This window comes from Pectinophora gossypiella, chromosome 17 (assembly GCF_024362695.1).
Source record: "Pectinophora gossypiella chromosome 17, ilPecGoss1.1, whole genome shotgun sequence".
Taxonomy (NCBI): Eukaryota; Metazoa; Arthropoda; class Insecta; order Lepidoptera; family Gelechiidae; genus Pectinophora; species Pectinophora gossypiella.
This window is the reverse complement of record NC_065420.1, coordinates 14,023,439-14,084,386: the sequence shown is the minus strand read 5'-3', so window position 1 is coordinate 14,084,386 and position 60,948 is coordinate 14,023,439. Positions and strand designations below refer to the sequence as shown.

Genomic DNA, 60,948 nt, shown 5'->3' with positions numbered 1-60,948 from the left:
GCAGTTTTCACTAACACAGTTGGCTCGACCATTATAGACGGCGATACGGCTCACCACCTAACACATTGGTCTAACAGAAAGCTCGGTGAGGTGTGCGAAGTTAGACCAACTTAGGATGAATGTACCTATGACTAGGTACCCCACAGGAATATAGATGTGAGCTTAAGAACACCTATTAAGTTTGTTCGATAGGTTCTATACCTACCTACTTAACAATCTTGAAGCTTTTTCGATAGGTAATTCTGCAGAACAAATTAGCTTTATCTAATTTATTATTTATAATTTATTATTATTTATTTAAATCAAGGGGAGGCCTTTGCCCAGCAGTGGGATCGTATAGGCTAAATAAGATAAGATAAGATTATAATAATTATATTATACCTGGCGTGTGTTAAACATTTTGCATGTGGTGTGTATTGTTGTTGATTTGTATTGTATGCATGTGTGTCTGTAGACCAAATAAATCATTTATCTATCTATCTATCTTTATTACAAAAAATATACTTATATATAAAATTAAATAAATAATAATTTAATATATAATTAAAATAATTAAATAAAAAATAATAATATTTAATAACTATTTATTATTTTTAATTTTATTATTATTGTTATTTATTTTTAATATATAATTTAATTTAATTAAATACCTAGAAACTAAGGTATAGAATAAGCTCAATATGTATGATAAGGTTGTACTCGAATAAATAAATAAGTCTACTTACAAGATCCCACTGCTGGGCTAAACCCCCCCTTTGTTCCTTCTTTAATCCTTCTTGTTTCTAAGTATTTCGCGGTCCTGTGCGTACTCCGGCCAGTCCCTTCGGCTTCGGCAATGCAGGACTTTCCACTTTCACCAAAAACAATAAATATAGATGGCGTTTTAAAACTTTAACGTGATAATTATTTCTTTTCTCATTACTCGGGTAAGTACATAATTATTCCAAGATACAGTAATGGCAAAAGTTTATATAAAAATAATTATTGCTTGATATTTGGATTACGTTATGTATAAAATTATGTTGCTACCTATATTGCTTCTCTTTATTTTAATCAGAATAATAATGGGTGGAAAATGTAATTGTGCCTGGGCGTAATAAAAAGGGTCATCATTTATACCTAAAAACAAAGATAAAAGATGCATTATGTCTGTTATCCACGAAATTAGAAGGTTAAAAAGACGAAGAAAAAAGAAAAAAAAAAGAAAAATCTGTACAGGGCCATCTATATTGTTTTTGGGGCCTGGTGAGCCCTATTAGTTTTATAAATGTCGAAATAATAATTAGAAACTAAAAACATAACAACCGGCAAATAAGACCTAAGTATATTTTATTAAATTCATTCAAAACTCGCGTTAAAATTAACTGTCCGTAGGGTATAAAAAATCGTCGATTTTTATTTTTTTTATTGCCGCGCTTTGTGGGACGGGAGTGAAATGCTGGCAATAATAATTATTTTTTATTTGGCGCGGGGTGGCCAACGTTCGCCGGTTGGAGTGTTGCCAGGTGTAAAGCCGTACATTTTTGATGCTGGCAACATTAGCGTGGTGTGCGTTCGTTTTTTAAATATTCCGAAATCAATTCGCATTGGATCGTATCGCAGTTTAATTGTTTCCAGAATGTGTGTACCAAAATGTTTTTTTAACTTACAAAATATTTTGTGATAAAAGTTACGAATACTAAAGAATAAAAAATAACACAATTACTTTTATATTATATACATGTTGGTGACAGCGTAACGAAAACTTTGAGGGATAATTCAGATGACTCTGAGTTGATATCAAGTGGAATTTTCTGTCCATCGAATCATGGTCTGAATTATCCCCCTCAGTAATCGTTACGACGTTGATAACAGCTTTTCTTATACGCCTCTACTATTATATTATATTTACAAAATAATCATTTCAGCTGATGCCTAAAAAAAAATAGACTCAAGCTTGTGCTATAGGCATCAGCCATCTTAGTGTTACAATCTAAATATATAAAAGGAGAAACTGACTGACTGACATATCAACGCACAGCCTTAATGGCTAAACGTAGGCACTTGAAATTTGGAAGACGTAGCTTAGGTACCGTAGAGGTGCACTGAGAAAGGAATTCCCAAAATTCCCACGGGAACGGGAATTAGCGGGAAAATCATTTTGTATGAAAAATCGAAACCACTTAAGTTAGACGCTTGAAATTTGGCATGCACTCCCACACACACAAATATCTCTATTTCATAACACAGATCTGTGTGATCCATCAAAGTTAAATTAAACATAAAAATGCAATTTAAGAATATAAATATGAATGACAAATACGACTACTTACGTAACTATATTATTATGTACTTATATTAAACTAGGTACTAATATAATATTAATTTTATACAACAAGTAATGATCATCAAAGCTAACACTAAACAATGCAGGTAGTGGGGTAAGGCCGCGTGCACGATGCTAATTAGCCGCCGCACATTGTTGACAGTAGGCTGTGTACACACGCGAGTCAATCACCGTGGTGCAACACATACAATCGACTACGGTGCGGGGATTATGTTACGTTATGTATTAAGTTGAGATTATAATAACATGGAAATTAATATTCATTGTATTAGGACACCACATCATATGGATAATGGTATAATAAGACCAGGTAAGCTCAATCCTATGAAAAGCCGCCATTGCTAGCCGTTGGATGACGTAGTGTTACATGAGTGTTACCATTAAATTGGTATCTCCAACATTCCAAAGACTTAAATTTTGTTATTGAAAATTTCTTAATTACTATCACTTGACACAATATATAAAATAATTAATTTTGTAAGTAAATCTTTTATTAAAGTTCAAAATTGCCTTGCAAAGTGAATTAAAAACGTTAGTCATGGGTAATTTATTTTTTACAAAATGGCAACGGAGGGCGTGATGACGTCAGCGCGGGTAACCTTGAAATGTTATCTGTCACTTTTGAGCATACCTTGTTTTATTATGCCATGTTATGGACTAAAGAGGCCTCCATCGCTATGGTGATGTAAATCGAGTTCGCAAGCTTGTATTATATGTATACAGGATGTTAGTGACATCGTAACAAAAACTTTGAGGGATGATTCAGACCATGATTCTAAGTTGATATAGTGTGGTGGTATAGTGTGTGTTGTTCTTAGTTGTTGAGTGGAATTTTCCGTCAGAATCATGGTCTGAATCATCCCCCTTAGTATTCGTTACGATGTCACTAACACTCTGTATAATGGCAAATCTACAATAAGTATAGCGTACCTAAGTATTTAACGCAGTGTAAGTCGACCTCTGGCAAGATGGCGGGACGATTTGCAGAAGGCGGCTGGAAGCGACTGGATGAGTACTGCTGAGGATAGGGCTTTGTGGTGCGATTTGAGAGAGGCCTATATCCAGCAGTGGACTAGGTGGATGACGATGATGATAACCAATGACGTAAAAAAGTAATATTACTTTAAAGAAATAATAATGAAAGATAAAAGAAAAAAACACATCGGAAAGCTGTTCTAAAACCCATTCTATCGACGAGGGTTTTCACATAACACGTCTTCGCTGCGGTAAAAATATAAAAATATCAATTTTGAGGCGAGACGCGGGATCAGATGAACTGAAGGATCCTGAGGCTTTGGAATTTTATACAATCTTCACGTTGTTTTCAATTTTCCGGTGGAAAGAGAAATATTTTGACGGTACTGTCTTCTTTAGGCATTTGGTTCTTGGTGTTATTGAATATGGATTCGAGTTTTACGACAAGCCGGGATATCTAAACAGCTAAACAGATACGTAACATATCTATAGGTATCATAGACTTAGGTTTGCCACTCAAAGTTGCATTTTTGCATTAGGTTAGTTTCTTTTTATTTGAATTCTAGTATAGCGGCTCCTACTCGCTACGTCACAAGATCGTCACAGACACACAAACGCACACGCACACGCACACACACAAGCACACGCACACAGCCTCAGGTGACACAATTGGTTCGGCTCACCCCTTATCACGTTGGTCTAACAGAAAGCTCGGTGAGGTGTGGGTATCTCTTGCGATGGATGATGGATATACGTCTGACTACCCCAATTGAGACATAGTCGTAAGCTTATATTCTGTTAAAGGCCATAATTTTACATACACTTTCATGGTAGGATAACCTGTGGAACAAAATAAATAATGTTAAAAATACATAATTACAAATATAGTTTTGGGTATCTAATGGCAAACTATCGCTCTGTAACGACGCACCGAAGTTGAGCGTATGTCGATATTCATTACTTTGTGTTGTCAACTTTACATGAATCAAACAAAACATAATATGCTATGCGGGTATCGCACATATTTACATTGCAGAATTACTAAATTGCAACTATCGTACTGGTTTAAGAGGTTTTAATAGTAGGTACCAACGACGGAGGCCCTGGGTTCGAATCCCGGTGGGGACATATCACAAAAATCACTTCGTGATCTCCAGTTTGGTTAGGAAATTACTGACTGATCACCTGATTGACCAAAAGTAAGATGATCCGTGCTTCGGAAGGCACGTTAAGCCGTTGGTTCCGGTTACTATTTACTAATGTAAGTACGTAGTCGTCAGCCTTTGGCGGCTCAATAAAGAAGAAGCTTAACAAACCTTTCCAAGAAATAAAAATTCAGTCCTCGACCGACCTAATGAATACATAAAGTATCACTTTAATTAACATATAAATAAATAAATAGGCCATGAATTTTTATTTCACTAAGCACTCAAGCCCTAAGCTAAGGGTCGTACGTAACGCGACTTACGTAATTTATTTAATGGTCCCATAAAGTTTTGTGCATCGGAAATTTTACTTCATTACTGGATTTCGTCACATTAACCTAATTAAAAGCGTGCTGCATAAATTTCCCAAGATACAGGTTTTACCTAGTTTGGGAACCTCTGTTCATTATCCTTTTTGAAAAAAGAATCTAATTTGGATGTGAGTTTAGTTAACAAAACCTCACAATAAACACGTTAGTATCAATACTTTATGCGTAAAAAAACAAACTTTATGAGTCTTCTTTTGAGTTTGAATTCATGTTTGGATCACAGACTATTTAAATTAAAATTAAAATTCAATAATATCTTTATTCAGTAGGTAACATAGTTACACTTTGAATCGTCAATTTTTACATAATGAACGTCTCATCCGCCTAAAACTACTGCAGGTGTTAGGTGTCACGTGATTTCCATGGAACTTAAATATAGCTGCCGGAGAATGGGTTTAAGGACCAGAAGAAAGAGGTTGGAAGGGCTCTAAAGCGCATTCTGTATGAGAACTGCTGTCGCCGGTTCAACCCCACTCTCTTTTACTCTCTCTCTTTATTTAAGAGCTGCGCTCTTGTCGGTGGAGTAATCGCCATTACTCCATAGATAGGGCGTGTAGAACGGTGGTTGCCCCAATCGCCTTCCGTTCCGCAGTTCACCGACCGATGTTCTAGCTAGAGCCCTACCAGAATCCATTTCCTCGGCCTCCAACCAGTACTGATACCGCGCGCTGCTGCCCGGCATCAGGGGTGCGCTTTTAAAGTAGCGGCGCCTACTCTCTTTTACTACTACTCCTAAAACTATGATAGCTCTACTGCTTCTCAAATTCCATAGCTACATAACCGGCAATGTATATTTTATGTAATACGCTGCAATGTCATCATTACATTACGGCTTCCGTGGTCCAGTGGTCGAATGTTGTGCTTACGATCCGGAGGTCCCGGGTTCGATTCCCGGTGGGGACATATCACAAAAATCACTTTGTGATCCCTAGTTTACTTAAGACATTACTGACTGATCACCTGATTGTCCGAAAGTAAGATGATCCGTGCTTCGGAAGGTAACGTGCCTTTGGTTCCGCTTACTATTTACTGATGTAAGTAGTCGTTACATGAGCCACGTCAGGTGCCTTTGGCGGCTCAATAGTAACCCAGACAGCAGGGTTGATGGGTTTGGTAATCCACCTCATAACCCACACGATAGAAGATGTGTTTATAAGCTATAAAATGAAGCATATCCACTACTCGTTCACAGTGGAACCTCGCCTCACTTGGTTTCGATAGCGAGTATTTGTGTTATTGGTTCCATGTACGAGGAGCATGATATGAATTATTAATTGAATAACAAAGCTACACCAATAATCCTCACTGGGGTAGAGCTGTAGGTAAGTCGTCATAGAATAACTTGTGTTAATAATTCTTGGTACGGTCACGAGTACTAATATGTATACACTTTGCAACCATGTCACATTAACTTTTCTGACAAATTAAACCGTAAGCCTCATTAAATGTCAAATATGATAGTGCGGCAGGGTTCTAAAGTGGGTACATGATATTGCTCATGACTGTACATAGGTACAGCCTCCGTGGTCTAGTGGTTAGATCCGGTTACAAAGTGATTTTTGTGATATTCGGGATTCGAACCCAGGACCTCTGGATCGTGAGCCCAATGCTCAACCACTGGACCACGGAGGCCGTTTAAACACACTGGTGACTACTGACTTAGCTCCGGTCAAGTAGTTAATGCCGTTTGCGGAAAATTTATAATAAGCCACGTCAAAAAAAGAACTGACTTATGGCTATATCTCAATAGGAATAGGATTTTCGCATGCTTATATCTAGCGGATCATGTGATACCTTGTGGGAACTTAAAACCCATCAACTGTTTTACAAAACCATGAATCCTATGCGAATAAATGATTTGAGTTTTGATTTTTTTAGGGTGTAGATCTTCGAGTGAACGACAGGACCGCCTATGTAGTATCACATATCTTAATATAATATATAAAAGATATGCAGAAAGATTGTACGCATTTTGATCTAAAATATGCTAAGATTATGAAGATTTGTATTTAAAAGCTTTGAGCGCTAGATGGTATGTAAACGCAAAAATATCCCAGAATATCCTGTAGGCTTTAAAAATATCCAGATGTTCGTTGTTTTCTTACTTTCTAATTTTAGTCTTGCTGGTTTAATTCCTAAAATAACATTTCCGAATTGTCGAAAAGCTGATTTCCAAACTGTTTTTACCATGACTGTACTACTTATGTACTGCTTTTGCTTCTATGCTGTTCTGGGAGCAAATAAAAAAAAAACATAGAACACGTTCAGCTGCTTGTCTTCCCGGGCAAGTCGTAAAAACCGACAGAGGGATTGTGTCCTCTAACATGATGGACTAATATTATGGGCGATAGGCTGATCCCTTATCACCATAAGGTTTATCATATCCAGCTTACGACATCGTATCAACAGTGGCTGCAAGTTGGCTTTGATTACTTGTGGCTCTGCCCACCCCATTAGGGATTACGGGCGTGAGTTTATATGTATGTATGTATGTGTATGTACTACTTATACAAAAAAAAAACGCGCGACGTCAAGCCACTCGCCGTAGCGAATCGCAGTTCGGGGAGTCGCTGTTCGTTGCAATAATTCGTAATTACGTACTCAAGGGCCCAGTCTCCGGTTGCAGAATAATTGTCACCAAAAACTCGCAACAACTCGATTTTGCGGAGACTGCAGCCTTAAGTAAAGTTGGCGACATACATAAGTTCTAATTGGATATTTGCAAGACGACAAAAGATTCTAGGATATTTTTGCGTTATTATATTAATTGCGATATTGACTTCCGGTGTTCGAGGTATCTGAAGGCCTTTCCCCTGGTAGTTGCGGCTTCCGAATACATCCCGCTTAGGGACTGTACTGAAAAGTATCGGCGTCCGAAGGACGTAATATACGATCCCGACGACCCGATTACTCTAGCCATAGAGGCAGCCAAAACACTTCAGGACCCCGATACCGACCCCGCCGGCGTGGTCGACGATTTCCCTCATTCAGCACTTATCGCTATCGACCCGCTAGGGTCGATTAATTCTTTCAAATATTTTTCCTCTCAGACGACGCCCTCAGCCGAGGTTCGCGCCCAACTGGACACCCTCAGGCCTGTTGTCTTAAACGTTGTACCGGGTGAGAGCCTTCAGCGCTCCCCATTTGTCCGGCCAAGTAGTTAATGCCATCTGCGGCAAATCTACAATAAGTCACGTCAAAAAAAAAAAGAGGTAGGTACCTGAACGAAGGACGCCAAAACAAAATGCATGCAGTTGACACCTGGGGGATTAAAAAAACAATATTGCCATTTGCATTTGCATACCTCTACGCATAAGTGCACGATGCAAACGAATGTCAAACGGCAAAGTAACTTTTTTATGTGAATTAATGGTAAAAGGCTCGACCCCTACTCCAAATTTAAACACATCTGGTAAGGAGTGGGTCTGTAGACTATCGTCTGCCTACCCTATTGGAGATGCAGACATGTTTCTAAGTTCCAGTTACCCTATTTAATGTTTATTTTGGGATTTCGTCTACAGTTGGCGTTTATACTCAAAGCGTTCGGATGGGGCGAAGCGTCACTGCAAGCGACTGCCGAATACCTGCACACTAAGGATATGCTTTGGAAGATCCCTCGTTTGACGCCCGAGTGCAGGGACAGGGGTGGATTTAGAAACAACAAACTCAGATTGAATTTACAAACCAGCGCGAGTATGGAACGGTTTATGTATGTGGAGGACGCAAGAGAAGTATGCCAAGATCCATGGAAATGGAATTCCATAGTCTCTGCTTACCCAGATGGAAAAAATATATATTTATTACTCCCACCACAAAAAACTTCATGCTGTCTTAGCTCAGAACTTTAATTTTTGTGGGAGCTGGTTCTTGTTAAAGGCTTTACGCCTGTGCTACAAGTAACCAGACCCCACGCATTGGATATAAATTAAATAATGACTCTAAGGTTACAAAAAGAAACATACACTATGGTGGAAATAGACGTGAAGTTATGTATGTAAGCCACTGAAACAAACCACTTTAAACCATTGAATTCGACTTTATGAGTTTGAAGTTAATTTTGCTTAATTGACATCACGTGGATTCTAGGGTCTTTGCCCGGTGAATGGCAATAGGCTCTTCCTCTATTACGTGTGGAGTAGGTGTCAGTCTATCCTTCAACCACACACACTCTCTCTCTCTCTCACACACACACACACATGCGTGATACTATGTTAAGTTTTATACACTTAAGTCATGTATCATCATCAATCAATATTTGGGCAAAATAATGCCATAAATATTCTTTTATTCTCAAACGGACAGATTCCCAAAAAGACAGATTGTTTAAAGGCAGAACTACCTGTAAGCAAAAAGAGATGTGTTGTATGACGGTGTATAGTGTTTGGAGTCGTATGATAGAGTATGATATTATTATTATTTTTTTCTCTTTATTTTTAGGAACTTTTGTTTTTAAAACATGCCAGCTCCATCGATCCTTAACATGTACTACAATCTATTATGAGGATGGATATCAAAACGTGCCAAGCCCGGCAGCGAACCCCCACACCATTCCTCCGCGAAAAATTGGGCTCCGACATGAAAAAGGATAGCTTCAGCTACGAGGTAACTTGTTCCTCTAAACAACTAGAACCATCCCCCCCCATGCCGGAACCCAACTCCCCACGAAAAAACATTATGAAAGTCCGCCACCAAAGCCGTCATTCCGACATTCACCCATAACATATTTAAACCGAACAATTTAACTTATTTAGACTAAAAATTAGATCACAGAGCTTTCTAACGGAGTCCGAGGAAGGGTCTGCCAGTATGATATTATTAACTTGCAGTCTTCAAATCATAATCAAATCAATTTATTTGCGAGGATACATAAAAATACACAACGGTGGTGGTAAAATAATTTACATAACAGTGTTGTGAAGTTCGGCCTGTATGCAGGCGTACAAATATAAAAAAAATGGTGCAGTACATTGGTACAAACATTCTGATTGTTATTGAAAAATTATACAAAATTATACCTATTATATTATATATAGCTACAAACCCACTGACTGACTGACTGACTGACTCACTGACATAATTGTTCTCCCAGAAGGAGCGTCGGGGGGTCAAAATGATGTATGGGGGGTGTGATCGGGACCTCCCGGTGAGTATGGGAAAAATCCCAAATCTTGGAAAACTGCTCCTCATCAGGGAGACGCCCTACAGTCTGGCGCGACTATTATACCTGGATCATTTTTTTTTTCGCAAAACCTATTTAAATCTTGGTCAAATTCTACTGTGGGTGAAAAAAAATCAAAATGGCGGAAAAACAAGATGGCCGCCATACAAATTTTTAGTTTTTCCTGAAATTGCCTCTGGGATAAAAATTATGTATAAGGGTTTTGATCGGAACGTCATGTAGAGTACGGGTATACTTCCAGGTTTTCGAAAATTGCTCCGCATCAGGGATACACCCTACGGCCTGGCGAAATTATCGCATCTGGAACTTTTTTGTTTTCAAGAAACCTATTTAAATCTTAGTCAAATTTAATCGCCAGTGAAAAAAAAACAAAATGGCCGAAAAACAAGATGGCCGCCATACAAAATTTTGTTTTTCCAGAAAATGTGTCAGAGCTAAAATTGATGTATAGGGGTGTGATCGGAACGTCATCTTGGAAAACTGCTCCGCATCAGGGAGACACCCTACGGCCTGGCAAAACTATTGCACCTAGAACTTTTTTGATTTCACGAGACCTATTTTAGTCTTGGTCAAATTCTATCGCGGTAAAAAAATGGCGGGAAAACAAGACACGCGAGCAGCTTGCTGCGAGCGAACCACGCGACATCTAGTTATTATACTATATATAGCTACAAACCCATGTACTGACTGACTGACTGACTCACTGACTGACTCACTGACAGGGTTGTTCTCCCAGAAGGAGCGTCGGGGGGTAAAAATGGTGTATGGGGGATGTGATCTGGACCTTCCGGTGAGTATGGGAAAACTTCCAGATCTTGGAAAACTGCTCCGCATCAGGGAGACACCCTACGGCCTGGCGCAACTATCGCACCTAGAACGATTCTTTTTCCACAAAACCTACTTAATTCCTGGTCAAATTCAATCACTGGTGAAAAAAAATCAAAATGGCGGAAAAACAAGATGGCCGCCATACAAAATTTTGTTTTTTCAGAAAATGCATCGGGAGTAAAAACTGTGTATAGGGATGTAATCGGAACGTCTTGTGGAGTATGAAAACACTTCTCTATCTTCAAAATCTGCTCCGCATCAGGGAGACACCCTACGGCCTGGCGCAACTATCGCACCTAGAACGATTCTTTTTCCACAAAACCTACTTAATTCCTGGTCAAATTCAATCACTGGTGAAAAAAAATCAAAATGGCGGAAAATCAAGATGGCCGCCATACAAATTTTTAAATTTTCCTGAAAATGCCTCGGGGGTAAAAATTATGTATAAGGATGTAATCGGAACGTCTTGTTGAGTATGGATATACTTCTCGATCTTGGAAAGCTGCTCCGCATCAGGGCGGCACCCTATGGCCTAGCAAAACTATCGTACCTAAACCAATTTTTCTTTCACAAAATCTATTTAAATCTTGGTCAAATTCTATTGCCGATATAAAAAAATCAAAATGGCTGAAAAACAAGATGGCTGCCATACAAAATTTTGTTTTTTTTTAGAAAAATGTCTTAGAGGTAAAAACAATGTATGGAGGTGTAATCGGAATGTCATGTTGAGTATGAAAGTACTTCTCGATTTTTGAAATCTGCTCCGCATCAGGGAGACACCCTACGGCCTGGCGGAATTATCGCACCTGGAACTTTTTTGTTTTCACGAAACCTATTTAAATCTTGGTCAAATTTTATCGCCGGTGAAAAAAACAACATACCGAAAAACAAGATGGCCGCCATATAAATTTTTGTTTTTCCAGAAAATGTCTCGGGTGTAAAAATTATGTATAGGGGTGTGATCGGAACGTCATCTTGGAAAACTGCTCCGCATCAGGGAGACATCCTGCGGCCTGGCGAAACTAACGCACTTGGAACTTTTTTGTTTTCACGAAATCTATTTAAATCTTGGTCAAATTCAATCACCGTTGAAAAAAAATCAAAATGGCGGAAAAACAAGATGGCCGCTATACAACATTTTCGTTTTTCCCGAAAATGCCTCGAAGGTAAAAATTATTGTACAGGGATGTGATCGGAACGTCATGTAGAGTACGGGTATACTTCCAGGTTTTCGAGAACTGCTCCGCATCAGGGAGACACCCTAAGGCGTGGCAAAACTATCGCACTTGGAACATTTTTTTTTCCACTAAACCTATTAAAATCTTAGTCAAATTTTATCGCCGGTGAAAATAAAAAAAATGGCCGAAAAACAAGATGGCCGCCATATAAATTTTTGTTTTTCCAGAAAATGTCTCGGGTGTAAAAATGATGTATAGGTGTGTGATCGGGACGTCAAGATGTTTATTTGAAAATAAATCAAAATAGCGGAAAAACAAGATGGCCGCCATACAACATTTTAGTTTTTCCCGAAAATGCTTCGGAACTGTTCGGAATTGTTTGGAACATCATGAAAAGTACGGATATACTTCCAGGTTTTCAAAAACTGCTCCGCATCAGGCAGACACCCCACGGCCTGGCAAAACTATAAAATCTGGATCAATTATTTTTCGCAAGACGTATTTAAATCTTGGTCAAAATTAATTGCCGGTAAAAAAAAACAAAATGGCGGAAAAACAAGATGGTCGCCATACAAAATTTTCGTTTTTTTCCGAAAATGCCTCGGGGGTGTATATGATGTATGAGGGGTTTGATCGGATCATCATCATGTTGGGTATGGAAATCTTTTTCGATCTTGAAAAACTGCTCCGCATAATGGAGACAACCTACAGTCTGGCAAAACTATCGCACCTGAAACGATTCTTTTTTCACGAAACCTATTTAAATCTTGGTCAAATTCTATCGCCGATAAAAAAAAACCAAAATGGCGGAAAAACAAAACGGTCGCCATACAAAATTCCAGAAAATTGTTGTTTTTTCAGAAAATTCCTAAGGAGTAAAATGTATGTATGAGGGATTTGATCGGAACGTGATATTGAGTATTGAAATACTGCTCGATCTTCGAAAACTGCTCCGCATCAGGGAGACACCCTACGGCCTCGCAAACCTATTGCACCTGGATTTTTTTTGTTTTCACGAGACCTAATTAAATCTTGATCAAATCCTATCGCGCGGCAATGCGGCAATTACACTTTCTAATCCATTCTGCCCCGTGCGTCAAGGTCACGGGCTTGTCGATCAGGATCGTGTAGTTTAATAGCAAATCGGTGGAGCGTAACCATGGTAACCACGATCTCAAGCGAGTTGGTGGGGAGTAACCATGGTATCACGAGCTACTGTAATAGCGTCGGATAATCGACGACGACGACAATCTCGATGTGACTTTGACGCCTCGCTCTAGGTGCATTGGGTACTGTAATTAGCGATTATCATAGTTTGAAAGTATCCAGTTACAGTTTTCAATCATCCGTCCCTTTCCTTTTCGGTTGATAAGAAAATGACAGGTATAACTTCAAATAAACTTCGATAGTGTGTACTGGAATCAGCACCAACAACACATGTTACTCTTGCATATTTAGTAACTAAGTAGGTAGGTAGGTAATAGAAATATTTTATAAAATACTATATATTACTTTCCAGGCTATTTTCTCAAAAAAAAAATACAGATGGAGCTGTCCAGATTTAACGTGATAAATACGTAAATACCTATTTTCTCATTACTCGAATAAACAATTATTGAAATATATTATAATGCAATGGCAGTATATAAATTATCCGTAAAATTAGAAGGTTAAACGATCGCACATCTGTACAGAGCCATCTATCTTTGTTTGGGAAAAGTAGTCTGGAAAGTCCCTCATTGGTACCCATAGACTTTGTAATAATATTTGTCTTGTATTTAAGCCAATAAAGACTACCAAAGGATGTTTGATGTGGAAATCTGGTCTCAAAAGGTCATAAGTTCACTGTCAGTAGGTAGGTAGGTACCTACATTAAAATGCAACTAACAATTTTGATACAACAAAAAACACTGATTGTGAGATCTTATCAGTTGAAGTGGTGGTAAACGACGTGGTTACTATTTATATTTTTCAAAATAATTTTACAATGAAACAATTTTATTAAAAGACACATTTTTAGAAATAAGTTGTTTTATTATATATTTAAAATATCATAAGTAGGTGCAACCACACAAAATATTTCTACATTTAATTAAATAGTTGAAATAAAACAGCAACTTAACCAAGTACTCTCGGCCTCCGTGGTCCAGTGGCTGACTGTTGGGCTTACATCTGGAGGTCTTAGGTTCAAATCCACAAAAATTACTTTGTGATCCCCAGTTTGGTTAGGAGATGGCTGGCTGATCAACCGATTGTGAAGTAAGATAATCTATGCTTCGAATGGCATGTTAAGCTGCTGGTTCCAGTAACTACTTACTGATGTTAGTACATAGTCATTACATAAATCATGACAGGGGACTTAATATGGTAACATATTAGTAAGTAGGTATAGAATAAACTTGACAATAACATTAAAATATATGGGTTATGTGCCTAACTAGCTTATCTAACTATTTAATGATATGATAATATAAATAATAAAGTGATTTAAGCTTATAGTTTAACAAAATTTATGAACATAAATAGGTAGCTACTAACTACATACAATGCAACGGAACGGCACACTGAACACAGCTCTTATGTTCACTAGATATTAATACTTTTGAGGTGAGCTCATCCTGCATACAACGCATACGTGAGCATCCATCAGGAATCTGAAAGCAAATATGAATGTTCTTCAAAAAATAATTGTAGTTTTGATGTCCCATGTACAATAATATATTTTACACAATATGCCTGATTATAACAATATTATTAAATCTGTAGGGATAAAATTAAAATATGCCAACATTAGATTGAAATTAAAACAATATTTTAATTAAGTTGCCTTATAACAAACAATGAGGGTCTTTCTAATTGACATTCCCCAAACACATGATAGATGGCATTGTTCACTTTTAACCTGATAATTGCCTATTTTCTCATTGCTGGGGTACATAATAATTCAAAAATGTAATGTAATAATGGAATCATCATATAATATAAAACTAATTGTTTCTTGATATTCGGATCACATTATGTATAGAATGACATTGCTACCTATATTGCTTCTCTTTATATTGATCAGAATAATAATAGGTGGAAGTTGTATCATCATAATATACCATCATCATTTATACCCAAAAACAAAGATAAAAGATGCATATGTCTATTATCCATGAAGTTAGAAGTTTACAAAAAAAAAAAACTTAACAATGCCATATATTGTGTTTTTGGGGAACACCGATTGGAAAGTCCCCCATTATGATTGAAACACATAAAACCTTTTAAATGGCTCTTACACAATGTAAATTATAATCCTTAATACTTTATTGGGTGAATATCAAAATGTGCCATGTTTGGTGGCGAACTTTCATATTTTGTTTTTCGTGAAAAATTGGATCCTCCTCCTCCTTTTGGATCCTTTATCATGTCGGAACCCAATTTTTCACGAAAAAATAATATGAAAGTTCGCCACCAAACTTGGCACATTTTGATATTCACCCTATTACCTGTCTCGGAGATATTTTTGTTTTTCAATATAATGTCACTCTTCATTTCTTTCAAGCTTATGGCCTGTGATTTTGTCTTCTTGTATGCCTTCCCAAAGATATTCCACATCTTATACAGACACATTGCTTCCAACTCTCGGACTGGAACATTCATCAGGAGACTTGTTATTGTTACTTGCATCTCTTAGTATGAGTTACACACAAAGTCGATCAGCATCTAACACCTATAAATAAATAACTTTATAATAACAGTGTCATTCCATTGTATATTACTTACATTGCAATTTATCAACAAACATTATCCACAAACTTTTTATCATTTCGGCTTTATCCAAAACACATAATGGTTCTGGAAGTTTTACCAGTTGAATATCCACGCAAAAACGGGGAAGTAGGGCTCGACTCGATGAACTTGTAAGTTACAAATTCTAATAAAGTAGGTAGGAAAAAAGTAGCACAGGAAACTATCATCAATACAATAGAACTTCACCAATAATAATTGTTCAAATGTTCACCGAGACAAAAAAAAATATATTTTTTTGTTTTCCCCGAAGGGTAAGGCAAAGGAAACTATGTCCATACAGCCATGTCTTACATATTTTTTTTCTTGATGATTAATGAAATTATAAAAAGTGATGACGATGAATGATGAAACCTAAGCCCCCACCCTCGGAGCAGACTCCTACTCAGGAACCCTAAACGAATTAACTCAAAAGTCCGCATAAACTTTGAAGTTATGAAGCGGCTTGTTGGCACGAAGCGAAAATAAATAGATACACTTTGTTTATTGAATATTCCGATATAATAACACTGTCGCTAATGTTTTCCGACTAACTTAATGCGGTCATTAACCACAAAACACCACTTCGTATTAATTATTTAGATTTAAGATTATTCAATGAAGAAAACAACTGTCCGTTCCAGCCAAAAAGTCTAAAAAAATAAAATATATAAACTTTTTTTTTTGTTATTTTGTCCATAGAACAGGCAAAGGGAACATAACCCATACAGCCAAACGTAGTACACGTTAAATTCGTTAAAAATAGGTAAACGTATTTTAATTTTCTTAAATCGGAAGGCAATGGTACACAGCCATACAGTTTTTACTGTTGTTATGTCTTATCCACAGGTTACGCAAAGGTATTATTTTATGCCATACCTACCTACAGCTTCATCTTCTATTATAATAGTGCGGTCTCACCCGGGGTGAATCTAATTTCCTGGGGCCTTAAACTCAAATTACTAACAAGGTTGCTTTGCGCCATCATCCATGGATACACAGCGTTATCTATATTTTTTTCGAGAACGTAGCCAAGAATGTCCCTCATTGTGATGAGAATGTTCAATGTTCACTTCGTATTAAATATTTAGATTATTCAAAACACCCGACTGATGAAATGAAGGAACGGCAGCCCCCCAGACCTGCTTATGCAAGTGGTGACAAAATAAGAAAAAAAAGATTATTCAATGAAAAAAGCAACTTTCCCGCCAAAAACCCACGGAAAAATGAATGAAAATAGTCAATCATTGTTGCTTATTTAAAAAGTTAAATGGTACTGATGTGACAAAAAAACAATTAGATTTTATATTGCTTATTTATTAATTCCATCGATATCTATGCGTCCAAGTGACGTAAAAAAGTATCTCAATATTTTTCGATATTGGCTGTTTGAATCTGTTTTGGCAGAATTTCTTTGTTAGTCTCATGGAAAAAAAAAGTTAATTCGTACCCAAACCGTTGGCGCGAAAAAGTGACAAGCGTCTTTTCACTCACTTGTATTTCAAGATTTCCAAAGGTAAGTCGATTTTGTTATTAATAATTTAACAATTATTTTTAAATATGTAGGTATATAATAAGGTAATAATCTTTAAAATCGTAAAAAAGTTGCCATATAAACAATTATAATTGTAAGATTTTTAACTTTCTGTACTGATTTTCTCTTTTTCACATAATGAAAGTGAAAACATTAAAAGGTAAGTACCTACCTACTTAAAAGCTATAAGTAATTCTTATTTTACTGTCTATCTATTAGATAAACACATATAATACAGAAGTGTTTTGTTTACAGATGAAGCGTTCAAGCGTTGAAATTCCATTGTGCTCTACAATGCTTCGCCGTCGCGTCGACGACGAGCAGCCGGCGAATGCTGTTACCTGCATCGGTGCCGGTAAGTACCTATTTAAATTTTAAGGAACATAATACCTAATGCACATTTTTTTACGTTACATCCATTTTAAGAAACGATCGATTGATTCTATGATGATTATAATGTCTAAAATAGCCGCTTGATATCAGCCATGGAAAAAAACTTTACTTTATAACTGGCATTAGGTACCTATCTACTTAAATCAATTGCATTGCCCCTACTTATGCTGTGTGACTAGAATAGGCGATAGATAGTTAATTACTATTAATATTTTTTTAGAATTAAGTAAGTAGGTTGGTAAGTATATGAAGTAAGTTAGTTAACCTATGATAAATTTAGATGGAGATCATTGCCCCTACTTATGCTGTGTGACTAGAATAGGCGATAGGTAGTTAATTACTATTAATAATTTTTTGAATATTTAAATAAGTAGGTTGGTAGGTGTATGAAGTAAGTTAGTTAACCTATGATAAATTTAGATGGACACACAACACTGTAGATAATAATAATAAAATTGAATCCTTTTTGAATCCTAACAATTCGAGTGTAATTCTGGTTTGACAGCAACCCGTGTTGTAGCACAACAGTAACATCACTCATTAGATGACCTGTAATAAGTAGGTCTGTAACAAATTATAATACACACACAAGTTAACCTATGACCATAGTACTTATTCTATGCTATAGCAGTCACTATCTTAATATTCTGTGTGAAAAGTTAAACCTTTCTCTAAAATCGTGAAAAAGCCAACTAAGTATGTCTGTTTTATGCAAAGAAGAAGTAGTGTATTTTATCCAAAGTGACAAGTTACTACAGATGGTTAAATACAACTATAACCAATGTTTTAATAATATTATAATATATTTTAACTATGTTACTAATAATTATAGAAATTAGTAATTAGGTAACAAAATTATTATAAAGTTATCTACTTAATTATAACAGAGCTATTTATAATTACAAAATTATATCAAACAAGTAAGTAAGTATACAGAGATAGAGATATCGAAGCTTTGAAGTATTTAGTTTATCTGAAAAAAAAAGTTTGAATGCTATAATAACATTTGTCTACAAGAAACTTTTTTAAATTACTGTCAAAGAGTGTATGTAGGTTTGTCTATATTTTGAATTTGGTTAGGGTTATGGTTATATATCTTGATGACCATGTGGTGGGGACTGAAGGAAACTAATCTAATTCCATTTTTAACAGACTTCAAAAAAAAAAGGTTATTAATTTGACCCATATATTGTAATGTGTGCCAAATTCCGTATATATGCATGTATGTTTGTCCATGCATTTCTTAGCAACTACAAATCATATTGCAATAATGCTTGTTTATGGGATTAAGTATCATCCAACATAGGAAAGAATGCAAGTCTCATCAAAATTGGTTTAGAAATTTCCAACTTATGGTTGAAAAACAGTTAAAAATAAGTAACCTTGTGTTCGGTCAAGGGTGTGTCGGACACTACATACATTAAACAAATTATAAGACATGTTATATTCCAGTGTTTTGTTAACGAAGGTACCTGGTCGCTGGCGTATTAATATTATTAGTGACACTCTCGAGTTACAAATAAAACAAATAAAAAGTAATTTCAAAATTTAGATTCTAATGTATTCAACTAAATTTCTGACTTTTTATTTGATAGATTTTGAAGTCAGTCAGTAAAAATATAATGTAGGTATATATATACTATGTTATACTATATTATTATTATGTGTATATGTACCTAAAGTTCCGTTCACGGAAAAGGTTAGTAAAGGAAAATTCTGTGTAGGTATGTAAGTATGTACTATAAATACACGTCTAACGCATAAGTAGGAGCGAGACAGACCATTCTAACGTAGTATTATTCTTTATTTGATGCCTATAGCTTAAGTGATGTTCAACTTAATCGTCTTATATGTAGATACTTGGATTTCGTCATCAGAATTTTCTTTTACTGACCTTTTCTGTGGACGGAACCTTAGGTGCGCGAGTCCAAATCGTACTTGCCTGGATTTTTTTAATTTTTTGACAAATATACATACTTCACCTGTATTAGTCTCAAATAATCTCACACTATGATGCAACAAGATCAAGATAAGAACAAAAACTGTGGTATTACGTTTTACTGTTATTTTATATTAAATCTTCAAAATATTCCGTCAATAGAGTGCTGCATTGCATACCTACATAATATCTCGCCTATTTCCCATTGGAGTAGGCAGAGAACAGATTTATGAGAGAGAATATGAATGAAATTGGACTTAAAGTCAGTTTATTACCTGAATGAAATATTTATGTTACAATTACGTAATTAATTGCTTAATCTTTTATTAAAATTGTCAAAAGGTTATTAATGAGAACGTTGACGAGTATGAGTGGCATGACTTTGAATGATAAAATAGTGTGCTAAGGGACCATTTGAAAGAAGATGTAGTGAAAAGAAATGACAAAAGAATGCTTAGATAGTTTGGACATGGACAATATTTATTATGCCGGTATAATTGGTAGAATCACCTAATTGTCCGAAAAAGTAAGACGATTCCGTGCTTCGGAGGGCACGTTAAGCTGTTGGTCCCGACTATTAGCCGTAAAAACACCTCCACCAACCCGCAGTGGAGCAGCGTGGTGGAGTATGCTCCATACCCCCTCCGATTGATTGAGGGGAGGCCTGTGCCCAGCAGTGGGACGTATATACGAGTAGGCTGTTTATGTATGTATGTATAATTGGTAGAATCGGAAGAGGAAGGCCTAGGTAGTACATACCTCGATTAATTCCAGGATATTTAAAAAAAAGCTACGGTCAAGAGTACTGGGAACCAGCGAGCGTGCATAAGAGTGGTCGAAACGAAAGTGATGTGTCAGGATCGTAGGAAGTTGAAATGCGTGGTCTCTGCCTATCCCAACGGGAAATATACGTAATTTTAAGTATGTATTTTTTCGAGATACATAGTTGCTTAGAATGATATTTGATAGTCTTAAACTCATAGTTTCAGTATTCCATAAGTTTTTTATTGTATATACCATATCATTACTTACAGAACCGTTATGCCATTTTGTATATTGTAAAGTGGGCGCTTCGTATTTTTTTCACTTTAGCCACAGCTACGATGGCAATGTTGACGAATTTATTTTATCGACTTTTTATGTTCAAGTACAAAGTGTGCTTGCTACATGTGAGATTATATCTACATGACTGTCGCGCCTGGCTGATGCTCAGCGGTTGCTTTGCTGCTTTGTGCGGCACGAGTTAGCGGTATTGTGTAAAAGTGCTTAAACAAATGTCATTTTAACTATTAAAAAATCAAGACAACGATTACACACTACCTAGGTTTATTGATCCGACTGAAATTTTATGTGTGTAGTTTATTATTATTTTTTAATAATAGGTACCTATTTTAATTTTCCTATACTAATTATTGCATTCCCTGTAATTATATATGAATATTTTTATAAGTAAAAAAAATAGATTCTTGGAGAATGATAATATTGATAATTATATTTAAGTATATAGGGTAAACTGCCTAATTATTAGCACCTTAAATTATTGGTACGGTCTAATCATTTCTCAAATTTTAATGTTCACACCGAGGTTAAGGCGCTTGCAAAAAAATGCTCTAGAGTAGAATATTAATATTTGTTTATATAGCACGGAAAATGTTCATTTTTTTTCTAATAAATTTAGTAGGGGTATCAATAATAGGGTATATTACCTTATCTATTAAATAAATTCATATCTAACATTTACTGTTTCATTAGGTCTAACACACCAAGGCTCCGATATGTATGAAGGTAACAATTCGCAATGTACGGTTATCTCAGCTTGCGCTTCAATTTATTCTGTGTTCCATAATCGCGCATCTTTCGCTACTGCCGAAATTGATGAAATTTTAAAAATGGGGGATACACTTTACATGCAGTTAAAATATTTACTTCAGAGGGGTGTCAGTTATTTTATGCCAGATGAATTACCCAATGAGCTTCGCGTCGGGAGTAACGTCGTACATATAGTTAGTATGGAGGACAACTGGATCATTTCTAACACGTATCCCACTACCCCCGCGAATAAAGACATAGGTTTATTAACGTTAAAGAATATATTGGACAACAGAGTGTTTTTTAATACAAATGACTATACTGTTGATTCACAATTCGCTTATAATGTAAACAATTCAAATCACAACGACAGTACCGATAGCATATTGTTTACGGGTCAGGGTTATACTTTTAGTTTTTGGCGGTTTAATGGTGAATATTATTTCTTTAACAGCCATGCGGTTAACAGCAAAAACATTAACATAGGAAAGGGTAAACTAGAGGACGGTCCTTACGTAGCACGTTTATTTAAATGTAATTCAACCGAAGCGCTAGCAAAACTTTTGCTCGCGAATGTAATTTACGACGGATCCGAATACTCATTAACTCGATTAAGAGTATTAAATAACGATCTTATATGGCAAAATGAAACGCAGGTTAGTTCCGAAACGTCACAGTCCATTTTAGTAGATTTAATATCATCACCATTACTGAAAGTGAATCAAACTTTAGATTCGATTTTGTTTAACTATCAGTCAACACTGGCCCCGCTTAAAACCTCTGTGCAAAATTTAGATAGTAAATTGAAAGTTGACTCGAATCCGATAGATGTTTATGACACTACAAATGATTTGAAATTGTCAATTTTAAAACCAGTTGTCCTATTAGAAAGGATTGGTAATCAAGACGAAAACCAATGCGTTAAAAATAAAGGCGGCCGACCCAAAAAACAGAAACGCGGACCAAAACCGAGTAAGGAACACGCGCATCGCGAAGCGGTAAGGAAATATTCAACGAAAAACCCCGCTGTTAATCGCAAGGCAGTTCAACGGTATAACGAACGCAATCCAGACATTCACCGCGAGGCCGTTCAACGGTATAACGAACGCAATCCAGACATTCACCGCGAAGCCGTTCAACGGTATAACGAACGCAATCCAGACGTTAACCGCGAGGCCGTTCAACGTTATAACGAGAACAATCCAGATGTTCATCGCGCGGCCGTTCAACGTTATAACGAGAACAACCCAGACGTTCATCGCGCGGCCGTTCAACGTTATAACGAGAACAACCCAGACGTTCATCGCGCGGCCGTTCAACGTTATAACGAGAACAACCCAGACGTTCATCGCGCGGCCGTTCAACGTTATATCGAGAACAACCCAGACGATCATCGCGCGGCCGTTCAACGTTATAACGAGCTCCACCCCGAAATTATCAAAAAAGCAGCACGAAAATACACAGAGAATAGTCGTAACATAGAAACGCCGCTGAGATATTCAAAAAATTTAATAGGTGAAAAACAGGGACACGAACTTAATATTATTAGATTATATAATTTGAAAAATACGTCGCTTCTGTCTGATAAAACATATAGATGTCCAAATTGTAATGCTCCATTGTTCGAAGAAGAGAAATCTCGTCGACAATGGTGTTGCCATTCAGGAGATTATAACGTTCAAAATTTTCTCCCATTAAACGAAGAATTTTATACAAATTCAGCTTTTTTAAATAGACCACGCGCTTACAATAATATTTTTGCATTTTCGGCATTAGGTGTTTCCCACGGTTACCATCATCCAGAAGGTATATCTTTTCTAAAAATTCAAGGACGTATTTACCACCGTATCTTTGATTTGTCTTATAATGAAAGTCCTAATAATATTAATTTTTACATAAATGACAGTAGCGAGAGAGAGAGTTTAGCTAGCGAATTAAGTTTAGATAAAACGGTAGTTCGAATGATTACAGGGTTCATGCACACAGTTAATCCATATATAAATTGTTTTAGAAGGTTAAGTTTAGAGGTATCATCAGAAGCTTTCTTGAAGTTCGAAAAAACTACTCGTGCGACTCACGGTAACATCCTCGGAGATCAACCTATTGGTCAAGAAATTGCCGCAATTATTAGTACAGACCGCGAAGAATTTTCTCCACGCTGTATTGTAGTCAAAAAGATAGCAGACGGTAGGCCTCGAACAATAGATATAATGGATTCCTTATACGAGACTTTCCAGTATCCTCTCTTATATCCTCACGGAAATACTGGTTGGCATCCAGATATGAGAGATAATAAGGGCAATAAGCTTAATCAGGTTAAATATGTCCGTTGTTTACTTTTATCCGAATCGCGATTTAGCATATTTGGTCGTTTATCTGAAGAGTGGTTAGTCGATATGTTTTGTAGAATTTTAGAAGAACGCTTGCGGTTTTTGAAAAATAGCCAAACAAAACAACAAAACAGGCTAAGAGTAGCTCCACTCCAAGAATTAATTAATGACGAGTTTATTTTAGGAGAAGGTGGAGTAGAACCTGGTAAAATTTATTTACCTAGCTCATTCACAGGGGGTCCACGATACATGAAAAAGAAATACCTGGATGCTATAGCAATGGTAAACAGGTTAGGTCCACCATCATATTTTTTAACTTTAACATGTAACCCCAACTGGCCTGAAATAAAAAATTCAACATTATCAGGTCGATCAAAAGACCCCCTTACTTGTGCTCGAGTTTTCAACTTAAAACTCGGAGAGTTATTAAAAGATTTAAAATCGGGTAAATGGTTCGGAAAAATTGTTTATATAATGCATGTTATAGAGTTCCAAAAAAGAGGACTACCACATGCGCATATTGCTTTTAGAGTGGAAGGTGGTGGACCAGTAGAAAGTCTGGATATTGATAAGTTTGTTCGAGCTACCATACCTGATCCAGCACAAACTTTATTATACAAAGTTGTCATGGATCACATGATACACGGTCCATGCGGCCCTCCTTACCGAACTAATTTGCCGTGTTGGAATAGTGAGAAAAAAAACTGTTTAAAATATTTTCCAAAAAAAGAAACACCAGTCACCTTCAGTGACGATAGAGGTTTTATACATTTACGTCGCAATAGTAAAAATCAGGCGATTATTAAATATCGCGGCAGAGACGTAATAGTTAATGATTTGTGGGTCGTTCCTTATAATCCTGCTCTTCTCCTAAAATATGATGCTCACATAAATTTAGAAGTGTCCACACAGCGTGCTATAATTAAGTATTTATTTAAATATATGACAAAAGGACCTGATGAAGCCCGTATTGCCGTTGTTGATGAAGAACATCGTGAGGATGAAATCGAACAATATGTCACTAAGCGATATATTAGTTCTAGCGAAGCAGCGTGGCGTGTTCTCGAATTTGATATTGTAGCTAGGAACCCTACGGTAAAAATGTTAACAGTACATTTGCCCGATCAAAATTCGGTATTTTTTAAGCCTGGCCACGCGAACGAGGCAGTTAATAATGCAGGTTCAGATCTTTTAGACTATTTCAGTAGGCCTTTAACTGAGGAGTTTGATCGGGTATCCTACTTAGACTTTTTTGAAAATTATAACATTCATGCGAAAGATCCTTGTTTAAAGACAGTTCAGGCGGTGCAAATGCAAAACGGCAAATTTCTTACGCGGAGAATGCGGGGTGAGCTCGTCGCGCGTCTATTTTGGGTCGCGCCGAACAGAGGTGAACAGTTCTTTTTAAGACTTCTTTTAAGTGTTTACCCTTGTCGTAGTTTCGCGGATTTACTTCAAATTGGAGGTCCAAATTGCACAACTTTTCAAGAAGCTGCCAAATTCGTAGGACTTGCGGACGACGCAGTCGAATATGAACGGGCTATGGAAGAAGCTTCCACTTTTTTAACCGGACCACGACTTCGTAGCTTTTTTGTAACGCTGGCTGTTAATGGTGCCTCAGTGGCGTCACTGTGGAACACGTATAAACGTCAATTGGCCGAAGATTTCCTTTATAGGGTGCCAGATGACGAAGAAAACGCGTTTAACATGTGCCTCATTCAAATAGATAGAATGCTACGCAGACACGGAACTTCGTTAATAGAACAAGGTTTGCCGGAAGTAATTTATAGGTCAACAGAGTTGGATAGGGAACGCACTGAATATGATTTAGATAGTTTGAAATCATACGTAGAAGAGTGGTTGCCACAGTTATCTCCCGATCAACGTGCCATATTCGATTACGTGGAAAAGCTTTGCGTTGATAGTGTTTACCGAGAATCCAACAACTGTGCGATTTTTATCGATGGTCCCGCCGGCACCGGGAAAACGCTTTTATTGAAGGTCATAACTGCATATATCCGCGGTAACCTTAAAGGTATAGCTTTAACCTGTGCATCGTCTGCAATTGCTGCTCAAAATTACACAAACGGAATGACGGCTCATTCCTTGTTTAGATTTCCTTTACATCTATTAGATGATAGCGGATACTGGAACATCTCAAATGGTACTCAAAGAGCTGAATTGATTTATAATTCTAATCTCATTGTGTATGATGAGGCGCCGATGGCTCATAAATACCTTATAAATTTATTAAATAGATCATTGCAGGATTTGATGAGGTCAGACAAAATTTTTGGTTCTAAAATAATTATTTTTGCAGGAGATTTTCGTCAAATTCCTCCTGTAGTCCCAGAAGCACGAACGAATTTTGATATATTAAACGCGTCACTAAAAACTTCACCTATTTGGAAACAATTGAAAAAATTTAGTTTGGTAACTTCACAGAGATGTAAGGATGACGCACAGTATGCAGAATTTCTTTTAAAACTGGGTTCAAATTTATTACCTACTCTTAGGTTAGAAACAAATAATAATGATTTGCAGTTAGTCCAACTTGAATCCATTGATTATGTTACTGAATTAGAAGATTTAATTGATTTTGTATTCCCAGAAGTTACCCTTACTGAGCCAGGCGTATGCTCCTTCAGAGCGATTCTATGCACCCGTAACGATGCAGTTAGAGAAATTAATGCCGTTATTTTAGACAAACTACCAGGAGAAGTATTACATTTTTATGCAATAGACAAAGTTTTAAGCGACAACGCTGATCAAGTATATTTTAGTCCCGAATTTTTACATACACTTCGACCACAAGGTGTTCCAGATTTCGACTTACAATTAAAATTAGAATGTGTTTGTGTAATCACGCGTAATCTTAGTTTCGCGGACGGCTTAGTAAATGGCACCAAAGTAATAGTCGTTGAAACATCTCCATATATTATTAAAGTTCGGAAACAAGGTGAACTAGGAGATTATTTGATCCCTCGAATTCTTTTTAAAGCGCCTATAGAACATAACAGCCCTTACGAGATGTGTCGCCGTCAATTCCCATTGCAGGTGTGTTATGCAATGACCATTCACAAGAGCCAGGGTCAAACGATTAGTCGCGTTGGGGTCGATCTTAGATCTGACATGTTTAGTCACGGTCAACTGTATGTAGCTTTAGGTCGCGTTCGCGAAAGACGTGACATAAAAGTACTACTACCCAGGCACCGAATCGAAAATGACCAACCTTTCTCGAATAACGTTATCATATCGGAACTTTTAAGTTTAACGTAACTTTATTAGGGTGGCACTTCTTGAAAAGACTAAACAGTTCATCTCTGTTATTAAGCTTATTGGGTTTTTTTAGATCGGTTAAATCATGTGCTGAAATTATCGTATATTGCGAATTATTTATTATTATTTATATTCATTCTATCTTGTTTTTTCTTCTTTTCGTATAATTTAACGATAAAACTGACTTTAACAAGCTTGCACTCGATTTGATGATGGTTACATTGAATTTCAAAGCTAGGTTTTCCATTTTATTAGTCACAATCACTGAATTAAAATGTGTGTTAATCAATTGGCAATGTGTGCATGCCCTTCCCAGCCGTTAACGCTGTGGAAGCTCATCTTTAGGGGACGAGAGAACGGGCGTGAAGTGAACTGGCAGGATGAACACTTGGCTGCGGGTGCGACCGGCGCATGGGAGTGAAGTGGAGCTGGCTGGAAGATGGAGGCAGGTATCACTCGATTGCTTTAGCTGAGTTCCACTCAGATCAAGTAAGCTGTCATATGGATGAATGTCGCAGGTTGGAATGATCCGGAGTAGAACTGTCGGTGTCGTTCCCATCGTCGTAGGCATTTTCGGTGGATTTTGTAGGTCGTTCAACAATGGTTGCGTGAGTTTTAGCTGTCAAGCTGCTATGCCGTGCTAGCCGATTCTTGCGATCTGGGATACAAGGGATGGACGTATCCTGTGGAATGATCGTGTCAGTGAAGGTTTGAATGTCGCTTAGGACTGGAAAGGAGGGAGTACGGAAACTGTAATCAGTATTCAGGATCTCGCTGTACATGGACAATGTTTAGTTTAGGTGTATTAAAGTGGTAATTGTTCGAAGTTATTTGAAAATAATTCTGTTTCAGTGTTTAAGCGCTAAAACTGTTTGTTTTTTGTAAGCAAACGTATGATTTATTGATGTTCATTTTTTACTTTATAACGCTATACAAATGATTTTGTTACCAAATTTAAGTGCGTATATAAACAATAAATGAATACTAAAATATTTCGGTGAAGACACCAATGATGTTTATTGATACATTTTTCTCCTAAGTGTTACTTTCTCAACTTAAAGCAATAAGTTATGCAGTAATTATACTTCTACGAGTATATTTAAACAAATCATCATTCAAAAGCATTTTACCCAATACCTAACTTACATTAAGTAAAATTTATCTTTGTCATTTCAGTGACTTATTTTTTTATCATTCACTAAGCAGTAAGCAAAATATATTTACTAAAATAATAAAAAAAAATACGATATTCATGGTAAGTTGGATTAGCTATTTTATAATACAAACGACTTGATATTTTCATTCATTAATTCAGGAAAATAAATGTACAATGAAAAATAAGTTTTTATAACCGATTAAATTTGTGTAATGTGTAGTTTTACTCATCAATATAGTAAAAAAATATAATTTGCATTAAAATTGTACTAAAGAATATTTTATACTAGCGTATATTAGTAACTTAAGTTAGAATTAAGTAAACAAACAAAAAAAATATAAATATAAGGAACAAAAAAAAAGGAAGGCCTTAAAATAATAAATATAAGGAAGAAAGAAAACTCCGGATCCGGATCTGTTTACTCATCATCAAGGAAACTTTAAGAAATAACATTACTTCAAATGTCTGCTCGAAGAAAGATTCAGAAACTTAAACAATTGCCAAGCTGGAAATCGATTAATGAGTACACATAAACGCTACATAGTAAAACTCGCGTGTCCTGTGATGGATACAGTATATTATACATTAGCATTCAATGGTGTATGAATCGTCATCGTCATTGTGTCAGCAAAGACGCATCATCAATTGCACAGATTTGTGGCTACAAATATATAAATGAAAAGTGTTATTTAGAACATTATTTATTGTGTTGTGCAATAAAATAAGTCAGTAATTACCTGTATCCGGCAGTGCGAACAATTTCATTCATAAACATGGGTAAATATGACGACTGTCAGATGGGCTAAACATGAAAAAAAGTCCTTAAACAAAATCCCATTGTTTCGCTATTGTGTTTGAAAATCTAAGCCACAGGAGGATATTAAGTACACCATGCTTTACCTTTAATGGCGTATGTAAAAATAATTAAGCCTATAATCAACAAAGAATGTTCTATACCATCTTAAGCAAATTCAAAAACAAATTTGATCATGTTAATTTCTGGCCTCCCACAAGCGGGTCTCACCAGTATTGACAGAAGAATGATCACTCATCGATACAAAACATACATAAAGTAATTAATACATGTATACAGGCTAAATAAAGTGAAATTGCTAGAAAATACCTGCTACTTGGAAAAACAACAATTGGAGAAGAAAGCACTACCTAACAACGTGAAACTTTGATATTCAAATTTTCAAATAAAATATGGCTAAAACAAAAAAAAATACTTAAAAATTGAAAGGTAAAAGAAAACGCCTTTATTTAAAAAAATAGAACGCGAGTCATATTTTATATATTCTGGTAAAATTGTACAGTTTTAAATGTTACCAAATACACCAAATGTTATTAGAAATGAAAGTAACTGCAAATAGTTTAATTCATATGTGTACAGTCATAACCAACAAACTACCTACGTAATATTTTAAGATAATAGTTTTTTTTAAAGTCTACATTCGTTATTTATTTACTTATAATGACGTAAATAACAAACAAATATGCTTGTTATTAATTTGCATACACCTACAGTAAATCCAACTTACCATGAATATACATACAATAATATATAATATAATATACATAGTAAGTGCAGAATAAAAACTTAGGGATTACATGGTTTTATGTTTTCCAGTGGATCTGGTTAGAGCTATGTCACGCTAAATTGTGTTCTTTGCATTTCTTCTTACAATACTTTTCAATAGAACACTGTTTCGCATGAGACGGTTCCTCAAAAAACATAATATCGTGTATGAGCTAAACTAAAACTTAGGTTTTATATGGTTTTATGTTTTCCAGTGGATCTGGTTAGAGCTATGTCACGCTAAATGGTGTTTTTTGCATTTCTTCTTACAATACTTTTCAATAGAACACTGTTTCGCATGAGACGGTTCCTCAAAAAACATAATATCGTGTATGAGCTAAACTAAAACTTAGGGTTTTACATGGTTTTATGTTTTCCAGTGGATCTGGTTAGAGCTATGTCACGCTAAATGGCGTTCTTTGCATTTCTTCTTACAATACTTTTCAATAGAACACTGTTTCGCATGAGACGGTTCCTCAAAAAACATAATATCGTGTATGAGCTAAACAAAAACTTAGGTTTTATATGGTTTTATGTTTTCCAGTGGATCTGGTTAGAGCTATGTCACGCTAAATGGTGTTCTTTGCATTTCTTCTTACAATACTTTTCAATAGAACATTGTTTCGCATGAGACGGTTCCTCAAAAAACATAATATCGTGTATGAGCTAAACAAAAACTTAGGTTTTATATGGTTTTATGTTTTCCAGTGGGTCTGGTTAGAGCTATGTCACGCTAAATGGTGTTCTTTGCATTTCTTCTTACAATACTTTTCAATAGAACACTGTTTCGCATGAGACGGTTCCTCAAAAAACATAATATCGTGTATGAGCTAAACAAAAACTTAGGTTTTATATGGTTTTATGTTTTCCAGTGGATCTGGTTAGAGCTATGTCACGCTAAATGGTGTTCTTTGCATTTCTTCTTGCAATACTTTTCAATAGAACACTGTTTCGCATGACACGGTTCCTCAAAAAAGATAATATCGTGTATGAGCTAAACTAAAACTTAGGTTTTACATGGTTTTATGTTTTCCAGTGGATCTGGTTAGAGCTATGTCACGCTAAATTGTGTTCTTTGCATTTCTTCTTACAATACTTTTCAATAGAACACTGTTTCGCATGAGACGGTTCCTCAAAAAACATAATATCATGTATGAGCTAAACTAAAACTTAGGTTTTATATGGTTTTATGTTTTCCAGTGGATCTGGTTAGAGCCATGTCATGCTAAATGGTGTTTTCTGCATTTCTTCTTGCAATACTTTTCAATAGAACACTGTTTCGCATGAGACGGTTCCTCAAAAAACATAATATCGTGTATGAGCTAAACTAAAACTTAGGTTTTATATGGTTTTATGTTTTCCAGTGGATCTGGTTAGAGCTATGTCACGCTAAATTGTGTTCTTTGCATTTCTTTTTACAATACCTAATATCGTGTATGAGCTAAACAAAAACTTAGGTTTTATATGGTTTTATGTTTTCCAGTGGATCTGGTTAGAGCTATGTCACGCTAAATGGCGTTCTTTGCATTTCTTCTTACAATACTTTTCAATAGAACACTGTTTCGCATGAGACGGTTCCTCAAAAAACATAATATCGTGTATGAGCTAAACAAAAACTTAGGTTTTATATGGTTTTATGTTTTCCAGCGGATCTGGTTAGAGCTATGTCACGCTAAATGGTGTTCTTTGCATTTCTTCTTACAATACTTTTCAATAGAACACTGTTTCGCATGAGACGGTTCCTCAAAAAACATAATATCGTGTATGAGCTAAACTAAAACTTAGGTTTTATATGGTTTTATGTTTTCCAGTGGATCTGGTTAGAGCTATGTCACGCTAAATGGTGTTTTTTGCATTTCTTCTTACAATACTTTTCAATAGAACACTGTTTCGCATGAGACGGTTCCTCAAAAAACATAATATCGTGTATGAGCTAAACTAAAACTTAGGGTTTTACATGGTTTTATGTTTTCCAGTGGATCTGGTTAGAGCTATGTCACGCTAAATGGCGTTCTTTGCATTTCTTCTTACAATACTTTTCAATAGAACACTGTTTCGCATGAGACGGTTCCTCAAAAAACATAATATCGTGTATGAGCTAAACAAAAACTTAGGTTTTATATGGTTTTATGTTTTCCAGCGGATCTGGTTAGAGCTATGTCACGCTAAATGGTGTTCTTTGCATTTCTTCTTACAATACTTTTCAATAGAACACTGTTTCGCATGAGACGGTTCCTCAAAAAACATAATATCATGTATGAGCTAAACAAAAACTTAGGTTTTATATGGTTTTATGTTTTCCAGTGGATCTGGTTAGAGCTATGTCACGCTAAATGGTGTTCTTTGCATTTCTTCTTACAATACTTTTCAATAGAACACTGTTTCGCATGAGACGGTTCCTCAAAAAACATAATATCATGTATGAGCTAAACAAAAACTTAGGTTTTATATGGTTTTATGTTTTCCAGTGGATCTGGTTAGAGCTATGTCACGCTAAATGGTGTTCTTTGCATTTCTTCTTGCAATACTTTTCAATAGAACACTGTTTCGCATGACACGGTTCCTCAAAAAACATAATATCGTGTATGAGCTAAACTAAAACTTAGGTTTTATATGGTTTTATGTTTTCCAGTGGATCTGGTTAGAGCTATGTCACGCTAAATTGTGTTCTTTGCATTTCTTCTTACAATACTTTTCAATAGAACACTGTTTCGCATGAGACGGTTCCTCAAAAAACATAATATCGTGTATGAGCTAAACTAAAACTTAGGGTTTTTTACATGGTTTTATGTTTTCCAGTGGATCTGGTTAGAGCTATGTCACGCTAAATGGTGTTCTTTGCATTTCTTCTTACAATACTTTTCAATAGAACACTGTTTCGCATGAGACGGTTCCTCAAAAAACATAATATCGTGTATGAGCTAAACAAAAACTTAGGTTTTATATGGTTTTATGTTTTCCAGTGGATCTGGTTAGAGCTATGTCACGCTAAATGGTGTTCTTTGCATTTCTTCTTGCAATACTTTTCAATAGAACACTGTTTCGCATGACACGGTTCCTCAAAAAAGATAATATCGTGTATGAGCTAAACTAAAACTTAGGTTTTACATGGTTTTATGTTTTCCAGTGGATCTGGTTAGAGCTATGTCACGCTAAATTGTGTTCTTTGCATTTCTTCTTACAATACTTTTCAATAGAACACTGTTTCGCATGACACGGTTCCTCAAAAAACATAATATCGTATATGAGCTAAACTAAAACTTAGGGTTTTACATGGTTTTATGTTTTCCAGTGGATCTGGTTAGAGCTATGTCACGCTAAATTGTGTTCTTTGCATTTCTTCTTACAATACTTTTCAATAGAACACTGTTTCGCATGACACGGTTCCTCAAAAAACATAATATCGTGTATGAGCTAAACAAAAACTTAGGGTTTTACATGGTTTTATGTTTTCCAGTGGATCTGGTTAGAGACATGTCACGCTAAATAGCATTCTTGTCATTTCTTCTTTCCATCCTTTATATTATATTAAATAATATTTCATACGGTATTATTTCGTTCTTTAATTTAATGTGTTTTTAGTGCTTCTGAATGTGATTTTGTTTTAAATACTTAGCTTATTAGCATTCATCAGTATCCAAGAATTCATCATACCACTGCTAATCAATAAACAAACATCGGTCTTAGCGTTTAAATACCGAAAAAATACCTGCCTGTTCATTTATTACTTGTTTCATTAAACAGGAATTTGCATATCGATCGTTTTCAATTAACTTCGAACAGTTACAACTACACGTAAACTGAGCATGTAGTCTATTTACAGCAAGATCGTGACCGCTGACTGCAGCTCTCCTTCTCCCTCCATTTCACTCCCAACCGACATTTTCACCTTTGCTGATATGATTACTCCACAGGATACCTCCATCCCCTGCATACCTGGTCGCTAGATTCGGCTGGCACGTCATATCGGTTTGACAGCCAACTCACGTAACTATTGTTGATCGACCCACAGTCCACTGAAGTGCCTACGATGAAGGGAACAACATGGACAGTTCTACTCCGAATTACTCCAACCCATGCGATGTTCATCCATGCGACAACCCACCTGATCTGAGTGGAACTTAACTGAAGCAAGAGAGTGATGCCTAATTCCATCTGCCAACTAGCTCCACTTCTCTCCCGTGCACCAGTCGCACCCACACCGACGTGTTCATCTTGCCAGTTTTCCTCACACCCGTCCACTTGTCTCTTGAAGATTGGCGTCCACAACACCAACGGTTGGTTAGGTCATGCAAGCATTGTTACAATTGATAAAAACACATATTTTCATTTAGTGAATGTGATAACCTGTACTAATAATTTGGTCAACTTAGCGATGATAACTCAATGTAAGTATTAACAAACTCGGTACGTGTTTGTTATTGTCAATAATATCTTTAAATTATACAACTCGCTTATGTTTGACAATTACTGAGTAATTGCTTTGCTTATTGCATGCTAATTGCTGAAAATTGCTTTTTATTTTAAATTCCTTAGCTAAAAATTGCTTTTTCTTTCACATTTCTCTGCTTATTGAATGACTATTGCTAACTCATTAGATAGAACCTACTTCTCATATAAGTAGGTGGATGCGGCCTCGATTAGCGGGGGAACCACATGAAAAAAAGCGAGCTACTGGGTGTACCTCCTGGGTAGTTTGGAAATCACCTAATATATATATGTATATATTTATAAATAAAAGTTAATATATATAAATTAACATTATTTTTTTTTAACAGGAAATGCACAATGCTAAAAACTGCGTAGGAGATTTTAATACAATAGTACTACCAAGCCTGATGTTGGCCGCTATTTCAATGAATGCAGCAGTGTGACAGCTAGCAATCAAAAGTAACAAGATATCGAGGTACGTTAAATGACGATCACGACCACTTTGGCAAAAACGTATCGCTATAGACTAAGGAAAAAAAATAATATATATTTTATTTACAGGAAATGCAGATGGCAATAAACTGTGTAGGAGTTCATGATTGCAATAGAATAAAATCGACCAAGCCTGAAGTCAGCAGCCCCCCTTCAATGAATGCAGCAGTGTGACAGCCAGCAATCAAAAGTTACAAGATATCGAGGTACGTTTCATGACGACCACGACTATTTTGGCAAAAACGTATCGCTATAGACTAAGGAAAAAAATAATAATATATATTTTATTTACAGGAAATGCAGATGGCAATAAACTGTGTAGAAGTTCATGATTGCAATAGAATAAAATCGACCAAGCCTGAAGTCAGCAGCCCCTTCAATGAATGCAGCAGTGTGACAGCCAACAATCAAAAGTTACAAAATATCGAGGTACGTTTCATGACGACCACGACTATTTTGGCAAAAACGTATCGCTATCGACTAAGGAAAATAAATTATATATTTTATTTACAGGAAATGCAGAAGGCAAAAAACTGCGTAGGAGATCATTAATACAAAAGTATTATATAAACCAAACCTGATGTTGCCAGCTCCTTCAATGAATGCAGCAGTGTGACAGCCAACAATCAAAAGTAACAAGATATCGAGGTACGTTACATGACGACCACAACTATTTTTGCAAAAACGTATTGCTATCGACTAAGGAAAATAAATTACATATAATATTTAATTATATGTTTTATTTACAGGAAATGCAGAAGGCAAAAAACTGCGTAGGAGATCATTAAACAATAGTATTATATAAACCAAACCTGATGTTGGCCGCTCATTCAAAGAATGCAGCAGTGTGACAGCCAGCAATCAAAAATAACAAGATGTCGAGGTACGTTACATGACGATCACGACCACTTTGGCATAAACGTATCGCTATAGACTAAGGATAAAAATGTAATATATATATTTTATTCACAGGAAATGCAGAGTATAATAAACTGTGTAGGAGATTATGATTGCAATAGAATAAAATCGACCAAGCCTGAAGTCCTTCAATGCACGCAGCAGTGTGACAGCCAGCAATCAAAAGTTACAAGATATCGAGGTACGTTACATGACGACCACGACCACTTTGGCAAAAACGTATCGCTATCGACTAAGAAAAGGATATTATACCTATACGAATTAATATTATTTTATTTTTAACAGGAAATACAGAAGGCAAAGAAGCAGATGTCATCAAAGAAGATCTTTGTTCCTGCAATGTTTCCGCAGACGATACAACCAACAGAGCGAAGTGGAAGGAAAAGACTCGGAATAAAGACCCCACCACCATACAGGGAACAATGCAAGGGAGAGAGAGAGAATATAATGTTATATTTTTATTTTTTGATAACATAAAATAAACCAACAATATCCTACACAATTTTTTTATTTCTTTTTGTGTCTGTCTTAATAGTTATTACAAATCTGTGATGCGAAACAAACTATACGAAAACGTCAATCCACATACAACGCCCGCGAAGCTGCTTTAGCAGCGAGCGCACTTAGCACCATCTAGTTATAATATATATAGCTACAAACCCACTGACTGACTGACTGACTGACTCACTGACATAATTGTTCTCCCAGAAGGAGCGTCGGGGGGTCAAAATGATGTATGGGGGGTGTGATCGGGACCTCCCGGTGAGTATGGGAAAAATCCCAAATCTTGGAAAACTGCTCCGCATCAGGGAGACGCCCTACAGTCTGGCGCAACTATTATACCTGGATCAAATTTTTTTTCGCAAAATCTATTTAAATCTTGGTCAAATTCTATTGTGGGTGAAAAAAAATCAAAATGGCGGAAAAACAAGATGGCCGCCATACAAAATTTTGTTTTTCCAGAAAATGTCTCAGGGGTAAAAATTGTGTATGGGAGTGTAATCGGAGTGTCTTGTTGAGTATGGAGACACTTCTCTTTCTTCAAATCTGCTCCGCATCAGGGAGACACCCTACGGCCTGGCAAAACTATCGCACCTGGAACGATTATTTTTTCACAGAACCTATTTAAATCTTGGTCAAATCCAATCCACGGTGAAAAAAAACCAAAATGGCGGAAAAACAAGATGGCCGCCATACCAAATTTTCGTTTTTCCCGAAAATGCCTCGGAGGTAAAAATGATGTATAGGAATGTGATCGGAACGTCATGTCAAGTATGAAAATACATCTGGGTTTTCGATAGCTGCTCCGCATCAGGAAGACACCCTACGGCCTGGCAAAACTATCGCACCTGGAACTTTTTTGTTTTCACGAAACCTATTTAAATCTTGGTCAAATTTTATCGCGGGTGAAAAAAAAAACAAAATGGCCGAAAAACAAGATGGCCGCCATACAAATTTTTGTTTTTCCAGAAAATGTCTCGGGTGTAAAAATTATGTATAGGGGTGTGATCGGAACGTCATCTTGGAAAACTGCTCCGCATCAGGGAGACACCCTACGGCCTGGCTAACCTATCGCACCTGGAACAATGATTTTTTCGCACAACGTATTTAAATCTTGGTCAAATCCAATCGCCGGTGAAAAAAAACCAAAATGGCGGAAAAACAAGATGGCCGCCATACAAAGTTTTGTTTTTCCAGAAAATGTCTCGGGTGTAAAAATGATGTATAGGGGTGTGATCGGAACGTCATCTTGGAAAACTGCTCCGCATCAGGGAGACACCCTACGGCCTGGCAAAACTATAGCACCTAGAACTTTTTTGATTTCCCGACACCTATTTAAGTCTTGGTCAAATTCTATCGCGGTAAAAAATGGCGGGAAAACAAGACACGCGAGCAGCTTGCTGCGAGCGAACCACGCGACATCTAGTTACAATATATAACTATTTTGGTGTTAAAAAAATATAGACCCGCAAATACCCTCATTCCCTGCCTGTCATTCCTCTGGGCGCGCTCAGCGACTCAGTCTGTTTGCGTATTGCAGTGCTCAATGAACCGTGGAGGCTGCCTCCCGCGGCACAGTCCGCGCCACCGATCCTTATTATAGAGAGATGCCTGATCACAGCTGCCGAAATATGCACAAAACGAGATGTTTTACTGAGCCATCGATCGTATTATAAAACAAAATTGGTTGAGCTGAACGAAGCTAGGGTAATGAACCTCAAAAGGAAGGATCACTTGCCCGTCCGTCGTCTGTACGTCATTCATTCCCAGGCAAGCATAGAAGCAACTTGTATTTCATAATAGTTTTAAAGGAGATGTCTTTATTCACCACAGCTGTTCTGCAAAGGTGTAGCTAGAGTAGTGTGTGGTGACTGGTGGTATTACTGAAATGTTCCACCTGGACGGTCGTGTCTGCGCGCAATGATAGTCGGTAGGGTTGCCAGGGTTTTACTTTTTTATTTTATTTTATTTTTAGTAGCATTTACTTGTTATTGTGATGTCTATTGTGTAAATAATGTCATAAGTTGCCCAACGAAAATAAAATAAAAATATAATATTTTATTCAAAAAAAGAAGAAAGCAAAAAAGACTATGTAAGGTTGTCAAAAAAGAAGAAACGGAATGGCGCGGTTGTATAAAAAAAAAGACTGTCTAAAATGTGAAGAAAAAATAAATTATTTTACATTTAGAATTAAAATGAATTCAGTGCAAATTTTAAGTCAGATAAACTAATGGAAAAAAATATTGGTAAAAAATATATTTTATCATTATATTCGAGTATCCTTTCAGATTTTTTTTGACGTGGTTCATAGTAGATTTTCCGCAAATTGCATTAACCACCGGATCCTTTCAGTGTTTACTTTCAAGACATAGTTTATTAAATAAAAATCAAAAGTACGTAAAGTAAAAATTGTAAAGTCGACAGCCCTAAAGTCTTCCCCGTTCATGACATGCTGAGCACATACTCGTAATTTCAGTTTTTCAACCCATAGCTTCTACTTACACTTCACAGAGATGTTACACCGTTGAAAATGTACAAAAATTACAGATCTCAACCTTAAAACTTAGGTATATGATGCAAAAGGTGGTTTAATGAATTAACAGTAATGGTAAATTGAGATTAGGTTTTTGTTTAGTATTCATTCACAGGATTCATACTAAATTCATTCTTTCCTTCATTCTCTCTCTGTTCGCCCAACCTCCGCAGCGTCAATACGTGTGATATGTGTAGTGTCTATTTTCTATCATTTAAATAAAAACAAGTCAATTATAAAAGTGACTTTTTGTTTATAACGCCCCGCTGCATTAGAACATTTTCACATTGAACAAATATTATATTATTCTTATACGTTTAGAATTATGTTACTACCTATATTGCTTCTTTTTATTTTGATCAGGATAATAATGGGTGGAAGATGTGCCTGGGTGTAATAAAAAGGGTCTTTATTTATACCCAGGTACAAAGATAAAAGATACTTACAATACAAGGAATAAAAATAAAGTTGCTATAAAAATTCTAAATTAAGTAAATTAAATTCATCTTTTTTGGGTTTATGTACATACGTTTTTACAATAAAATACCAGATAATATTTTGTATTTGTCAGAAAATAAATTTAAAGCTCATGTGAAGCTTACTTTATGTAAAAAAGGTTATTATAAGATTAATGATTACTTAAATTATAAAAAAGATCTGGTATTTAATATGTTCCTCTAGTTATTAAATAACTTGTAATGTGTACCCTAATTGATTTAAAAGATGTTTTGCTGTTGCAGTTTCTTGTCATTTCTTCTCCTCAGCCATAACACCTTGCGAATTGACGTAAATTCAAAAATATTACATTGACCTTCAACAAGTTTATCCATGATAATTACGTTGAATAAATAATTTTGATTCTAATTCCGATGCATTATCTCTGTTATCCATGAAATTAGGAGGTTAAACGAAGGCATCACTTAACAGTTAAAACACATAATCATCATCACCAGCCCATTAACGTCCCCACTGCAGGGGCACGGGGCCTTCCCTATGGATGGATAGGGAGATCGGGCCTTAAACCACCACGCGGGCCCAGTGCGGATTGGTGGCTATTAACGACTGCTAATGCAGCCGGGACCAACAGCTTAACGTGCCTTCCGAAGCACGGAGGAGCTCGAGATGAACATTTTCTTTTTCTGGTCACCCATCCTATGACCGGCCTTTGCGAAAGTTGCTTAACTTCAACAATCGCAGACCGAGCGCGTTTACCGCTGCGCCACCGAGCTCCTCTAAAACACATAATAACGGGTTTTTACCGCGTTCAAAGCAGGGATATGATCAAGGGATGACTGACTTCATCGTCCCGTGATCATGGCACATGCAACAGTGTCGAAATATCGGGAGTCTCATATTCTTGCTTTGAACGCGGTAAGAACCCGTTATTATGTGTTTTAATTATGATAAAAACCGCGTAAACTTAAATCACTTAACAGTGCCATCTGTATTTGTTTTGGGGAATGACCCCTGAAAGTCCTTCATTGTGTTCATTGTATTCATCTTTGGATTCAAATCAAACTGTCAGATTTATAGATAGGACTTAAATACCAAATGTCGCACGAAGATTTCGCTTCTGAACTTTCGCCTATATTCACGCTTCGAAATTGCGAATCAAAAGTACTTTGTCTTATTTTTAGACTTGAACCTAGTTCGAGAGTTAATCCTACCTGCATTATACTTTAGGTGTCCGAAGTTTTTCAATCATGGCGCCAGGTGATCAATCATTCAGACGTTCAGGTTTTAATAAAGTTGGGAAAAGAATTATTGCCCGTGAATTACGTAAGAGTCAACAGTGTTTTACTGATTCTAGGGGACATAGGACAAAAAGTCGGTCAAGTGCGGGTGCGACTCGCACATCTAGGGTTCCGAGGCTTTGACCAGCAAAGATTTCCTACGTTTAGTGGAGTAGCAAGGACAGTACCTATACAGAGTGTTAGTGACACCGTAACGAATACTGAGGGGGATGAGACCAACCATGATTCTGAGTTGATATCAAGTGGAATTTTCCGTCGCAAAATTCAAGATTTTTTTTAAGTAATTTATTTTTCTTTTTTTTTTATAAAATTCCACTTGATATTAACTCAAAATAATGAGCTGAATCATCTCCCTCAGTATACGTTACTATGTTGCTTACACTCCGTACAAGTACTTACAGGTACCCATATAAATACATATGGGTATTAGTGACACCGTAACGAATACTGAGGGTCATGATCCAGATTATGATTTTGATTTGATATCAAGTGGAATTTCCTATCGGAACATTCATGAAAAAAATGTTTTTTTTTATTATTATTTCAGTTCGAAACTTTGCGATAGAAAAATCCGCTTGATATCAACTCAGAATCATGTTCTGAATCACCCATCAAACTTTTCGATACGATGCCAATAACAAAATAAAAGAAGCAAATGGAATTCTATAGTCTCTGCTTACCCCGGTGGGAAATAGGCGTGAGTTTATGTATGTCACTAACACCCTGTTTAGACAGATTATATAATACTGTTAACCTAGATAGGTTAGGTAACATTCTATAATCCAAATTGGGAGATTACGTACAGGATCTAACATTGATGAAATTGATTTACATAAATGCACACACTACTACCTGAGAGAATCACCTAAAATAGGACCATTACTTAGGTACGTACGGTCACGAGCATTAATATGTATACACTTTGGTACCATGTCACATTAAGTTTTTTGACAAATTGAACTGTAATTCTCACTAACGCGACAGAATCCTAAAGTGCGTACATTATATTGCTTATGACTGTACGGGTACATACGCGTACGTACGAATACGTGCGGTTAGGTACGGTAGTAACTTATCTAATCTGTCAAATTAAAAAAAAAACATGTTTGGATCGTAGATAATTGATATCATGGTATAAGAACACTAGTAGGCTCTGCACGGTAACCGCGCCGCGCGCGACGCGAATTATATCGAGACCTTCGATCAATAGCCGTTTGACGGCCATCTAAGCTGAATAATTCTAATGGTTATATGTATTTGAATCTCTTTATTTATCATTATCATTATTTATTCTAAAATATATTTATCTAAACACGAAGTAACATAGTCCATCTAAGTAGGTAGCATTTGTATCATTTATTGGTCGAAGCGCTCCGTGCGCGGCGCGGTTTTCATGCAGACCCGGCAGGTATGCTCAATCCTATGACAAGCCGCCATTGCTAGCCCATTGACGACATAAGTGTTACCATTCAATTAGTATCTCCAATATTCCAAGGTCGCGATTTTATTACTGAAAATTAAGTGAATTACTGACTAATGTATTTAATTACTAATATTTTTCATGTATACAAAAATCATTAAAACTGTACGTAAACCTTTTATAAAAGTACAAAAATTCCTTGCAAAGTAAATTAAAAACATTGGACGTGGGTAATTTATTTTTTACGAAATGGCAACGCAGGGTCGGATGACGTCAGCTGGGATAATCTTGAAAATGCTAGCTGTCAGTTTTGAGCATACCTGGTGTTTTTATACCATGATTGATATCACGCGGTTTCCACGATTTGTGCCCGATTAATGATCGATGTATAATATTTGTAATAGGTTCGCCCCCTATTACATGGGACTTAAAAAAAGCTGGCTAGGAGTGGGTGTAATGTATATGAAACATCTCTGTCTACAGTTATCGTACACGCGCATCTGTGTATGTGTGACGTCTGATGCCATACGATTCTAGTCTAACTAAACTATGTAAGAGAGAGGGGTGAGGTAAACCTAGCTCAGACGCTGGTGGGGAGCGGAGAGTTGCGCTTCTGTACATAGTAATATTCCTTATTCTATGATTAAACTTACTTCCGTCTAACTTATTTCCACCACGAACTAAAGCAAATACTTGGGCCCTGTTACACAAACAAATTTCCATCACCGTGACATCAAAAGCTTTGTTTCGTAAATTAAAAAGGCTTCAACCATTGAAAGAAAACTGACACAAAGCGTAAAATATGGGCTTATAAATGCTGTCCCACTTCCCTTCTGTGGTCGCCTCTTGACCGGAAAACGTCAGCCTGTTTTCTGTCTCTTTTACACATAGAAATGTCGTATAATTGCATCTCTTTCTGTACTTAAGGGTGGTTGCACACGCGGTATTTTTAGCCAGAGCGACTAAGTAGCATGTTGTACAGGCGATGATTAAAACGATTAACGATGGAATTCTTAGAACTCGCGCACCTGAGGCAACTTAAGGAGGTTTAATGCTTAGGGTTCCAGGCTCGACAGCTGATTGGGTCAATTTAGGAAATAAACTAATAAGCTACATAACTTGGTCAAAGACAAATTATATGCTAATGTGGATATAGAAGCAAGTCTAAGATGATTCAGAATTAACCTCTTTTTTTCTTTTTGACTAAGTTAGCAATTTTAATAGTTAAGAAAAATTACGACCGAGTGTCGCCAGGTCTCTTTGGGCCGCCCCCTTTTGCGTTTTCCACGCGCAAACCAGGTCAGAGCTCGTCGGGACTGACCAATCCACCGCCATTTCCATGTGCAGATCAGCATCAGCCTCCACGGTATTTTGCAATTACTTATTTGTCAAATTAACAGAAAGTCTCACTAAATGTCAAATAATCTAAAAGCGGCAGAGTTTTAAGCGCTATGTACGATAAGGTGCAAAAGATCAATCAGTTTCTTGCAAAGTAATAACTGGTAACTTGTTGCACTTAAGACCTTCTGGTTACATGTCGTTTCTTTAATAGACCAAAAACACCTAAAAAACAAATTTTATAATTGGGTAGTTTCCTGGGTCAAAGAAAATAAATTAAAAAAAATTAAATAAAAAAAAATTAAATAAAGGCTATTTAACTTATTTATGAATTTTAAGAACAAAAACTATAATAATAAGTACGACATTTTGTCACGTTTTTCTATGACGTCACAGGTTGTTTTTTCATACAATTTCCATAGTAATTTCGTGTTTTGACGTATTGTAAAAAGTAACTGATTTGACTAGTTGGAAACTACCCCATTACGACAACTCATCATCATCAGTCCATTAACGTCCCCACTGCTGGGGCACGGGCCTTCCCTATAGATGGATAGGGAGATCGGGCCTTAAACCATCACGCGGGCCCAGTGCGGATTGATGGTTATTAACGACTGCTAATGCAGCCGGGACCAACGGCTTAACGTGCCTTCCGAAGCACGGAGGAGCTCGAGATGAAAACTTTTTTTTGTGGTCACCCATCCTATGACCGGCCTTTGCGAAAGTTGCTTTACTTCAACAATCGCAGACCGAGCGCGTTAACCGCTGCGCCACCGAGCTCCTCAACATTATGACAACTAATGGTTCATAATTTCACCACTGTTAACAAATAATTCGCTGAGCTCAGTGACTGCACTTTTGCTCTATGATTGTACTAGTCAGTGCTTAATGACTGTACCGAAGTGTAGTTCACCTTATATTAAGATTTGAAGGTAATCACATAACAAGAAAATAATAATGTCAAGCAAGCAGTCAGTATTTCGATATTCAAACAAGTAGGTCAGCGTTTTCAAGTCGTTTAGTGTTCGACAAGCCTTAATGTACTGTCTCAAAAGACTCTTTTAGAAGTTGTGAATTGAACTGTTTCCTGATTGGAGGTTCTTGAGGTTGTTTATTTGAATTGATGCTGAATTTTATAAAATAAATTAATTTAAGTTTTTTATTTCCTTGAGTAAGTTTCCTAAATCCCTGAAATGTTTGTGACTTTACGAGTATGTTTGTTTCCAAGCCATGAGTAGAATAGATGACAGGTTTCAAAATGAGATGTTTTCTTTTCTTCAAATTTATTGAGATCAAGATTAGTAGTTCTTCTTCTATCGTGTGGGTTGTGAGGTGGATTACCAACCCCATCAACCCTGGTGTCAGGATTACTATTGAGCCGCCAAAGGACCATGTAACGACTACTAACTTACATCAGTAAGTAGTAACCAGGACCAACGGCTTAACGTGCCTCCCGAGGCACGGATCATCTTTCTTTCGGACAATCAGGTGATCCTATAACCAAACTAGGGATCACAAAGTGATTTTCGTGATATGTCCACACCGGGATTTGAACCCGGGACTTCCGGATCGTGAGCCCAACGGCAACGCTCAAACCACTGGACCAAGGAGGCCGTTAATGATTAGCAGTGACTTCGGATATTGTGGCTCTGCCCGCTATAGGGATTACCCACAGGTAAAATATTTTATGGCATATTTTTTTTTTTCAATCGAATAAATTTAAAAGTATCAAGTAAGTAAGTAGTACGGATCAATCTGAAATCATACTTGATAAGATTAAACTTACCTTCCGAATATACGACGCGCGTTCTACTATTCGTCCATAACGGCTTTTGACTTTCTTCACCTGATATTAAGTTCGTCTTTTAACTCATCATCTCCTTAGCATTAGTCCATTTTTAACAGGGTCCGCTTATCTAACCTGAAGATTTGACAGGTCCGGTTTTTTACAGAAGCGACTGCCTATCTGACCTTCCAACCCTTGAAGGGAATACCAGCACAATACAGTTTAGGTTACATACTTCCAAAAATGCATTTCTCTAGAGAATGGGTTTTTACACGATGTTTTCATTCACCGCTGAGCACGTGATTATCATATATGATCCAAACATGAATTCGAAAACAAATTCGACAATCATTGGTTTAGGCCTATGCTGGATTCGAACCTGCGACCTAAAAGTGAGAGGCAAGCGTTCTACCAACTGGGCTACCACGGCTCACTAACTGACGTGACGTGACATTAGGTACAAATAAATCCCCGTGAAAAACCCACTGTGGTTTTGTCGCATCGTTTTTCTGGAGCAACCAAAAGTTACTTTATAAAAAAACCCTTTTCCTGCAAATTGTTTTTATTTTTTTCAAGTTCGTCTCTTAACTAAACTTTGTAATTGAAAAATCCAATAGTTCTAAGAAGCTCTGCGTCATGAAGATAAAGAATGGCGACAAATCTAACGCTTTTCGATAGCAAACTTCACACAAAAGTATTAGTTTTAAAATTCCCAAAGAGGGCTTGGAAACCCGCAGTCACAAATCACAGTGTTACCAGCGTCAGACGTGTGGGGTTGTGGATATATCCATATGTCGGTATCGATATTTTGTAACCGAAAATTTTCAAAAAGGAATGCAGTTTTTTAATAACGTCTAGGATCCTGTGCCCAGGTTTATCTTGTAGCTACTTTTTCTCAGCTATACGAGTCCCGAAGCTGCAGTAGTTTTAGGCGGATAAGATATTCGACGAAAATATAATTAAATAGAAATTGACACTGTTACCAACTGATAAAGATATTTTTGAGGTTTAGTACTCAACGCAAAAGAAAAAAACAAAAACAAATGAAGAACTGAATAAATGAGAAATGAATAATGATCGAAGCAAATGAAATTCCATAGTCTCTGCTTACCCCGGTTGGAAATAGGCGAGAGTTTATGTATGTATGTATGTAGTGCTCAAGGCCAATTTGTTGGTCTTCCGTCTCATTCGTCAGTTGTTGGCTTGGTCTCCCCTCAATCAACCGGATGGGTTATGGGGCATCCTTCACCACGCTGCTGCAGTGCGGGTTGGTGGAGGTGTTCAGGGGACTACCAAACCTAATTGGCACAGGTTTCAAGTAACTCCTCGGCGTTCTAATTGATTAAAGTGTTCTCCGAAGTATGGAGGTTAAGAAAAGTTATGGAATTGCCAGAATTTGGTTGTTGAATTATATTTATAGGGAGCGAAAAATAAAAGCCTTCTTCGACGCGTTACTTTTTTAGAAATCTTTGACATTGAAATTTAATGAATCTTAAAGAACTGCTGGTTCACAAAATGTGCGCTAGATGGCGCTGTGGCAGGAGGTACTACTAATCGGATCTTAGCGCGGTAGTTTTTTAAAATCATCGACCTCTGTCCCATCACTGATATCAATATTTTCATCCTCACGATATAAATAACATCTGCGTACTAGATTTGCTGTTCGCAAACAATTTTCAAGTGGTGATGGGGTATCAACTGAATTTTTCAGCTACCGATGAGTTATACTCGTATTTGTTAGGCATGATTGAATTTTTGATTGCAATATCGGAGTATTTTCCTTTATTGAGCATTGGATTTGGGTTTCTATAATTTGGGTCAGTTGCAAAATAAACACAAATAAATTGGGTGTAGTCTCAACGGGATTCAAAGCTGAAACCTTCCGTGTCAGGAGCATACCACTGCGCCATCGCGTCCTTTCGCTTTGCGTATCATGAAATCTAATTTTCGAACCAAAATTCATTACTGACCCCCTACATTAAGAGATTAATGGTGGATAGTTCAATACTGCATTACCCCGGGTCTGTTTAATTGATCAATCGGCTGATTAGTTCCGTAATTAATGGTCCGTCAGCCTTCGGGCGGTACCGGAATTTACATTTGTAAGTCTAAATAGTTTTGGTGATAATTGAGTTATTCGGAAGTTTGATGGCAAGTATTGGAACTAACAGCATTACAAGAAAAAAGTATTATTGATTTATTTGTACACAATGATGATACTACCGACAATACAAGTGAACTTATACTAATAAAGAGATTCTTCCAGTTGACCTACGTGACAAGAGATGAAATGTATAATTTTATTTTTAATTTGTTTTACTTTACTTATTGGATGGCGTGAAAGAGAGGAGGCCTATACTCAGCAGTGGGTGGATACAGGCTGAGTAGATAGATAGTAGATAGAACTTATTGTAGACTTGCCGCAAATAGCATTAACTACTTGGCCGGACAAATGGGGAGTGCTGAGGGCTCTCGCTCGGTACAAAATATAAGACAACAGGCCTGAGGGCGCCCAGTTGGTGCCCAATGTATAATATCATCACGTGGAGAAAGCAGGAGAGACATGTCAGGTTTGAAGCAAATGATAATTTGTATTTTGTATTGCTATTGTGTTTGGCGTCCTTTTATGATAAATGATTTCTTTCTTTCTCTCTTTTGAATGGATTGCAAATGGTGCCTAATTCGCGCGGGGCAGAGAGTTACCGTTCCATACGTAATATTCAAATTCCAGTTTATTCAGCAGGTAACAAAGTTACACTTTGAATCGTCATTTTATACATCATGAACGTATATTCGCCTAAAACTACTGCAGCTTCTGACAACCCGTATAGCCGGGGAAAATAAGCTGCGAGAAAAACCTCGGCACAGCGCCTTAGACGTTCTTTTTTAACAAAACATAAAATACTGTTATACAATTTAGTACTTTGATAGTTAATCCCATGTATTAATATCTTCTACATAATCACTAATCTTATAATTACCTTTTCTACAAAGTTTCTGTTCTGTCTTAAAACTGTTCAAAGGTGAATTCTGAATGTCAATGGGAATCTTATTGTAAAAACGAAACGAATGACCGAACGATTGAATTTATTGCCCCCTAAAATATTTAGTGATTTTATGCAGTCGACTCCCTATCCATCCACAGGGAAGGCCTGTGCCTGAGCAGTGGGGACGTTAATGGGCTGATGATGATGCAGTCGACTGACATGTAAGGCATGCCAGTATTAGTGCATTATTCAGAAGAAGCGGTGCAAGAAACTCCTCCACAACACTGTCTCATCATCTCCTTAGCGAATCCCTTTTCACTGGGTTCGCTTACTTAACCTGAAGGTTTGACAGACCCGGCTTTTTTACAAAAGCGACTGCCTGTCTGATCTTCTAACCCGCGAAGGGAAAACCAGCTCAGTACAGGTTACGCCACATACATCTGAAATGCATTACTCGGGAATATGAGTTTTTTCAAGATGTTTTGTTTCACTGCTGAGCACGTGATAGTCATTTATGATCGTAACATGAATTCGAATCATCATCTCCCTAGCATTGTCCCGTTTTTCACAGGGTCCGCTTATCTAACCTGAAGATTTGACAGGTCAGGTTTTTTACAGAAGCGAGCGCCTGTCTGATCTTCCAACCTGCGAAGGGAAAACCAGCCCAATACAGGTAAAATAAATTCGAATACAAATTCTAAAATAATTGGTTTTGGCCCGTGCTGGGATTTGAAACTGCGACCTCAAAGTGAGAGGCAAGCGTGCTTCCAACTGTGCTACCACGGCTCCGAACAATCGATGTTACATCATATACACATTAGCATAGCTCCTCAGGGTCGTAGGGGACAGCAACAAACTAATAAATTCCAAACTAAACTCCCTTAACGCAATTTGTGAAAACCTGAACAATATCAGATACGTGCCGAGTTTTGTAGCACGTAACGTCGTGCAAATTGCGGACCTCTGTTTGACACAAAACACACGTCCACCGTCCCAAGGCACCATTATTTCCTAATTAAATTTTGCACAAAATTTATTGTGCGTAATTTCAAATTATTACTTTGGTGGTAATGCGAATTATCAAGTTGTTGCTAATTATAACGTTAAGCGAAATTAGGGTTGCTTAAGGATTGGAAGAAATTGTGTTTTGGTTATAATTGGCTACTTGAAAGTTTTCGGATAAGTATTTTAAAAATTACAAACCTCTTAAAATATGTTATTTTCTCGAAAAAGCATTATGCTAATAGAAAAAAAATGTCTTTATTTTTCTGTATTGTATTGTATTGTATTTTATCTTATTTTATTTCATTTTTATTAATAGTATTAATTTTATTTTGTTTGTTAGGACATTGATAGTTTTGGTTTTATTCAAATTTATTTATTCAAACAATTAAAAACAAAACAAACAGATCTTATAAATAAAACACCTCCTATTATTTTTTGTTGTTTTATTTGATTTAATATAATTTAATTCGTTTTTAATTTTAATAATGGAATAATATAATCTAATGTACTTATAATTATGGATATTATTAATCGGACACGTGACATTTTGTTCAGTCACGTCACGTCATATTTCAATAAACAAAGAATCTGTCGAACTACGCATCACTTCAAGTGCTTTGAAACCTGACAGGTAGTTTTTGTTTATTTTGTGAAATGTGACGTCAGACGTAGCTCAATCATCGCCGCCCGTGTTACGGGTTTGTAATACACAGATAAAAATAGCATTGTTATATTGTAAAAATAAAATATTTTAAAATGATCATAAAAAAAAACTATTGGATAATTATCGTTAAATGGTAAACTACCATATCCGATATATTTAATATTTTATTGTTACAACTGTCAAGTACCCAATTGATGTAATCATTTGCTATGTTCAATTGTTACTGTAGTTCTGTGCTTCATCGGCTTGCTTCTCAAACGAGGAGCACCGATTCCAACCACGGTACCGAACTTGCACCAATCAATTATAAATAGCTAACACAGTTGGCTCGACCATTATAGACGGCGATACGGCTCACCACCTATCACGTTGGTCTATCAGAAAGTACGCTTAGGTGTGGGTACTTAGTTCATCTTACGATGGATGTACATCTGACTACCCCAATTGGGATATTGGCAGTGGTTTCCCTCTTGCCTTCCGCCTCGCAGTATTCTGACGCGAGTGGGATGGCACCCAGAGTAGTCTATTACAAAGCCATACTAGGACTCCTGTCCTCCGCCTCTGAATAGTACTGACAGTTACTGCTGCCCTCTGTCAGGTTCCAGGTTACAGTCCATGCGTCTTGCCCCTTCCGTCTTGCATTGCCGTACCGATGGCTTCCATCTCCACCTTTGCAACCGTTGATGTCTTCACCCGTATTACTGGACAAGGGTTTTACGTTATACCCCGTAGGTCGGGGTCCTATCTGAATTCAGCCACCATCTTACTCCGGCCTACTGCCGGCCTACTCCCACCCTCGCGGCAAGGACACGCCGAACAGGAATTGCCCCAGTGGAGGGCAGAGAAGGTGATTCTGTCCCCCCTGGGGCCGGGTTAATGGTCTTGAATGAAACCAAAACCAAAGGCAAAGAGGCATTTAACTCTGGTGATATTGCTCATTATTATCAGCTTGTTGTTATGGCTTAAGTAATTTAATTCTTGGTCAATTATAACGTTAATCCAATTTGGGGTTGCGAGGGATCGGAAAGAAATCGTATGTTCTTTTTAATGTATTCGTATTTTTTTTTATTTTATTTTTTGTGAAGTTTCAACAAAGTCTGTTATTTTTATATATATTTTTTTTAATGTTTGAGGAGTGACAAACATCGTTTGTTTTTGTTATATTCGTTTCTATTGCATGCGGTGCTCACCTGTAATTAGTTACGCAATTAGTTTTAAGTCTTTTGAAATGTAATTTATACATGTATAAATTACATGTAAAATAACTGTTGGTGTGCCTAATAAAATAAAATAAAAAAAATAAAATAAAATTGTGTTTTGGTTAAAATTGAATGTATTTCTATTCTACCTCTACATTGAAGAGTTACTACAATATAATAGTACTCAATAGGATATTGCCATAATCTTGACTTCTAAAGATGATGTGAAGTGTTTTTATTTTAACATGACGGTTTGTCAAATTTACTATTCGACTCATCATCTCCCTAGCGTTATCCCGTTATCAGGATCCGCTTACCTAAGCTGAAGGTTTGACAGATCAGGTTTTTTTACATAAGCGACTGCCTGTCTGACCTTCCAACCCGCGAAGGAAGAACCAGCTCAATACAGGTTAGGTCACATATCTCCGAAATACATTTCTCGAGTATGTGGGTAACTCCATTCGGATACCTTATTTATTTACTTGCTTCTTTGAGTATGCTGATTCTTTATGGTCGAAGCTTAGGTTTGTTTACTATATAGGTACTTAACCTGAATCATATACCTTTAAAACTTGCGAATGTGAATACTTTATACTTAGGTAAGATAAATAAATATACTTACTTTATTTAATACATCGGACACATGGTACAGAAATAAGGACAATCAATACAGAGCACAAGAGGCGGTATTATTGCTCATTTAGCATTTTCTTACAGAAAACTTTTGGGTATAGGAAAATTTAGCTCAAAACGAAGCTACGAACCGAATATTTTATAAGTAATTGGATCATGTACTAGGTTCAAGATAAATTATGAAATTCTGATTACTAAATAAATTATACAGATCTAAAACTAACGAAAATTCAAAAATTAAATTCTATTTCTCTTTTGTTTTGTATTGTTTTTTTCCTGTTTGTGCAATAAAGTATTTGTTATGTTATGTTATGAAAAAAACATTTTCTTTTTTTATGACGTAACAGTGTGCTTTTTCATACAATTTCGTGTTTTGACGTTTTTACGTTTATTTTTTAATAAACGATTTGACTGGTTGGAAATTAGCCTATTCTAAGGCAACTGAAGTGAAACTGAAGCAAAAAGACGAAATCCATCCGCTGACGTCTAGAAACCGTTTAAAATACCAAAGAATTAAAGAATGCTAGAACCCAGGGGTTATCTCCCGTCGACTCAGCGTTCCTTGTTCAGCGTTTAAGAAATCAGTGCATGGAACGCATTAAAGTGTAGAGAAAGCTCATTAGCCAGACTCTCGGGAGATTTATACTCTGTGCGCCAATATGGCGGACAAGATGGCGGCTTTAACGAGTTCACTGGACATGGGATAATAAAACTGTGAGCTCATCTTTAAATATACTAGAAACAAGATGGATTTTCAATGTGTCGTGGACTCCTAGAGTTGTCGATTATGAAAAAATATATATCGTCACGTAACAATCGTAAGACCGAATGTCGTTTTAAAATCCAAATCCTGTTTAACTTTTATCATAGAATAAGGAATAATACTACGTTTAGAACGGCAACTCTCCGCTCCCCACCAGAGTCTAAGCTAGGTTTACCTCACCCCCCTCGGTTATAGTTCAGACCTGAATCATATCGTAATCGCAATCAGACATCTCATACATAGATGCGCGCGTAGTGCCTGTGAAAACCTTTGGGTATACAGGCGTCATGCTATGTTGTTATTCTTATTTCATCGCTTACAGTTTCAGCCTTTACATTCTTCTTATTCTCTCGTGTGGGTTGTGAGATTAAGGACCGACCTCATCATTCTGTGCGGCACATAATGTCAGTTCGTCGCTCGTATCGACCGCGGTCGGACGTTTGTCTATTGTATTTACCTACAGCGCGAGCGCAGCGCGAACGGCAGCGACATGGTTAAATGCGCAAAATGTGCTAAACTAGTGACAAAAAAGAATCCGGGAGTGCAGTGTAGTAAATGCAATAAGTGGCTACATGGATCTTGTGCATCGCTCAATACCGATCAACTAAGTGCATTGTCCGTTACCGACTCGGTCGACTGGAAATGTCGAAACTGCAGCGGTAACACGAAACCGAAACGAATTTCCTGCATTCTGCCGGATCCAGAAGAGGAGGATTCGGAGCAGGAAGGATGTGAATCAAGTGGCTTTTACGATAAAGACAAAATATTGGCGATTTTCAGACAGGAAACACGAGAAATAATCCGCAACGAACTGCAAAGTACCCTCGATTTCTACTCTAAAAAAATCGACGACTACGAAATTAAAATGAAAGAATACGAAAATAGAATTAAAATAATGGAGAACCAAAATAAAGATACCATAAATAGGAACAAAAACTTATCATTACAAATAGACACTCTAGAACAAAAAATAAACAAGATGGAGCAGACGCAATCACAAAACGACGTGGAAATATGTGGAATTATGGAAAAAGAAAATGAAAATTTAAAGGAAGTAATTCAAAAGGTCGGCATCCTACTAAAGCAGAAGCCCGATGACGTCATCAGAGCCCGCAGAAAGAAGAAGCTCGCTCGAAACGGAAGTACATCGGCAGCTGAAAGGGCAGAAACCTCTCCTATACCAATCATTGTACAACTGCGTGATAATAGCCGTGACCACTGGCTGGAGGCCTCGAAGGCTACACATATCACCGGTAAAGAAATAGGGGAAGAAAACGTCAATAAAGTATACGTCCCTGTGCAAATATGTGTGGTATAAAAATGGGCAGATTTTGGTACGTAAACAAGATAATGATAAAAAGGTACACGTTGTGCGGTCTGCCGGCGACATAGAGAGAATTGCCAGAGAACTTCAAAAATAATAGGTATGTTAACCCGCACTTGCTTTATTCTTTTATTATTATAGTCAGTACAGACAGCCAACCATAACAATATACTGACTCATTATGAATAGCACAGACTCAGATGTGTTTGAAACAAAACAAAACACATGGACTGATTTCTGCCGCGACATACCACCAGAACAAAATGATCTACTTATTTTACATATAAACATCAGGTCAATGATAAAAAACTTCTCCCACCTAGAATACATTATTTCCTCCAGCCCCGTGATAGTTCATCTGATAATAATATGTGAGGCTAATATCACTGACACGACAAAATGTTTGTTCGAACTGAACGACTACGCTATGCACACCGAGCTAAGAAGCGGTAGAAAAGGAGGCGGCATTATAGTGTATGCTCATAAAAGCATATCATTCAGAAAAAAACAAGTTACAACTTACGTATTTGAGTGTTTAATGGGTGATGTGGAATCGTTTGATGGCTACAAAACAACATTACGCGGCAGCAGTGCGGCCTCGACATTATGTGCGGTATATAGATCTCCGAGATTAAACAAGTGCAGTTTCATTGCGGAATTACGTGATTTATTGCTAAATTTACCTGTTAAAAATGGCTGTGTATTATTGGGAGACATCAATATAGACATAAAAAACCCCGACGGAACTGGTAACTCCTACCTAAATAACCTTCACGAACTTGGTTTCCAATGCTGTATTACGCAATATACTAGAATTGAAAAAACTAAAACAGGCATATCCAAATCATGCATCGACCATATATTCATTCGTGATGTTTACAATGGGCAATCGTCGGCCAGTATCGTGCGCTCACTTCGATCAGCTGTTGTGTGTGATGCGCTGGCTGACCACTTCATAACCGGTCTTGCAATTGTTAGTTCACGCGCAACTAATCAGTATAAAACCATTTACAAACTGAATAATGATAAGGCTCGGGAAGAATTAAGTAATATTGATTGGTCACCGGCGTCAAGTATGGATGATCCCAATGATATACTATTGTTTATTATTGATCAATTTAGTAACGTATACAAAAAATGTACTATAAAAACAACATTAAATATGAGTAAAAGACACCAATGTACATGGATTACAGATAAATTAAAATACATGTGTAATAAAAAAATGGAATTGTTTGATATTTGGAAAAGAGATGTTAATAATATGCAAAATAGACTAATATATAACAAATACCGAAATAAAACAAATAAATTAATGTGCAAAGCTAGAAATAAGTCAATTAAAAAAGATATAAGTAATAATTATAAAAATCATAAAAAAGTGTGGGAAATAATTAATAGATTGACAGGTAAAATTGTGAAGGCAATAGATGACATAATCCTTAGATCATTCAAATTAAGCCCTAAGAACTTGACAAATAAATTTTCCAACGATTTCAACACTAACGTAAAAAATGTTATGCACAACTGTAACGAACCGCTGCTGGATGAGAGATCGTATGTTAACGCGCCCAATGTAACGTTAAAATTAAACAAAATTAGTGAAGAAATACTATATAAAATATTAATCAACCTGGACGATAAAAAAAGCCCCGGCTACGACAAAATTCGCGCTAAACATATCAAATTAATTTCGAAACAAATAACCCCTGTATTAACACACTTAATTAACGCCTGTATAACAAAGTCGTTATATCCAGATACGCTAAAAATTGGCATAATTCGCCCTATACATAAGAAAGGAAGTTATACAGACACCAATAACTACAGGCCAATTACTATATTATCTTGTATAGACAAAATTATCGAGAAATACTTTGGGCGCGAGATAAACGATTTCTTATCAAGAAATGGTATCATTGACGCGAAACAATTCGGTTTTCAAAGGGGGAAGAGTACTTCGCAATTGTTATCCATGTTTACTGACGAGGTCAACAAACACTTAAATGAAAGAAAACATATACTGGCCATTATGGTCGATTTTAGTAAGGCATTTGATGTGTTAAATTATAATATACTATTTAAAAAAATGGAGCAGAATGGTATACAGGGTCCGTTGCTGGAATGGTTCAAAAATTATCACACAAACAGATATAATATAGTCAACATAGCAGGGGCGCACAGCAACCCAGAAATGACCACACACGGGACGGCTCAAGGTTCGATTCTCGGGCCAACTGAGTACTTGCTGTACGTCAACGACATGTGCAAAACTTTCCAGTACGCCTCTGTGTACCAGTTTGCGGACGATACTTGCCTGATGACGTCGCACGGGAGTGTGGACGCTGCGCAGACACTGCTACAGAAAGACTTCAATTCGCTTTGTAAATGGGCACACGATATGGGGCTATCTATAAACTACAATAAAACAAAACTTATGCATATTCATTCACCATATCTCAAATCACAATCAACGCCATATATTATAGCACATGAGCATCAGTGTCTGCACCAGTGCCCGGACTTCTGTAGTTGTGGCTCGCTGGACATTGTAAACGAGCACATGTACCTAGGCCTTAAAATTGATAGTAAATTTAATTGGAAGCCACATGTACATTACGTCTGTACGAAATTGAGAGCAATAATGGCCAAACTAACTATATTGAAACAATCACTGCCTTACAGTACACTGAAGATGTTATACATGTCACTGGCAGACTCTGTAATCGATTATGGTATCTCTAGTTATGGAAGAACGTTTAAAACCTATCTTCAAAACATATACGACCTTCAATTAAGATTGTTAAAAATTATTGTACCGTATAAAGTTAAATGTAAACATAAAAACGATTATGAAATGTTATTTAAATACTGTAAAGTCGCGCATGTGTACGATAAAGTTAAAATTGCCATCATCACTGAACATTCTAAGCATCTCAACGAGCTGACCAAGAAAATTAGGCCTAGTAATCTTCGCCACTTACAGTTGGCATTGTACCAGCTGCCTAAATACAATAATGAATATGGAAAAAGGGTATGGGACTACACACTGCCTTCCATACTTAATAACCTACCTAACAACATTATCAATAAAATAACGGTCAAAAAAGACAACTATATAAAAAACCTACTCAGGCGCCACTTTACAGTAGATAAATACCTACAATCACTAGATAACTGCGAGTGAAATGAACTCAACAGTATTATGTTGCATGCAAATAATCTTTATACTTTTAAGATTCAGCATGTAACCTTAAAATGTACCCAATATTCTTTTATTTGAAATAAACAGTTTTAAATTTAAAAAAATTTAAATTTTTTTTTATCAGAGTTACTATTAAGCCGTGCGGCCTCCGTGGTCCAGTAGTTTGAGCGTTGGGCTCACGATCCGGAGGTGCCGGGTTCAAATCCCGTTGGGGACATCGGGATCACTTTATGATCCCTAGTTTGGTTATAGGACATTACAGGCTGATCACACGATTGTTCGAAAGAAAGATGATCCGTGCTTCGGAAGGCACGTTAAGCCGTTGGTCCCGGTTACTACTTACTGATGTAAGTTAGTAGTCGTTACATGAGCCATGTCAGGAGCCTTAGGCGGTTCAATAGTGACCCTAACACCAGGGTTGATGGGGTTGGTAATTCACCTCACAACCCACACGATAGAAGAAAATTAAGCCATGGCTATAACGACTACATATGCCTAAAGTGCCCTCTGAAACACGGATCAGCCTGCAATGTCCTAACCAAACTAGGGGTAATGAATCCTTTATTTTTGTAAGTCTTTGGACAATCGTCTGGCTTCAATCTTGTAAAATGTAATCATACTCAAGAAGTAACATCGTGATCGACCTAGTAAACGTTCGAACACCAAAATTCAATTTAACCGGCCAGACCCAGAGAGAAGTATTAGTTTACTGTAATTTGGAGCTGGGAAACCAGCGGCGATATAAAACTTATATGAGCTCTATCTTTAAGTGTTTATTGATCCTGCATTGGAGTAAATGCACTTTAATAATCTAAAAATAATGTACTACATATTTACTTGAGAATAAAGACATTTTAAACGAATACAATATTTTACGAAAGTTGTCAACACTGGCTGGAATTAAAAAAAAGTTGGAAGAAAAGGTATGTTTGGCGGGAGATTCATTCGAAATTTATAATTGTGTATTATTTGCAGTAAACATTTATAATTCTGAAACATGAAACAGTAGGACTAGGGCCCTGTGCTGGGAGGTTTTCTGGCCACGTCTTTCCCTCAGCGTTACAGATTCCGATGTGGTAGTAGTTTTATAGCTAGTTACCTAATTATGTAATTTAATTTTTTGTCCTTCAAAAAGCGCTGACTATGCAAGCCAATTTTGAAAAAGAAATATTTTTGGATTTTTGTCATATGACGCGTTTGATTGTTACTGTTTTTAAGTAGAAAATATAATATAATATGTGGCACTTTTTAACTGACGTGATGTTTATTATGTATAGAACAGTAACTCTCAGTTAAACGTGGACTGTCACTCGCTCGCACTTGTCATTTTTGTACGGAGTGTCCGATATGTGGTATTTATAGGTAACTTCTCATTTTTTTTTTGGATGGGTTAAAATTAGAAGCATTTTTCGATTTCGAAGCATTTCGATGTCATTTTTACTAACAAATCTAGCAACAGACAAGCTTGTTTCAATCCACGTAAAAATATGTGGTCTCAAGTTTTACTCAGATTGAAATTACTTAAAAGAATTGGAGATTTTTTTTTCAGTTCTGTACAATAAAGCATATTTGATTTGATTTGAGATTTTGTTGACGAAAATAACATCCGAATTTGATTTTCCAAAAAACCAGCTTACGTGGTTTTGTCTACAAGGCGACGATATGCAGCTTCCCAATACGCTGTCGCGCAAGTCCCCGACGGTTTCAAGACCCTACAGGCCGGTAAGTCCTCCTACTCCGTCACTCGCGGTAATCGCAGGCTTGCATGGCTATGAGGAGGTAATGAAGCACATTATTTAAGAGGACTCAACTTGTCCTCAGTCAAGCGGCAAGGAGGTTAATTTAATTACGCCAGCTTCCACTTTGAGGTTGGAATTGATTTTCTTGTTAAACTTAATAGAAGTGGTTACACAGATTGTGAGTTCCGAGTAGGAGCCACCCCATTTGTTTGGTCAAGTAGTTAATGCCATTTGCGGCAAATCAACAATTTGTCAAATTATACATATAGGGTGTCATCGTAACGACGTCACTAACACCCAGTATATAGTGACAGAGTTGGATTTGTTTTCTTGATTCAAATCTTCTATCGTGTGGGTTGTGAAATGGATTACCAACCTTATCAACCCGGGTGATCAACCAGTGTTATTATTGAGCCGAAAAGTCTTAACATGGCTCTTGTAACGACTACTTACTTGCATCAGATAGTAACTGATCAAACCAATCAGACCAGTTGATTCAAGCCTGCAATGTCTTTACCGAACAAAAGACAGTGTCATAAAGCGATTTCGACGACGTCCACATCGGGAATCGAATCTAAAACTCCAGATCGTGAGCCCAACGCTCTAACCACTAGACCACGGAGGCTGTAGAATAAATGTTACATGTTTTCTGAAGCAAGGCACAAGCGCGAAGCCTCCTAAGTACCGGGGAACTAGACAGTAACAAGCCTAACTTCTAAGTACGTACTTACCTATTCTACGACTTCGCGGAACTTTCGCCAGCTTAGTAATGGCAGGACGTCACAGGAATGAGGGAATTTCCAGGCTACGTTCGCCAAAAAAAAAAAATATAGATGGCGTGTGTGATAAAATAATTACCAATTTTCTCACTGCTCCGGTACATAATTATTCAAAAATATAAATATAATGGCAGAGGAATATACAAGGTGTTAGTGACATCGTAACGAAAACTTTGAGGGATTTCATGTTTTTTTCATGATTTAATGAAAAAATCACGAATTCATGATTTTTTAGTTTATTAAAATTATTTTAATAAATTAGTTAAAAAAGTTTAGTGATTGCTTTTGTGTTTTTTTAAATTAAGTATTTTCAATTCTATACTTTTGCGATGGAAAATTTCACTCAGACTCAGAATCATAGACTCAAGTTCTTATTCGTTTTCAAGTCCTTATTAAAAAAAATTCTGCTCAGTTGGGATTTGAACACGTAACCCTGAGTGCGTTATAACTAGACTACAGTGTCTCAAAACTAAGCTCTAGGACGCAGTATTTTCTTAGATTTAAATTCCACGACCCAAATACATGAAATGAGATGTAACATCTGGAGCATCTTGCTCGACATCATGCTAAGGATTAGTGCACACTGAGGAGCCACCACTGGGTTTAAAGTTTAAAAAAAAATGAGCGCAAAGCGGAGTGGTTCCATACAAACTCCCGTCTCCCGCCGAAATACTCTTGAGGGTTAAAAACGCCACATTGAAAGCATCACAGATATTAGAACAGCGCATTTGAAAAAGTAGTATTGCTATATGACATTGCACTCAGATTTTTGTGGCACGCTCCAGTAATAGGCTAGTTTCCAACTAGTCAAATCAGTTACTTTTTACTAAACGTCAAAACACAAAATCACTATTGAATCTGTATGAAAAACGACACTGTGCCGTCATAGAAAAACGTGATAAAATGTCGGATTTATTATTACGTTTTTCTTGATTAAAATACAAAGATAAGTTGAATAGAAAAACGGAAATGTGTTTCGTCAGCTTTAGATCTGTCTTTAATAATTTATATTTGACTTATGATACTACCCAATTATCCATACAAAACTGCTATGATTGATTTTTTCGCTGTTAGCGACAATAACTGATCTACACTCAGAATACGATTATCTTATGCCTTGTGGTTTCTACTAACGCGGAGATGGGCGGAGAAGAGCGGAGATGTACGGATTTGACCAATCACAGCGTTCGAATGAGCGAAAAACGAAGACGCTCTGTCACTCTCTCCCTCACGGTGATTGGTCGATTCCTGCACATCTTCACTCATCTCCGCACAGTTCCGCGTCAATGAAAACGCAGCTTTAAAGTGGAACGAAGCGGAGTAGAGCTAGAGACGCGTATCAACCAATCACAGCGTGCGAAAGAGGACAGAGGCTCTTCGTCACTTTTTTCTCCGCGGTTATTGTTCGATTCACATTTCCGTTCCGCTCCGCTCCGCTGCGCTGCAGTTAGAATCCACCATAATGTTTCCGGTTCTATGTGTAATGAGCTTAATGCTAGACTCGTTTAGAAGTACAATGTAGGTAAATGCTTTGGGTAATGGTATTAGACTGCGGTGCACAATGCATGGGGAGACTTGTTCAGACAAGTGTGGTAGGAAGAGCTTAGGAAAAATATACAGTTAAGTATTAAGGCTTTTTTTGTAATTTGCTGTTTGAAGCCACTGTT

The 60,948-nt window shown here is 36.8% G+C and overlaps 3 long non-coding RNA genes across 3 annotated transcripts; 2 read left to right on the top strand and 1 right to left on the bottom strand.

Annotated features, from left to right (window-relative positions):
- Positions 1-14,052: 14,052 nt before the first annotated feature.
- On the bottom strand, positions 14,053-16,001 carry LOC126374247 (uncharacterized). Its single transcript, XR_007567416.1, has 3 exons — positions 15,809-16,001; positions 15,512-15,735; positions 14,053-14,674 (listed from the first exon to the last, which is right to left on the bottom strand). It is a non-coding gene; the product is annotated as an uncharacterized LOC126374247 (long non-coding RNA).
- Positions 16,002-30,580: 14,579 nt separating this feature from the next.
- Positions 30,581-34,154, top strand: LOC126374249 (uncharacterized). Its single transcript, XR_007567418.1, has 3 exons — positions 30,581-30,656; positions 31,268-31,431; positions 32,253-34,154. It is a non-coding gene; the product is annotated as an uncharacterized LOC126374249 (long non-coding RNA).
- Positions 34,155-34,279: 125 nt separating this feature from the next.
- Positions 34,280-36,116, top strand: LOC126374246 (uncharacterized). Its single transcript, XR_007567415.1, has 7 exons — positions 34,280-34,716; positions 34,803-34,939; positions 35,028-35,162; positions 35,247-35,381; positions 35,483-35,616; positions 35,706-35,832; positions 35,937-36,116. It is a non-coding gene; the product is annotated as an uncharacterized LOC126374246 (long non-coding RNA).
- Positions 36,117-60,948: the final 24,832 nt, after the last annotated feature.